Consider the following 72089-nt stretch of genomic DNA (forward strand, 5'->3'; position numbering starts at 1 on the left):
TATTTTGCATTCTCTTGTCTTAAAGATCGTTACATATAATCTAAGTTAACTAAATTAAATATTGTCTGTGCTCGAGTGCAAATGGTTCCTTAAAAACTCTTGTTTGTATCTAATAAATGTATAAAACTTATTTTGGAGTTGAAACATGTAAATCTCAGTGCAGAGCAACAGAACTATGTGAAAATTTAATTTTGAATGGAAATATATGGAGCTCCCGCTACATGACGTGAAATCCAGACCAGCCGGTAGTTACATATTCCATCTGACTGAAAAACAAAAGCGACTAAGACTGAAATAGCTGATTTCTATCTTTAGCCTCACTAACAATCACTCTATCAGAACTGTTGATATAATTATTCTCATCAGACTTTGTGATAAAACTGCTTGAAAATTCACCAAATAGCAATTTACTGAGATTTTCTGCTGGTATTAATCCTCCGAACTGATATAATATTCTCGCAAATACATTCTGACACTCACTGTACCTCACAGTGGATATGAACTTTGATGATAATTAAATTTGTTGGCTACCTGTGCGCACGGAACGATTGCCTGTTCTGCAACCTTCCTCCATAAAGAATAATGATGTGACTGTCAAAAATCAAACTTCGTTTGCCGTACTTGCGATGTGAAATACAAGCATCTCAGTACACTACTTGCAGTGTGCAATGCGAGTATGCAAACAATCGTGAAAGTAAACGAAATTGGGTAACTAATCTTAAAGACTGGTAAATGAGAATAAAGACTCCAAGTTAAACTATACTTCTTTAAGCCATGACAGCAATACACCTTTCCATAGACTTTCCACACATAGAAAAGTTTTTAAAATGTTTCCTAATCACTCTAATGTGTACAGATACCTTCCTTAACACTTGTTTCAACTATAAGACAAAACCATACGTCGAATTATAAAATATCTACAGCAAATTTCAGCCGTACGCAATGTTCTAACAATAATAAACTATACAGTTATAAATATGAAAAAACTGGATTACCTTAACATTTGAGTTTGTAATTCTTCTATTAATATTTACTCAATCTCTTCAGTATTTCTCAAAAAATATTATTGTAATATCCTTTTCTTAAATAATGCTGCCTCCACCGCACGTTAGGCCAGTTTCCATCCTTTTGAAACTAAGTACGTTGGCAGACTGTGCAACACACACTGACTGCTGCTCTGACAAAGTAAAACTGACCTCTCTGACCAGCATCTCTGATTACGAATATAGTTCCAAAGTGTATAATTATATTGGCAACGTTAAAGCGATATTACAAGGCTCGAGAACATTTATCAGATTTGCAAATTAACTAATGTTTGTGACACATTATATACTCAGAATTTTCATAGCAAACAGGACAGTCATCTTTCATTATGCCACCAGGCTCAACCTTTTAAATTACTTATTTTATTTGAACTACGCCATTTCGCCACCAAGGAAGGTTCTGTTGCTAAACCAGTTAGCAACATCATTTCCAAAATGGACTGGAATATGTAACTCATCACATAGCACGCTGTCCAATCACTGGTATTTGCTCTTAAAGTATAGAATTGTCAGAGCTGTGCATTCCTTAAATGTTTCACTGCTTATAAAATACTGTGGTGATAATAGTCTCTATTTCTGACTGATTTAATTCTCTAATGTGTAACAGAAGTACGCTCCCCACATTCATACAGTGTTCCACATGTCCAGGTGGAACGTCAATCCTGAGGATACGTCGAGCATGATGCGGTTGGCTTATTAATGCCTCACCAATATTTGGCTGCCCATCATCTTGTATGAATATGATACCAGATATTTATGGATGATGAGATTCACCAAGAAAAATGGTTTTTATTGTTATCATCTGCAAAACGTAGTACCAGAGACAGCCTGAGCCATACAGGAGAACTCTGCTTGTAAGTACAGTGATCAGGAAACTGAGACAACCCTGTCGGCTAATGTCTGCAGCTATATGAACATATTACTTGGACTGGGAATCGACAAATTATTTATTCAAACTAATACAGCTTCAACCTAGATTTCAAAGATACTGCAAAGGGCGTACGAGATATGTTTGATTGTACGACTCCAAGTACAATGGCCATTAAAGTCTTGGTCGATGGAAGGTACCATAGATGAACTTTAATGGTAAGATGTTTTTGGTTCTTTCAACAACAATCCTTACACGGGCTGACATCATGCCCTTTCCTGCGGACATGACTGGTATCGTATTAGAGTAAAGGAATGTACACTTTGTGCGCCAAAGTCTTCGTACATTTCACCTTGTGATATCATCGGAGACAGGATGTCAGTATCTTAAAAGGTGTATTTTCTCTCAATATCAGTCAACAAACAGAAATGGGTGTGTAAAGAAGGAATGAAGGAAGTTTCTGGCTTAATGTTTTGTTGCAGACAAAATAATTAGAGAAGAGATACGATTTCAATCAAGAAATACTGAAAGTGGAAGCTATCAAGTCTTCGTTCAAAGAAAGGATCTCAGTATTCGGATAAAGTGACTTAGGAAAACTACGGAAAACCAGCATCGTTGGACAGAGGCTTGAACACGGATGTTTCCTAAAGTGACGTCAGCATCTCAGTCTCTGTCCCATTTCGCTAGGTAACTGAATTCAAATTCGACTTGGTCTTCGTGGCTCGAGAGGTATTTTATATATGTACAGGGTCACTGTCAACGATGTTAGTGCTAGCTGTCAACGTTAAAGCAACACAGGCTACACCCACCACTCTGGAAGGCCTAAAAATTAACTGGCTGCGGCATTGTGCGCTGATACATACTGTACAAAGACACATTCTTGTCATATGAGATCGAAAAATTCTGGTCTAACTAACGCTGTCGTCAAACACCTCTAGACTTTCCAGGGTGTACAGCTTACCAAATATCCAGAAACGAAGCGTTCTTCCGCTTACAGGCTAGCCAAATAACTAACAAGACTGATGACACCAGGAGTTAGTAGTTGCAAACATCTTACTAACAACTGTTAAAGCATTTTGAGGAATGTGCATTAAATTTGTCTGTATTTCAGCCATCCTCATTAGGCCCATATGCTGAAGACAAATTTATGATTGGCCACATGGTGCTGAAGTTCTTGAGCAGTTCATTGGTCAAATAAATAACAGGAATCCTAGTATTCAGTTCACTGTCGAGTTAGAGAGAGAAGGAAGTCTGCCACTTTTAGATGTTCCAGTTGAACCAGAATCGGATGGGCAGCTTAGCCAAAATCAAATGGACTATTCGTCAGTCTGTAAACCGTAAATCGACACACATTGATCTGTATCTCAGGGCACAGATTTAACACCACCCTGTCCAGAAGAGAGCTGCGTTAAATAACCCGGAGGCTTCTCTGGGACGTATGAGGCATGTGGAGAACCAGCACGTGGAAGCAGCGGTTCACTGCAGTCCCCTCACAAAGCAAGAGATTTTAATTAAATTGAAATCACGTTTCCAATTGTGGTTTCACAGAACGTGGGTAATAACGAGTTCAGTGACAATAATCAAAGGCATATAAATCAAGTCGATGAAATTAATCAGTCAATTAATGCACTAAAAGTAATTTCACCCCCTCCCCATTTTCCGATTATCGTTCTCTCTACGGACTCGACGCGCTATCGTTGTTAATGTTGATTCTCTTTGTTTTACATGTATATTTATTTTGTTCTATTTGATTTGATTTCACTGTCTATTGGTATTCTGCAGTTTTGTCTCTGTCTTCTTCATTGATTAAGTCATTTATCCAGGCAGCAGAATCCCATGATTTAGGTGATAAAAGCTGACGTATGCACCGCACAAGGAACAGAAGATTAGCCGGTGAGATTGTTTTCAACTGCTGATATGCAATCGTTTGTGACAAGGACCACTTTGATTTCGGGGTAATAATCTGAAATTATTTTTATTGTTTTTCTTCATTGGAGTCAACAGTGTTCCGACTGGTTTGATACGGCCCGCCACAAATTCCTCTTTCATGCCAATCTCTTCACCCTCTCTCCTCATTTATATATTGGATGTATTCCAATGTCTGTCATCCCATACAGTTTTTGTCCTCTACGGCTGCCTCCAGTATCGTAAATGTTATTTTCAGATGTCTGACCACATTTCCTATATCATGTCCCTTCTTCTTGTCAGTATCTTCATATGTTTCTTCTTCGCCGATTCTGCGGAGAACCTCCTCTTCCTTGCCCGTCCACCCGTTTCAGAACATTCTTCTGTAGCATCACATCTCAAACGTTTCTGTTCTCTTCTTATCCGTTTTTCCTCAGCTTAATTAAGCGGCCCAGAGATGTGGCTACGTTTTTAGTCATAGGGTGCCAACTCACACCTGTCGTAAACTCAGTTTTAAAGCTGAAATAAAAATATATTTAAGAAATACAGGCAGGTATTGCGGTGAAATTAAAAAAAAAAATATTGAGTCACTCACGTGGATTTATAATTTGAACAAGTAGTTTATTCCTATTTTTCCACGAATAGTCTTCAATATATTGAGTAAACACTTAAAATGCAGTGTGAGGTGCTTTTACGTAAGAGCGGCCGTTAATAACTGATGCTACAACAGTTCACTATAAAATTTATATGTCGCGATCACGGCACTCGACAGTCTGTTCACAATTCACAAAATGCATTGCTGTCTGCTGTCCTAAACCATTATATTGCGCTCAACCTGATCGTTCTCGAACGTCACTACATACATACTTGTGCCCGAACGTGGCTAACTGGCCCACTACTAACCCCAGATCCGGCTCTTAGCGTCGCTCAAAACAAACTCCCCTCTCATCAAAGATGGCCACCCTATGCACCCTCGAAACGACTGCCTAACTCAAAACAGTGTTTGATAAAAAGAATTACAAATATTCTAAAACTAAATACAAAAACACATATGATACATTGAAAAATATGGAAAATTTCCGGGCAACAACAATTTAAGGTCCAATTTTCTGTATCTGCCACCGTTTATTCACAAATAATGTTCTTGTGGCGTGATATTGCTTTTCCTGGACTTTCAATACTAAAAATAAATAAACAAAGAAAAATACGTACTGAATTACTCATCTACCTCTTTAAACTTTAGAGTGCTGCCGTCAGTTTCGTGTCTTTGAATTTATTTGTTACCAAAAGCACACTTTCTCTCAGTTGAATCCCATATTCCGATTCCTCATTAAAAATTGGTACACATGCAGTTAAATCGGCTATGATTGCTTGACGCAGCTCTACTAGCCGCATCCGTAAACAATTTGTTCATATTAATCGGCTAAAGTATTGCCGAGATATTAGCTTTTGAATTCTTAAGACTACAATAACTTTTAAACCATTATATATTTTTGTGGCGCGTCTAGATAATTTAGTTTTACATATTTTTCTGTCCATGAGTGCCAACTCGCACTTCCGTGTCACTCTTGGTTCTGTTTTTATCAAATTTTCTCTGGCATACAAATTTCTCCAAGCATGCAAACAAGACCATACGCGCCCCTGCCAAGCTTGCACTCGGGTTTTTCCAAGGCCGCGTTAATCGCTAGCCGCTCGCCACGGCCCCGTAGCAATCGCCAGCCGCGTGCTCTGCGGCGGGAACTGCCGCTCCAATCTCCCGCCAGAGCTTGTACGCTCACATGCTGCTCTCCGAAGGTACATTCGCAAAAATTTCTTCCTCATATTTGATACTAGTACCCTTCTTTGGACCAGAAATATTCTCTTTGCCTGTGATAATCTGCTTTTAATGTCCTCCTCGCTTTAACTGCCACATGCTACTTTGCTGTCAAGGCAGCAGAACTCCTTAACTTTGTCTACTCCATAGTCCCCAATTTTGATGTTATGCTAATTGCAAGTCACATTTCTGATACTCCTCACTGCTTCCACTCTTCTTCTGTTTACTCCCAGCCCACATTCAGTATTCATTCTTCAGTTCATTCCATTCAACAAATCTTACATTTCTTCTTCACTTTCACTGAAGATAGCAAAGTCACCAACGAACAAAATCATTCATGTCCTTCAACCCGGATTTTTAAATGCACTCTAGAACTTTTCTTTCATTTCCGTGACTGCTTCTTTGATGCACAGATTGAACAGTATTGGCGAAAAGTTACATCGCTGTCCTACATCCTTTTTAATCCGAGCGCTTCGTTCTTAGTATTCGATTCCTATTGTTCCCTATTGGTTCTTTCTCAAACTGTATAGCATCCGCCTTCCCTGTAGCTTTCTCCTATTTTCTTCGGCATTTTGAACTTACGAAGCACACCTTACGTTTTCAGAAAGAATGGCTATGGGGTTCGAGATATGAAGTCAGCTGTCTCTCAGAAACGAAGGGGAGAAGACGTTGGAAAGGTGACGATCTACCTATTATCGTTTCTTTCTGTAATGCTGCAGCAGTGGTAACACCGAAGTTAAGCGCTGTTGGGCTCGACTAGCACTTGGATGAGTAACCATCCGGTCTGCCAAACGCTGTTGGCAAGCGGGATGCATTCAGCCCTTGTGAGGCAAACTGAAGTGCTATTTGATCGAGAAGTAGCGGCTCCGGTCTCGTAAGCTGACTTACGGCCGGGAGAGCGCGGTGTGCTGATCGCATGCCCCTCCATATTCCCATCCAGTGTCGCCTGTGGGCTGAGGATGACGCTGCGGCCGGTCGGTACCATTGGGCTTTCATGGCCTGTTCGAACGTAGTTCAGTTTAGTTCTGTAGTGCTACATCTAGGGAAATAGACCTGAAAAGATGAGACATAACTCCTATTTTCCAACCACACAAAAAGATAAAACAGGTGCTGCACATTGTTAAGGTTAGTGTCGGTCGCAAGTTTCCTGAAATTTATTAGATTCCTTGTGAGTGCGAAAGGAATTAAATCAGCCAGTCTTTCCTTACAGTTACCCACCACTTTGTAGAACACCAGAGACACATTAAAAACCGAGTACTAGAGAAATAAGCAGTTGCTGAACGCAGTTTCACAAATAAACACAGAATATTGGTTTATGAAACTTAAGCCTTGTCCTATGCTTGTTGTTGAACATGTAGGGGTACCCTTGCATATTTCGGCCGCCACATAATGCTTCACATGACTCCGAGCACTATGGGACTCAACTTCTGAGGTCATCAGTCCCCTAGAACTTAGATCTACTTAAACCTGACTAACCTAAGGACATCACACACATCCATGCCCGAGGCAGGATTCGGACCTGCGACCGTAGAAGCAGCGCAGTTCCGGACTGAAGCGGCTAGAACCGCTCGGCCACAACGACCGCCAGCCGTATCTCAGCTGGGAGGTTATAAACAGAAGAGCAAGGTCCTTCGTACAGTAAAGCTGCCCTCAGTCGCCACAGCGTCCAAGGGCGCCAGTCTCGCCACTGCGATGCTTGAAAGTCGTAGCAAAAAGCACTGCAGTCGCGGGGGCTAAGTTGCGTCCGCACGGTCACATCCGCAGGTGATACTACGCATGTATGCTTCCGAAGGCGTGTACAGAAGTCGACGCTCAGTTCGCGGAGAGCCAGTTACGTTTCGAGCTCCAAACAACGAACAGCCGCCTCAAGTCCCCGCTTCTGACAACGCCTGCTGCCCTCGCTTCGCTGCCCGCCGAGGTGCCGTACCGTTCTGATTCTGAGCCACGGCTGACACAGCGCCCGCACCAGCCGCTCCAAGGGCACCACTTCGCCGTATTTGTTGTTAACGCCCACGTGCTCATCTCCTTGTGGGTCCATGTCGTTACCAGCAGACAGCCTACGAGTTCTCAGAATCATATAACTGTGTCGTCACAGCACCTGCTGCTCACCAGTAGGCTGCCTACGAGTTACCCATCTCAGGGGACTGTGTCGTTATTAGTCTTCGCAGCTCCTCAATACATTTCTGTTCTCTGTTTTCGTAAACATTATTCTCAGAGGTTGTATTTAGCTCAGTTATTGTAATAATCAGGTGTTATTTGAAAAGTATCTCACATTAGCGAGTATCGTTGGGATTTCATTATTAAATAAGGAACGGAAATCATAATGTAGGCGCACAGTTTCAATCGGGACAACGGCTATAATCTTAGTGACGCGTGGAAGTGAGTTATTGACGCTGATAAGACACAAACAAATACGCTGTTTACATTCCTTCGAAAGCTCTGGAAGCACCAATCAGACATGGACACAATCCCTGGTAGCATGATTTAATGATGATGTACACTGACCAGTCACAAACCGTCTACCGGCTATAAATGCGTACCACAACAACAGCGACTATAGTCGGTTGCTCCTGATGAAGACGATGGACTCCGTGGAAAGCTCGAGATCAGAGCTGTAAAACTACTGTAGGCTACCGTATATTAGCGTAAGTAAGTGTAGAGTACGGCAGTGTTTCTAGTAGCTTTGGTCGGTTAAGACAGTACCAATACTACTCGGACTTGAACGTTAGGTGTGCTGCATACCTACCAGGCTTTACCTCATATCGATCGCTTTGTTTACATACGTGATCAGTGTCTTACTGTATTTCTCTGGATGTGCGGCTGGTCCCGGCGGAGGTTCGAGTCCTCCATCGGACATGGCTGTGTGTGTTTGTCCTTAGGATAATTAGGTTAAGTAGTGTGTAAGCTTAGGGACTGATGACCTTAGCAGTTAAGTCCCATAAGATTTCACACCCACATTTCTCTCGAATCCAGAAGTGGTGAACCGTCTAGAAAATGAATGAATGTATACAAAAGTTAGCGTAACCTACTGAGCACTGTTGCTGTACGTAGTTATCCTCCTGCTCGTTACACAAAAATTAACGGCATTTATAACAAAACTGAATCTGTCGATTTTTAATGCAGCTTTTATTCGAAAATTGTTAATGTGTAACGTGAGACAGGAGGATGCTGTAGTAAACATAAAAAGTAACAGTAGATGTATATCATGCAGGCTGTATGATATACACTCCTGGAAATTGAAATAAGAACACCGTGAATTCATTGTCCCAGGAAGGGGAAACTTTATTGACACATTCCTGGGGTCAGATACATCACATGATCACACTGACAGAACCACAGGCACATAGACACAGGCAACAGAGCATGCACAATTTCGGCATTAGTACAGTGTATATCCACCTTTCGCAGCAATGCAGGCTGCTATTCTCCCATGGAGACGATCGTAGAGATGCTGGATGTAGTCCTGTGGAACGGCTTGCCATGCCATTTCCACCTGGTGCCTCAGTTGGACCAGCGTTCGTGCTGGACGTGCAGACCGCGTGAGACGACGCTTCATCCAGTCCCAAACATGCTCAATGGGGGACAGATCCGGAGATCTGGCCAGGGTAGTTGACTTACACCTTCTAGAGCACGTTGGGTGGCACGGGATACATGCGGACGTGCATTGTCCTGTTGGAACAGCAAGTTCCCTTGCCGGTCTAGGAATGGTAGAACGATGGGTTCGATGACGGTTTGGATGTACCGTGCACTATTCAGTGTCCCCTCGACGATCACCAGTGGTGTACGGCCAGTGTAGGAGATCGCTCCCCACACCATGATGCCGGGTGTTGGCCCTGTGTGCCTCGGTCGTATGCAGTCCTGATTGTGGCGCTCACCTGCACGGCGCCAAACACGCATACGACCATCATTGGCACCAAGGCAGAAGCGACTCTCATCGCTGAAGACGACACGTCTCCATTCGTCCCTCCATTCACGCCTGTCGCGACACCATTGGAGGCGGGCTGCACGATGTTGGGGCGTGAGCGGAAGACGGCCTAACGGTGTGCGGGACCGTAGCCCAGCTTCATGGAGACGGTTGCGAATGGTCCTCGCCGATACCCCAGGAGCAACAGTGTCCCTAGTTTGCTGGGAAGTGGCGGTGCGGTCCCCTACGGCACTGCGTAGGATCCTACGGTCTTGGCGTGCATCCGTGCGTCGCTGCGGTCCGGTCCCAGGTCGACGGGCACGTGCACCTTCCGCCGACCACTGGCGACAACATCGATGTACTGTGGAGACCTCACGCCCCACGTGTTGAGCAATTCGGCGGTACGTCCACCCGGCCTCCCGCATGCCCACTATACGCCCTCGCTCAAAGTCCGTCACCTGCACATACGGTTCACGTCCACGCTGTCGCGGCATGCTACCAGTGTTAAAGACTGCGATGGAGCTCCGTATGCCACGGCAAACTGGCTGACACTGACGGCGGCGGTGCACAAATGCTGCGCAGCTAGCGCCATTCGACGGCCAACACCGCGGTTCCTGGTGTGTCCGCTGTGCCGTGCGTGTGATCATTGCTTGTACAGCCCTCTCGCAGTGTCCGGAGCAAGTATGGTGGGTCTGACACACCGGTGTCAATGTGTTCTTTTTTCCATTTCCAGGAGTGTACATCAAACTGTATAAACTGTACCAAAAGTAATTGCCTTGGTTACATAAAAGCGTGTAAATTACCCAATCATCTAATTTTTTATTACCTTTAAAACACAATTCATATTCTATGAGTATATAAAATACACAATGGACTAACACTGATTGTTGTGCAGTTCTACTTAAAATCCAAAATAAAAAATCAAACACACAAGAAACAAATAGTATCTTCAGCTCCCAGATCCACTCTTACACATTCGTTTATGCTTCCTTCCCTGCCAATGCTACGAATACTGCCGGGAATCACACTGTTTACTACTTCATTTATGCACTGTACCAAAACTACCGAACCGTAGTTTTGGTAGAGCGCTACATTTCTCGAGGTTTTACCCGGATTTGACACACCAAGAAGCAAAAAAAGTTTTATATGTTCCAGTCAGATGTAGCAGCTCAGAAGTAGAGTGAGTGGAAACATTATCAGTTAAAAAGGGATATGGCTCGGTGTTCACAGTTGTATCCATCAACGTATGATCAGAAGAATGTTTGTACTTCAGGCAGTTTCAGCAAGCAATTCATGTGAGGGTAAAGGTGAAGATATTGCGAAACAAAGAGATAAGACAATGTGACGGATACCCAGTTTTACTGAATATATTAGGAAAGAACGTTACAAAAATATCTGTTTTATGGAGAGACGAATGAATCTTTCGGCGTATCACATGGCTGAGACGTACTCAAAAGTTCTATTCGACCTCCGTGTGCCATTCGAACACAGGATGAACAAGATGGGCGATATCAGAACTTCGATGGTGGCTAAATTTTTACCGTATGTGAACATAATTCTCGAAACCATGCTTTAACTATTCACTGGTTACTGTTGTAAGCGTGGACCTCGATTCGGAGAAAAGTGGTGCCACCAGTATCATCTTAAGCAGGCAGGCATGTTGACGGCAGTGGTCACTGTGTACCGTCGTAGCCGGTCGCGGTGGCCGTGCGGTTCTAGGCGCTTCAGTCCGGAACCGCGGGACTGCTACGGTCGCAGGTTCGAATCCTGCCTCGGGCATGGATGTGTGTAATGTCCTTAGGTTAGTTAGGTTTAAGTAGTTCTAAGTTCTCGGGGACTGATGACATAAGATGTTAAGTCCCATAGTGCTCAGAGCCATTTTTGTACCGTCGTAAATTAGTTGTGGTCAACAACGACAGATGGACAACTGTGCCGACCAGATACTGCAAGGTGCCGGGGCTAGCAGTGTATTTAACACTAAATTCTTCTAGAATCCACAAATGTAAATGATGCTCTAAGACCCCCCCCCCCCTATTCTAACTCCGACTTTTGCTGCTGCACATGGATTAAAAAGATACGCGAACTGACTGTAACAAACCCTGCAAGTGGAGTAGAAAAAGAGTTGGCACCTGCAGTAATTTAATTTGATAAATAAGTTAAATAAAAGAAGGTATTACTAATGTAGTGAGAAATGATAGGGTTGCTCTACCGATTAACAGAATGAACGTTCTGTCCAAGATAACAATATGATTTATTAAGACTAAACAGAAAATAATAAACAAAAACACATGAAACATTTACAATACATCAAATTGGCTCAAATTGGATACTCAAACGAACGCTGTGAAGGTGAAGTTGTCCCTAAACTAGATTGTGACGTTTATGACGAAGTGGTATGTGGAGCCAATTCCTTGCCGCTCAAATCTTAAGAGAGACACACCGCTAACCCAACATTAATTGCTGCTACATTAGTGAGAACTCAGACAATGAGCACTCAAGATAGAACAAAGTTAGAAAAGACGAACAGGCGCGCTCTGCTAAACTCTGATTATCGCCTAGCAAAAATCCCCGCTTTGCCCGGTGCTGCGGACGTACATTACCAAGCTGTCTTCTTAGCTGCAAGGACACGATCTGGCGTACTGGAAGCGATGGCTGGTTGCTTCGACGTCCCGTCGTGGTGATAATAATGTCGCGAGTATAGCCCGAAACAAATTATCCTGGCCTCGTTGTTCCAGACTAAATACTTCCTAGCAATACAAATGCGCCTCTGAGGGAGACGAAGAAGGCTCGCCACACAATCACTGACGATACAGTGATTGATTTTAACAAGTGAAGTCACCCAGTAACTCCGATACAGTCAACATTAGCCAAAACTGCTCAAGACAGACAACATAGGCCTCTTGTACACAGAACGCTCAATTGCCAACTGTACTCGGAAAGTTATGTTGAAGTCGAAACTACAGCAACTTCATCAAACAGTTACAATTAAATAAAAGTATATTAGACAGCCAACGGAAAGCAGGCTGACCCGCACAGCGAGAGCTCAGTCTTGTAACCTACTTCGACCGAAAGGTGAGAGCCGACTACCCCTGAGCACCCGTACAGGCCGAACACAGAACATTCCCGCCCCCACGACAGTGGCCATGGTTAAACGTTCCAGTCAGCAACTCGAAAACCAGCGGAAAATTCCACTCCATTGCCGGAGCACTACCATTCCACCAATGGAGATTCTTGGCGCCAATCTCTGTGCTGATTTTGCTACGTCACGGTGCTATGCCCTGAGCAAGCCAATCACTGTTACTATTTTGCAGAAAGCGCGGGAATTTTCCCGCCACAACTGCCTGGGTACACAAGTCATTCCCACACCTCGCTGGTAGCCCGTCAGAAAGTGTTTTCGCTAAGTTTCTGCGAAGTAACGGAACCTCTAGCCCAGCTGCTACTTCAGGCCCCTCCGGGCGTGTCTTTTGACAATGTCGGCGTCTGGAAAGCATTCACTCGACTCCCTCACACCCGTCGGCTTACCCTTTCAAAATCAGCAGAGCCTGCCTGTCACCGGACCACCCGAGTGACGAGAGACGCTGCGTGGGAAGTCCGCATGTGAAGGAATAGCAACTTTCCACTGCATGCAATTAGAGAGGAGAATCGTAAGATAGAAATATGGGAGAGGGTTCATGCCACCTCTCAATACGTCTCTTTGTCATGGTGTACGGAACCCATGACACTATATGTCGCACGACACTGGGACGCTGGGATTGAAACATAAAAATTATTCACCTAGACTGCAACTGAAAAATGCAGATCATAGAGGGCGGATTATTTATGATGTAGCCAACTTCACCTTCTTAATATGGAACTCTAACACTCACATCACACATCCATACCCAGGGAGCCCCTTCGAAACACCGATTCACACAGACATTCATGCTCTAAATATGGCCTGGGCATGTGAGCCAAATATGGAGCAGTTTATTCTTTACAAACAGAGTTGGAGTGCTCCGCAATTAAATGCCCAAGATGTTACAACAATTTGTATCATTAAACTAACCTGAACTCACTCACACATGATACTATGTAAGTTAACAATCTCTTTGTGAGCTTTCTGAATCTAATTACAACCTCTGATTCATTCTGTCTCCCTGCAGCAAGAATAACTTTTACAAAATGTTCCCTGAAGTGATGGTCCATTCACAATTACAGTGGTGGTATCTGCTTCAGTTTATGGGGAATTCAGGCACACTGTGTGCATACACACAACAATAAATACAAAATACAAAAAAAAAACATGGTGTGGAGAACAATACAGTGATTTGTAATTTGTGCGCCCTACTCTACCACTTACATGAGAATTACAGTGTAAAACACAAACACATATAAGGTATAACATACATTACAAAAACAACACTGGAGAAAGAAATTTAAGAAAAAAACAAGGTTCATGGGGCATCAAGTTGTGCGTGCACATTGCACAATGTTCACGACTGTGCTGAGAATGAGGCACTAAATCACATTGTTAGAAGTATTCGAAGCACTTCACAAATTCCACAGTACTGACATCACATAGGGCTAAACGGCGGGTGTTGTTGCTACATTGTTGCAACAGCAATAGGGTGTGCTGGAGCATCTGCAGTACTCTGTTGAGATTGCAGCAAGACCCACGGATATGATTACGGCAGTACGGTAGGAAGACACAGTGATAGGCTCACCTCATGTTGATTAATTGTCTCTGAGGTCTACTTGTTGGGATACATCACTAGGCTGGGTCTCTTCTCTCGCTGGACAGTACTTTACGTTTCCCAATATTGCAGTTCGACGAGGGATGATGGCACGTGGAGTGACTCCACAAGTGTGTGAGGTCATCCATACAGGATCGAACTAGTAGCGACGATTGCTACAACTGCTCTCTAATAGAGAGGAGAAGTTAGAAATGAGACAATTCATTTGTTAGAGTTTGTGGCATGATACTGCTTTGTGTATGCAGATCGGCCAATGCTAGTGAGTTGTATAAACCCAAACAGGTGAGTATATAGCGTCCCTTTCTGTCCTGAGGCACATGAGACGCCGGTTATCACACCATACGTGATCTTCTTCGTGTACTCACGACAACGTGGTCTGCCGCAGGGAATCACTCCAAACGGCTGCCGCGTCCGGAGAGCTAGCTGGCTGTCGCGTGTGGGTCGCATGTCAGAGTCAACGGCCAGCCTCACTTTCGCTTGTGGCCCGGCGAGGGCTGTCTGCCGCCTAATCCCTCAGGTATACGGCCCAGTGACTGTCAGCTTGTAGGACCGGATGCTCTCGCGCCCTTCACGTCAGGTGGCGCGCTGACGCTCTCCTTCTTGCAGGTAGCCGATGACCTCTTGTTTTTGCACCGGCTGGCCTCTGCATTGCCATGATACCCATCATCTGCACAATTCTGACAAAAATCTTATGCCTAACTTTTTCCCATGACCTTCTATGTTATAATAAATTTACATAACGACACATTGATTGTCATTTGAGACACTCTTATTTTACTTTTATAGTTATTAATCTATGGCTATCATTATAACAAAATCTTGGTGTATCTAATCTAGACATGGAAATGATTTATCTTGATATTTGTGTAGAGACCGATCTCACTATTGTATATGGTGTGTGACAACTGATGCTATGTATTGGATGAACAACTAAATGTGTGGGCCCGTACTAATATTACTATTAATTATATAGATCGACAGTAGACATGTTCAAGAATTAACTACCATTTGCCAACGATCTACATTCTATGTCTTTTAATTAAATTATGTTGTTATGCAGGTCTAAGTTTTACTGTGCTATAAAGAACATGCAACTATTCTAATTTCGCTCGCCCGTCGTCCCTCCATCTCGTGGTTTGGTGACCTGAAAAATAGCATCCCAACAAGCGCACGCCAAACGCTTGTGGTAGAAAACCGCCACAATATTAAGGATCTAGTTATTGTAAACTCCTAAAGTTTAATTTATCCTAGTATATGGTACTCTCTCTATTTTTTTTTTACCTTCTACAACACTCTTACATAATTCCTGTTATGCTGAGATGTCTCGCTGCTCGCCGCTATTGACGACAGTGTTGTGCGCGCCGTACGACATGGCCTCCGAGTTCTCACTACGCCTCACTGAAACTCTAGAGACTGGGTTAGCCATGGCTATACAAGACAATAAATTTATAGTTGCAACTTCTTTTTCTATGTTATGGAGTATTCGCGATCAAAGCACACCTTTCCAGAGGCAATGTAATATGACCAAGCCAGGACCGGTTCCTGTTGAGGATTCCGTCGCCCACCACACACCAGCTACACAGTATGTCAGGAATTTCCAAGTATAATTCCTTGGTTATTCATCTGTGACAGTCACAAGCAGCACGCTAAATCTCCAACCAGCACATTGACATGGTAGGCTTTATGCCCGCATTTCTACCGTCTAGGCCCTAGGGCACCATTGGAGTCAAACGCTCACAGGTTCACCCCGACTTGCAAGACAACGATGACTGGCTCATCACTGTAAAAACTATACTGCCCATGTTCATCCTCGAAATCGCGCAATATACCACAATCTTGCAGTGCACTGACGCGTGCCTGCAAGCATTGGTATGAACGTCTCACGAACTGGTTGTGGCCGCTATGGAGCGTATCACGACTTCTCAGAACGCTTCTAAGAGCACGTTCTTGTATGCGCCCGTTTGTGCGACATCTCCTCACTCATCATTATCCCTCAACATGGACACCAGACAGGAAAGGACTAAAACATTGCTCATGGAAAGATAGTGTCTCCTACTCCACCGACATTGGAAGTCGAGAACAGAAACAAAAAAAAGATAGCAGCAGTAAATTCTTATGCGAGACAACGCAGCGTGTTAATACTTTAGCAATCTTAATCTATTAATGCAACGATTATCGTTCCCCGAAGAAAGGTTCATATATTTGCCTATTCTACTATGTACACCACTTACACTACTACTATAGCAAGGTTCATGTATTTGCCCATTCTACTATGTACACCACTTACACTACTACTATTCCACGAACTCCTTTATGTGAGAGATGTGGTGGAGTCCTATGGACTTCTTTCCTTTCAGCGTCTCCAATTCATAAGCATTGTTGTGAGCTGCTCTCCTTATACGGTACGGGCCGTTGTAAACAGAATAGAATTTTTGGCATTTCATTGTTTGTTTGTTCGAAAGTCGGAAAGACTTCACGAGCACCTTTTGTCCAATTTGGAAGTGTCGTAGACGAGCTCCCCTGTCGGCACGTCTCTTCCTGACCTCTGCTGCAGCCCGTATCCTCTTGAGAGCCAAATCCACTATGGCTTGGTGCTGCGTTCGCGCCCTTGGTGGTAAGTTTACGACCTCGGTTATCAAGTCATTAGGAATCCGGTTTTTCAGTACTGTAATGGGTGCCAATTTTGTTATCCCATGGGGTGCCTCATTGATCACCTCCTGGAAGTCTTTAAGCAAAACGTCCCATGTCGTGTGCTGTTTGTTACAGTACAACCGGCACAAGTTTCCGAGTTCCTTAATAACCCGTTCTGCAGCATTCGAGCTCGGATGGTGTGAAGATATAAAAATGGGATCAATTTTACATCCACGCAACGTCTCCTTCCATGTTTTTGACTTAAACTGTGGCCCGTTATCAGAAATAATTTTACTCACATGACCAACCTGTGGTAGGAAACCCCGGATTAGGGCTCGTGATACAGTTCGTCCTGTCGTCCTCTTCAGTGGCGTAAAGGTAACGTATTTGGACGTTAGTTCAACAAACAATAATACGTAAGTATTTCCTCTTCTTGTTCTTGGCAAAGGTCCCATCAAATCTGTTGCTGCTAATTGTCTTAATATGGTCGGTACGATTGGGTATAATGGTGCCTGCATGCTCACAGTGGTGTGCTTAGCCTTTTGGCAGTCTTTACACACCGACAGAACCCTCCGAATTCGACGCTCGACGTTTCGAAAGTAACACATGGTCCTTAGCTTGAGATTGCACTTGCGTGGTCCGAAGTGTCCATAGCTGAGGTGAGTATGCCATATAACCTTGTTTATTAGGTGTTCAGGGATGCATACCCCCCATTCAGTGTCATTGGCATATTTTCGGTGGAAAATTATGCCTTTCCGCAAGAGGTAGAACTGCCCGATGGTGGCGTGTCTTCTGTCTATCCATTTCTGTTTCAATAACACTAGGGCAGGGTCCTTGTCTTGCTCCTTCTTGATGTCCTGCATACTACAGGTAATAAAATTTTCAAAGGCTACTTTCTGCATATAGAAAAGGCAGTAGAGATTTTCCTCCAGATCTTCTTCCATGTTGTGCTCAAATCCGATCGGTGACTGTGATAAGGCGTCTGCAATAATGTTCTGACTGCCGGGGATATATTCTATCGAAAAGTTGTACTGCTGCAGATATGATGCCCACCTAATGAGCCGCCTGTGATTAAGCTTTGCAGTCATCAAGAACTCGAGTGCCTTGTGGTCTGTGTAGACCCTCGTCTTGCGACCAAACAGAAGGTATCTGAATTTTTCAAACGCCCATACAATAGCCAGCGCCTCTAACCCGGTTACTGAGTAATTCCTCTCACTCTTGGCTAGTACTCTGCTACCAAACGCAATTGTCTTCCACACCCTGTGTCCTTCATGTACATAGTCTTGGAACACCATGACACCCAGACCTGAGTATGAACTGTCCGTTACTATGCAAAGCTCTTCTGCTAAATTAGGGTGTGATAGGATGGGTGCTTGTAATAATGAGAATTTTAATGCTTTTCATTCGGATTCCCAAGGAATCTTCTTTCCTGTAAGTTGATGCAACCTAGGACTGCTCTGAGTTTTGACGTGTATAAAGCGGTTGTAAAAATTTATGATCTCCAAGAATCCCCTTAACTGCTTCTTTGTCGTAGGAATGGGAAACTTTTCAATCGCTTCGATCTTTTCGGGATTTGGCGCAATGCCCTCACCCGTGATGATATGTCCCAGAAATTTGACAGAGGACGTCCCAAAATTCGATTTTTCGATATTGATAGTCACTCCGTATTCCTTGAATGTCGCAAGGAGTTCACCGAGGACCGCATTGTGCTCTCCCCAAGATATCTCCGCGATCAGCAAATCGTCCACATAGCTGGTGACATGACGTTTCAAATTATCGCTTAGTATGCCGTCCAGCCCCCGAATGAATGCGGCAGATGAAACGTTCAAACCAAATGGTAGACGACGAAACCGGTAACATCTTCCAAATGCTAAAAAGGCTGTGTACTGTCTGCAATTTGGATGGAGCTCGATCTGCCAGAAACTCGATTTTAGATCAACTGATGAGAAGATTGATATTCCATGGAAGTTTTGTAAGAGTTCCTCTAATCGTTCCGGTCTGTCTATTTCGGGTTCTATTATGGTATTAATTTGTCGCGAGTCCAAGACTAAACAAATACTACCATCTGCCTTCTCGACTACTCTTAACGGGTTATTATAGGCTGAAGCCGTAGGTTCTATTATTCCTTCACTCAGCATTCGCGTAATTTAAGCTGCTACTTTCTGTCGATATGCCAAGGGGATTGCATAGGGTGGCACACGAAACTGGTTGTGCGGACGTACACGAAATTCATATTGGAAGTTCTTTATTGATCCTGTCTTGGGAAGGAAGACCTCCGCATGTTCTACTAGTAATTTATGAAGTTCTTTGCGGTTGTCGCACCTTATATTCTTTATTGCTTCCACTTTTTCTCCTATTTTCTCCTTTATTTCTCCCATTATTCCGACTTCATTCTCATCCGTGTCCTCTCCCCTACCAGCAACGTCGACCTGTTCTTCCTTTCTGTCCATCAGACACGCATAGTTTATCCGTACACAGTTAGACGGTAGTTGAGCTGGAATCAGCTGGTCGTCGAACTTAATGTGGACGGGATTCCCTTTCCTCAAAACCACTTCACCTCGTCCTAGATCAACTATCGCTTCATGTTCATTTAGGAAGTCCGTTCCTATTATCATGTCGATCGCCAGATTTGGCACGATCCAGAAGTTAGACTCTATTTTGTGTCCTTGGCAGGAGAATTCCAGTCTTGTTTGTTGGGTGACCTCCGTACATTTACCCGCTAATGCCCCTTTTATTTTGGTTTTCTTAACCGATAGGACAGGCCAGTCCATCTCCTGAGAGCACCTCTTGTATGCTGCCTCAGATATTGCTGTTATGTAGCTTCCACTATCTATTATCGCATTCATACTCTTTTCAGCTATTGCTACTGTGATAAGAGGCTGCCGATCTAGTCGAGGAGTTGCTTTATGTTCCTCGAGCAGGATTTCTGATAAATCTTCGTAATATATCATCCGTAGTTGGCTAGGTCCGAGATTACGTGCGGAATTCCGGCGGCCTGTGTTCGCACTAGTCGGGGATCAATCCCTTGTTAAGCTCCCCCTCCTCTGACGTGCATTAGGATTTGCGGGTCTAGTTTCAATCTCCTGGTTCCACTGTTGTCCTTGGTTTCCCTCTCTCCAATTACGGTCGCTTTGCCGTTCGTTATTCCTCCTATCCCAGATTCCTTGTCTAGATTGACCCTGCTCCCTGACGTTCTGGTTTCCGTGTCTTTGGTTTCCATAACCTTGAATAGCATAAACTTGACTTCCGTAACCCTGGTTTCCTAACTGACCAGTGAGATTATGCGATCTGTTGTCGTTTTCCCTTCCTGGCCCGTGGTATTTGTTACTTTGCCCCTTCTTCCTGTCCTTTGCGTCTTGTTTATCAAAGACTACTTCGAGTTCGCGCAATAGACTCTTGAATGCTCCTATGTCAGATCCACACTTCCCGGCAAGTGTCTGTTGGTACCTAACTGGCAATTTGGGAAAGCAAAATTTAATGATTGCTATATGGACTATCTAAAATTTGATTCTTCTTGAGTAAATCATCAAGAAATTTGGTTGCGCTCCTATGCCCGGACACTTCCAGTTCAGGACAAAATATTATTTCCTCTTTAATCCTGTCTTGCGTTTCCTTTGACCAGTAGGTCCGCAGGAATGCACCAACAAATTCCTGATAAGTCCGACATGTCACTGCCACACCCCACATCTTTTCCGCGGCTTGGCCTTCGATGTGTCCACACATGAATTCTAATTTTGCCTGGGTTGGCCATGATGCCGGTAATGAATTTGTAAACTGCATCACCCAGCTCTTCGGATGCATCGACCCTCCATTTTCTTTGAACTTCTGGAATTTTAGTATCGACAGGAAGTGATTGTGATCAAAATCCTGTCTGATCCTCTCACTGGTGTTGTCACTCGTTTCCGATACTTGCACGTCTGCTGAGTGTCCTGTTCTATCTTGCTGATAACTGTGATGTGCTACCTCTGTATCACAGTGGAAGTGGCACTCAGAATTCACTCTCCTAAGTGGGCTATAATTATTGGAGCTATTACTTGCTGTTTCTGCGTGTGCATTGTTAGTTCCGCACTCGGTCATTGGGCTAGAGCACGGCGGGCTTTTCCTCGGAGACACAATTCTGTGTATTCCATCATTGGTATCCGAACGCGCAGTGCTCGTGTGCCTGTTTTGCTCTAGTTTTGCTATCCGACTCTCTACTTCTTCCATTCGTTTCGTGGTGTTCGCAACCACGATATTACCTTGAGTTTTTAAGAATGCTAGGGATTTTGAGTGGGATTGTGTTGTGCGTCGCAAGCGCCCTGCGAGTTTAGAAGCTGCTTCCGCGACTTTCATTGCCCCTATTGCTGCCGTTTTGGCCAGGCCTGCTACTTTTTGTGCAGCCATTGACATTTGTTTTACTTCTCCACATTCTTTCTTTATTGTTAGTAATTCCCCACGAATTTCCCCTATATGCGAAATTATTGCCTCAGTGTCCTTCTTACACTGTTCGTCAGTTTCTTCCTTCTCCTTCTCACGTTGTTTCTCCTCTACTTCCTTCTCCCTCTTACGCTGTTCGTCAACTTCTTCCTTCTTACGTTGTTTCTCATCTTTTTCCTTCTCCTTCTTACGTTGTTTCTCATCTTCTTCCATCTCCTTCTTACGTTGTTCGTCAGTTTCTTCTTTCATTGATCGTAGGAAGCTCAGAATTGGGTTTATGTCATCTTTTTGATCCTCTTCAAACGTGGGAGATGTAACTCTGGACACCTGGGCGCTAGAGCTCTGACGTGGCCGAGCTAGCCCCTGTCTGCTCTCGTTCGTTTGATTATAAACTTCTGCTACCGTCTCGACCTGTGTGCCTGTCTCTGTTTCATCCTCTACTTCACTATCATAATCACGGCCGCAACGCTGCTCTGAGATCGCGTCCAAATCACCTTCTTCATCAATGACCCGGGCGTCCTGTCCTGCTAAAAATGTGTCCATCTCATCTCCGAACCTATACCCGTGAGTAAACTGCCCCTTATCCATTATGCTATCATCTTTTGTTTTAGCTTCGCTCGATAATAGTCGTGCCTTACTTCTCGTTATCATTCATGAAAAACAAATTTATCTAAAATGCACAATAAAATTAATCTACTCCATATATTTTTACACATAGACATAACATTTCAACAACGCCTCTCCAACGCTGTAATTATACGCACGATTTGTTGTGGTACAGAAACTGCACACAAACCCGACAAAGTGTGATGTGATACGGACACACCAACAAAGGAACACAAAAACAATGAACAAATGAATATATACACTGAAAACAAAAACTGTAATCATGCGCCGCTACTTAAAACTAAACGCGGAACTACCAGAAAAAAAGACTTGGGTATTAATCAATAAAAAATTAAGCAAAAAAAATTCTGAGTGTCCCTACTACTAATAATACTTGCTTATCAGCGATTCACAGGAAAGATCCGATGCTAAGGATCGCCATTTTCTGCGAGGTGCCGGGGCTAGCAGTGTATTTAACACCAAATTCTTCTAGAATCTACAAATGTAAATGATACTCTAAGCCCCCCTATTCTAACTCCGACTTTTGCTGCTGCACATGGATTAAAAAGATACGCGAACTGACTGTAACAAACCCAGCAAGTGGAGTAGAAAAAGAGTTTGGCACCTGCAATAATTTAATTTGATAAATAAGTTAAATAAAGGAAGGTTTTATTAACGTAGTGAGAAATGATAGTGTTGCTCTACCGATTAACAGAATGAAAGTTCTGTCTAAGATAACAATATGATTTATTAAGACTAAACAAAAAAAAAAAATAAACAAAAACAGGTGAAACATTTACAATACATCAAATTGGCTCAAATTAAATACTCCAACAAACGCTGTGAAGGTGAAGTTGTCCCTAAACTAGATTGTGACGTTTATGACGAAGTGGTATGTGGAGCCAATTCCTTGCCGCTCAAATCTTAAGAGAGACACACCGCTAACCCAACATTAATTGCTGCTACATTAGTGAGAACTCAGACAATGAGCACCCAAGATAGAACAAAGTTAGAAAAGACGAACAGGCGCGCTCTGCTGAGCTCTGAATATCGCCTAGCAAAAATCCCCGCTTTGCCGGTGCTGCGGACGTACATTACCAAGCTGTCTTCTTAGCTGCAAGGACACGATCTGGCGTACTGGAAGCGATGGCTGGTTGCTTCGACGTCCCGTCGTGGTGATAATAATGTCGCGAGTATAGCCCGAAACAAATTATCCTGGCCTCGTTGTTCCAGACTAAATACTTCCTAGCAATACAAATGCGCCTCTGAGGGAGACGAAGAAGGCTCGCCACACAATCACTGACGATACAGTGATTGATTTTAACAAGCAAAGTCACCCAGTAACTCCGAAACAGTCAACATTAGCCAAAACTGCTCAAGACAGACAACATAGGCCTCTTGTACACAGAACGCTCAATTGCAGCTGTACTCGGAAAGTTATGTTGAAGTCGAAACTTCAGCAACTTCGTCAAACAGTTACAATTAAATAAAAGTATATTAGACAGCCAACGGAAGGCAGGCTGACCCGCACAGCGAGAGCTCAGTCTTGTAACCTACTTCGACCGAAAGGCGAGAGCCGACTACCCCTGAGCACCCGTACAGGCCGAACACAGAACATTCCCGCCCCCACGACAGTGGCCGTGGTTAAACGTTCCAATCAGCAACTCGAAAACCAGCGGAAAATTCCACTCCATTGCCGGAGCACTACCATTCCACCAATGGAGATTCTTGGCGCCAATTTCTGCGCTGATTTTGCTACGTCACGGAGCTATGCCCTGAGCAAGCCAATCACTGTTACTATTTTGCAGAAAGCGCGGGAATTTTCCCGCCACAACTGCCTGGGTACACAAGTCATTCCCACGCCTCGCTGGTAGCCCGCCAGAAAGTGTTTTCGCTAAGTTTCTACGAAGTAACGGAACCTCTAGCTCAGCCGCTACTTCAGGCCCCTCCGGGCGTGTCTTTTGACAATGTCGGCGTCTGGAAAGCATTCACTCGACTCCCTCACAACCGTCGGCTTACCCTTTCAAAATCAGCAGAGCCCGTTTGTCACCAGACCACCCGGGTGATGAGAGACTCTGAGTGGGAAGTCCGCATGTGAAGGAATATCAACTTTCCACTGCATGCAATTAGAGAGGAGAATCGTAAGATAGAAATATGAGACGGGGCTCGTGCCACCTCTCAATACTTCTCTTCGTCATGGTGTATGAAACCCATGACACTATATGTCGCACGACACTGGGACGCTGGGATTGAAACATAAAAATTATTCGCCTAGACTGATAAGTCGCAATTCATGTTGTTACTTACACGCTGATAAGAGGATAACAAGCGGGAGTAATCAGGAAGTAATGGGAAAGAGATGAACATTCTAGCCAATAGGGCTCCATTCAGGCAGGTGTTGGAAGAATCCCCATGTGGAGGATGTCTATTTAGGATAAAACGGTGCCCCTGATAAATCTGCATTCGTCGTTCCACTGGTTTTCCGAATTTTTAAAGGCGTTTGGTGTACACAATGCGCAGTAATCACCATATTTGGAAGGTGGTCCATCTCGTGATACCTGCACCTTCAACATATTACGTCGTCACATCAATATCGAATTATGTAGATTTAAAGATCATTCACTGATCTGAAGAACACTCCAATGACATTGCTGACTGTGAGTTCTCTCAAATGACTCGCTGTAAAACCTACTGAGCGCATCTGGCGCCATCGAGCGAGGTATGAGCATCTTGCACATAATCGCTACCACTTTCTGAGAGTTGAGAGCTGAGGTTGTGTGGCCATGTGTCAGAATGGATCTCACATCCCTCGAACAATGCCTCCACAATATGTCGCCGCTACTACCTTCCCCACTGGTAGCTCTGGAGCTCTATAAGCAGAGCAAATCTGGCACCACGCGGTAATGTGATCGGCAGTCGTAGACAAGTCAAGGCAGTAATGTGGTATGTTGCGTCGGTTGTATGGAGTCAACAGATTAGGTTGGATAGTACTCTCCCATGGGTAGCGAACTCGCCTCTTCTCAAACGCTCCAAGACTCCGACTGCACTGACAGGCCGATGAGGTGATTAACCTGCAGTGTGTGTAGGCTTCAGTTCAGGCTTGAGGCGGTACTGGTCTTAGGAGTGCTCTGTGTGTCTTGTGTTGCGTCACTCATTTAGGTTACATGTAACAGAAAGTTTATTCCTACGCTCTCGGTAGCTAGTGCTGCTGTTTCTTTTATATGACTATGCGGTGGACGCTCTCGTCTTCCAATATTGCAACAAGACTGGGCTGTAGCCGTACATTGCAGGTTAGACAAAAGTCAAGCACACTATTGCACAACGAGTGGTCTTCTAAATAACTTCTGAATCCAATGTCTAGGGGTATTTTAGCTACTGGTAAAGCGAGAAAGGTTTGCGTATAATATTATAGGCAATTTTCTTGTTTTTGTATGTCTTCGGACGCGCATGTAACATTTTTGTCGTTTAGTTACACGCTCCCATCCTCGCCAGAGACGCTGCGGTGCCCAGAGACAAGTTAAGTCATCTTTGCTCCGCAAAGATGAGAGGGTGTTAAATGTTGATCGCGAGGAGACGAGGTAGGTGGTTGTAGTTGGGAGTCGTGGTTAGATGTGGTACTCTTCGGAATTATTGAATTGATCTGGTGGAAGATATTATTATTACAAAAGGAATATTATCATCATGCATTGAATGAGATGGCTTTACTAATATAAATACTGTTTCGAGAAGAATGGGGTTTAAGATAATGAATGAATATATTTTACTTTATTGTGGCAACATTTAGTTAGGCATTCTCGGTTCCACACAGACCCCACGTCGCAAATTTTTTTCTCTATTCGTGAAGTTTCGTCACAGTCATTGTTAATGGATTTGACAAGACGAAAAGAAGTTCATTTTTGGATGAGGACTTTTGGTTGAAATAGATTTTCATGGTGAGTTACATTTTTGTGTGTTTCTAATGCTCATCTTAGGTAAATGTAATTTATAATGAAACTAGCGGACCCGACAGACGTTGTCCTGCATGATATTTCAAGCGATTTGGGTATGAAACAAAGTATGAAATGAAAGACGAATAATATAATAATTTCATTATTCTTTATTTTGAAATACCATCAATTTTTTCTAAAAACAATTCGTTATAGTCAATAATGTTTGTTTAGTTTTATCTTAATGCGAGTTGATGAACAATATTTTTAGTCAATTCCCGAGGAGTATAAGTGAATAAACTTGACGGTTTTCCAACACGAGAACACGCCACATATAATTGGCCATGTGAAAAGACAGGTTTTTCTAGATCGAACCCACAAAGCAACATTGTTTGACCTTGTGACTTATTAATAATCACGGCAAATGCCAAGCGAATTGGAAATTGCAAACGTCTGAATGGAATGGGTGAGTCTGAAGGGATCGTTGGGATTCGTGACAGGAGAACAACTTCACCTTCAAATTTGCCGTTCGAAAGTGTAGCTTCAAGAACATTTCCTATAAATTTTTTATGACTAATCTTGTCCCGTTGCATAACTTAGGTGCATTTAAATTCCGAATCAAAATGATAGGTGAGCCAATTTTAAATCGCAAGTTATGTGGTGGCATTCTTGGTAAATCTACCGAATTCAAAAATTTAACAGGATAGTTGACTGCTTCGTCAGGATCGGTAACAGTGTCGATCGATTTGAACAATATCTCATTGCCGGGCAATGACTGTTGTATTTTGAAGTTAATAGCGTCAACATCAATATTTTTTGCAGCTAAAATAGCTCGTTCACGAAGCCACGCATGATTAATATAATTAGACTGTAAATCTGGAAATATGGTTTCAATCAAAGCCTCTTTCGTATTTACCATGTTGCAGAAATTGTCTGGCAATTTGATGCATTGTGTGTCTCCATGCAATGGTATTGTTCCATTTCCAGTGTTCGGAGAATGATAGTGCCAATGGATCGTTTTGCAGTTGAACACGTATATTTGTGTTAAGACGTAATGTACTGACGTTTCGCCATTGGTAAGATTGTTTTATACATGCGTTAATTTCATCCGCATATGTAGCGCGCGGAATAACTGGAAATATCTGTCTAAAATCACCGGACAGCAGCAGTAAGGCACCACCGAAAACCCTGGTGTTATTAGTTACATCTTTCATCATTCTATCGAGGGCTTCAAATGAATGCTTGTGGGCCGTAGTGCATTCATCCCAGATAACAATTTTGCAATTTTGCAAAACTTTAGCCATACCGGAATGCTTTTTATGTTGCACATTGCATCTGGATTTGTGTGAATGTTCAACGGCAACTTGAGTGCTGAATGTCCAGTCCGTTCGCCATCAAGAAATTTGGATGCAGTTCCTGATGAAGCAATTGCTAACGCAATATGATTTTGTGATCGAATGCGCGCAAGTATTAGTGAGATGAGAAACGTTTTTCCAGTGCCACCTGGGGCGTACAAAAAAGAAGAATCCACCTTGTTCTGCTGCAATTGACAAATTAATCCGATCGTATACATTCCTTTTTTCATCAGTGAGTAGTTGCTCATTATTTTCAACGAAAGTGGTTAAAGAGACCGTATTGAACTGTTGTTCGCGCTGAATCTAACTGTTAATGATGTCTGTTACTGGGCGGGTGGGTGAGGGCATACCAAAATGAATGAGTGACATATTCTAAGTCAGAATGCAAATATCTTCAATCTTTATTAGCGCCTCGTTATATGTTTCCGGCGAAAAATCGATATTGGGATCTTGATCAGCGATCCGAATGCGATGCAGAATGTCGTCACTCATGGAATCTTTATATTTGTCCCAGAAGACAGAAGCTTGAGATGGAAAACATGTCGTCAATAACATGGCGAATAATTGGCGAATTTGATGAGGAGAGGAGCTCAATTCTGCATCTGCAAGTGTAATATCCCAATGGTTGTCATCTTCCAGCAAATGTAATTCGCTACAGGCATCATGATATGTGTCGTACAAAACGCCATTGACTATTCGCAAGTATTGGAAGGACGTCGGTCCAGGAACATTAACCAACAATAAACGCAAGAAGAAACATTCGCGTTGCTTTGGATGGACTGTGTATAATCGGCCTAAAGTATTTTCCATAAATATGCCGTTGTATCCTTCAACTGGAAAACCTCGCTTTCGTGGTTCCCACATTTATGACTGTTTGTTCCATGTGAAATATCGTGACACATCAGTGTACATTAATGTCTTTGCAAGTTGACCAGGAATACCTGGTCGGTTGCATAGGTCGAAAAACTGAGTTAATGTGGTTTTCGGGGCAACTGATGCACGTTGTAGAGCAGTCTCTTCCGTGAAATAAACACGCTGTCCATTTTCAAAGTGCACGGCCAAATACTTAACAGCAGGGTCTCTTTCGTGAAATAAACACGCTGCCCATTTTCAAAGTGCACGGCCAAATGTTTAACAGCAGGGTCTCTTTCGTGTATCGGAAAACCCAAAATACGCCAAACTGCTTCATTGCTGCTGATGTATCGGCCCATTTGATACCGTGTTATTTCATCGTTTTTGTTAACATTGTGAACAGCAAATACAGCCATATCACTGCCCTTATGGACATATTTGCATACATATTTTATGGACTTCACCGAACTGCAGAGCTCAATGTTTATGTGTGCTTTGTAGATTTTACACAGCAATGGTGAATACTGAACCACCCAGTGATTGTCAGTGTCAGCTGTTGTACCGTTTGACATGCGTAACTGATGTGATTGACCACCACGGTCAGTGTCTCTACGACGATACAATGGATAGCCATCGATATTAGTGATTGTGTCATTTATACATTTTTTTGGAAAACGTATCGTACATTTTCCATTGTCCATGCACGGCGCCGTCATGTTTATAGCACCGCATGGACTATGGATCATGTTAGCGGTAACAATCTCATACAGTACTTGATCGATATATCGATCCGGAATTTCTGCTGAGATAATTTTATCAATTTCTTCAGACTGTATTTTGTCGACCAACCACATCAAAATATGCGCGTGTGGCAAACCTCGTTTTTGCCATTCAACAGAATACAGCCAGCATCGTGTTTTGCCAAATACAGAGGAATGTATAATGAAGTTCATCAACGATTTTAACTTTTGTCTGAAGGCACGTGCAGTGATATCGTGCTGATCTATTGCAGTTTGACCTGGCAATAACGCAATTTTAATTTCATCCCATTTTGGAATACACGTAAATGTAATGAACAAATCTGGCCGTCCGTACGCGCGCACTAAAGTCATGACGTCTTGAATATATTCATTAATATGACGTGGGCTACCAATATGTGATGATGGAAGAATATATGAAGTACCGATGTCGTTGATATTAGTTATTCCATCTGCGTTACCAACAATAGCACCACGCAAGTAATTGTATTCCTCAGCTCGAAGTTTCGCTTGATTATACATGATGTATCGTAATCGCTCGCTTTGAGTTTTCGCATACATATCAACGATATCTTGATGCAACAGCTGGCGGCATCGCAGAATATTATTGTCTTCATTAGCACGAATCATCAACCGATATGCGTAGAAGTTCATCGCGCTCATTTTCTTGTTGGTTTCTGCACCTGCAAAGTAAAAATATAATTAAGACAAAAAGAAATTAAACGTGCATAAAAATAAAATATTAGGTAATGACATGTGTAGAATGTACCTGTTGCTGGATTTCTTTGTTTGATATTTAAATGATATCCACCTTCTCCTTCCCAAAATATCAATGGATATTGCAAAGCGTCGTGAGAGTGATGACTATCTTCAATTGTATGCACTGTATTATCTCTGAGTTGGATTCGTATATCTCGACGTTCAAATGCGTCGCCAACCATAATAACTGCAACTCAATGGTCGGCGAATTATATCGGCCCGCTTGCTGCCCAGGTGGTACTTTGTCTGCTATGATGACGATCGTATAGTTGTCGTTTTGCAGTCTGTTTCAAACGGTATTGAACAACTGGACCAACTGGTTGTGATTCTGTAAAAACTTTTCTAAAATACCCTCCATATGGTTGTACTGGCAGCGTGCGTTTATTTGCTGCTCCTCATCAGCCATGAAGTAGATTTGCAGAAATTTCGAATCGGTATCAGGCATTGGCATTAAAGAAACAATTTGATGATACATCTGGCCCTGAATCTTAAACGTTGATTGAAAATTGCGACCATCAACATTCTGAACGATTTTTGTTGCTTCAAATGATGTCATTTGAAAGCACGAATTGAATTTGTGAATTTTACGCAAAAACAATTTAAAAAATGAGACGCAGATCCAGTCAACAGTGTTTTCTATGATTCTGGCGGCGAATTCAATGGTGGCAATAGAAACCGACCGATTCACCTTTGTATTTGAGTGCATGACAGTATTGGCATTGTTTGTTCATAGCACCGATTACAATTTGTGAATGTGACGAATAGTCGATGTCCAACTCATAGTCAAACGCAAGGCGAAGAAGTGCTGCACGTGTGAATGCGTGATACACTTGCAAACGCTGTTGTTCACTTGTTCTGAACGTGTCGTTGATGGGCCAGTCTTTTTGTCTCAATGCATTAGCTCGAAGGCGTTCGTTGCGTTGCTCTTGACTTTCATTAGCACGTCTGATTGCAGCCTGGTTTCTTAAATTTTCATTGTCCGTCAATTGATCTTCTGCCGATCTATTTAACCGACGGTTCTGGACTAACTGTGAATTCCGAGTCCGTCGACCAATATTTCCTGCTCGTCCATGTACGTTAACTTATATGAGAATATAATACACTTAATATTCACTGAAATGCGACACCGGAAATCCTATGCACGTAACTTATAGCTGAATAGAATACGCTCAATATTGCACACAAAAATGCAACGCCACCTACGATGCTGATTTAAGAATGTAAATTTTCCAGGCCCCCAGTTGAATGCATTCACAAAAATTCATTCAAAACTACCCAACCGTTTAGTTGCTGTATAGATAAATAACCTAGATACCAACTGCAGCGCCATCCGCCCGGCTGATTTGTGAATCTAAACCATCCAGGGCGCCACCCAAACGCATACAAAAAAATTCATTCAAATCGGTCCAGCCGTTTAGGAGGAGTTCAGTGACATAGACACGTACAGTAGAATTATATATATATATATATATATATATATATATATATATATATGAAGATATTTTCTTATTGCTTGCTGTTGCTTGCTAAGCCTTCAACAGTGAAATTTTGTATAAGAAACAGTGCCAAGAAACTTTCTGTGTTGAATTTTTTTTAATAGAGTTTCTTGAGAAGAATTTTTGTTTAGAGAATAATTCAGATTATCCCAAGTGATTATCCAGCTGCCATTGCCTGTGAACATTCATTTTTATGAGAAATGAATTTAATGAGAACCAAGGTTTACATTGCATGTATTTAGGAGATCGTATTGCACTACAGCGATTCTGTGTAGTTAGTAGCAGCTCAGAAACTGAGACTCGCCATTTCTTCTTTTTCTATGGGAGCAGCTACTAGGGGCTTCCCATTGTGACACAGGTAAGCCAAATACAGAGGATACGAATTTTCAATTCTAAAAAGACATTTAACAGTATTGAGTTTAATTATTCCCATTAAAGTTCAGCGTCAGTTTTCATAATTTATTTTTATTTTTATTTTTATTCTACAGACATTGTTGGTTCAGACATGACGTATGTTATTTACGTTCTCGAAGTCGGATTTGATCCTCATTCTCACAGACGGATTTAATTCTTAACTGTAAACGAGAGGTTAGCTTATGAACATATTTATTTTCTATGAGTGGAACTTTTTGGTATGCAGCAGCTTACATGTATAAAGAGTCTATACATTCAGAAGAAGACGCTAGAGAAGTAAAGCAAACAGGTGCACACTAATATCACTTTCTTCGCCGTTTTCAATAATTAAGATGACTTTCAAGTGTAGTTATCAACATTCCAGGAGTCTAGTAACTTACTTGAAGAAACTTTTGCCCTCTCTTTCTCGCCAAATTTAGACGGTTATCAAGACTAGAGATGTTTTTAACTTGATGTTTCCTGGGAGTGACTCAATTTTTGTCCGCTGTCGTAATGTTCTTCAGTTCGTCTATTTGAATGTACCAGATGTCCCTCCTAAGAGTAGTCAAGTGTATTTCCTCTGATGTTCCGGCAGGTATTTGCAGTTTATTTTTTTGCAGTGTGCAGCTGGTGTCTGGCCAAACAAATACCGTTCATCATGTTTTTCAAGCGATGCCCAGTATCTACGGAAAGCGTCGGTTTATCTCACGCGTTACAAACAAAAACGTTTTTAAAGAGAAATGTTATGGGCCGATTCAATAGAGGGCTTACCATTCAGTGCGACAGTTTTTTTATCGATTTGTATTATCAGACTTCAGGGAATGACTTCCATGGTACTAGAGGGAGCTGTAGAGTGCAAAAACTGTAGAATAAGACAATGATTGAAATACATTCAGCAAATAATTGAGGACGTACGTTGCAAATGCTATTCTGAGTTGAAGAGGTTGGCACAGGAGAGGAATTCATGGTGGGCAGCATCAAATCAGCCAGAAGACTAATGACTATATATATATATATATATATATATATATATATATATATATATATATATATATACACTCCTGGAAATGGAAAAAAGAACACATTGACACCGGTGTGTCAGACCCACCATACTTGCTCCGGACACTGCGAGAGGGCTGTACAAGCAATGATCACACGCACGGCACAGCGGACACACCAGGAACCGCGGTGTTGGCCGTCGAATGGCGCTAGCTGCGCAGCATTTGTGCACCGCCGCCGTCAGTGTCAGCCAGTTTGCCGTGGCATACGGAGCTCCATCGCAGTCTTTAACACTGGTAGCATGCCGCGACAGCGTGGACGTGAACCGTATGTGCAGTTGACGGGCTTTGAGCGAGGGCGTATAGTGGGCATGCGGGAGGCCGGGTGGACGTACCGCCGAATTGCTCAACACGTGGGGCGTGAGGTCTCCACAGTACATCGATGTTGTCGCCAGTGGTCGGCGGAAGGTGCACGTGCCCGTCGACCTGGGACCGGACCGCAGCGACGCACGGATGCACGCCAAGACCGTAGGATCCTACGCAGTGCCGTAGGGGACCGCACCGCCACTTCCCAGCAAATTAGGGACACTGTTGCTCCTGGGGTATCGGCGAGGACCATTCGCAACCGTCTCCATGAAGCTGGGCTACGGTCCCGCACACCGTTAGGCCGTCTTCCGCTCACGCCCCAACATCGTGCAGCCCGCCTCCAGTGGTGTCGCGACAGGCGTGAATGGAGGGACGAATGGAGACGTGTCGTCTTCAGCGATGAGAGTCGCTTCTGCCTTGGTGCCAATGATGGTCGTATGCGTGTTTGGCGCCGTGCAGGTGAGCGCCACAATCAGGACTGCATACGACCGAGGCACACAGGGCCAACACCCGGCATCATGGTGTGGGGAGCGATCTCCTACACTGGCCGTACACCACTGGTGATCGTCGAGGGGACACTGAATAGTGCACGGTACATCCAAACCGTCATCGAACCCATCGTTCTACCATTCCTAGACCGGCAAGGGAACTTGCTGTTCCAACAGGACAATGCACGTCCGCATGTATCCCGTGCCACCCAACGTGCTCTAGAAGGTTTAAGTCAACTACCCTGGCCAGCAAGATCTCCGGATCTGTCCCCCATTGAGCATGTTTGGGACTGGATGAAGCGTCGTCTCACGCGGTCTGCACGTCCAGCACGAACGCTGGTCCAACTGAGGCGCCAGGTGGAAATGGCATGGCAAGCCGTTCCACAGGACTACATCCAGCATCTCTACGATCGTCTCCATGGGAGAATAGCAGCCTGTATTGCAGCGAAAGGTGGATATACACTGTACTAGTGCCGACATTGGGCATGCTCTGTTGCCTGTGTCTATGTGCCTGTGGTTCTGTCAGTGTGATCATGTGATGTATCTGACCCCAGGAATGTGTCAATAAAGTTTCCCCTTCCTGGGACAATGAATTCACGGTGTTCTTATTTCAATTTCCAGGAGTATATATATATATATATATATATATATATATATATATATATATATATATATATATATATATATATATATTAACATGCACAGTAAAACTTGAAGAATCACCAGAACTCCAGCAGCGCCTGAGCAGCGCTTCCGCATGGTAGTAGCAGTCAGAACAGGCCAGGACGGTGCAGTCGCTGTTGGACTACTGGTAATTCTTTTTGTTTTACGTCCCTGTCAACACATTTCAGTAAAACGAATATTGCACTAGACTAATATGAGAGCATTCTATTGAATGAGTACATACAATTCTGCTTTAAAAATAATTTTTTGGAACTCGAAATAAACCAACAGTTGCCAAGATAAGGCGTAGCATGAAAGGTGTGATGAGAGATGGTTGTTTGGGCTGGCTCCAGGTACACACTGCAAAAACTAAACTGCAAGTATATGCCGAAACACCAGAGAAAATGCGCCTCACGACTCTTAGGAGGGACCCATTGTATTTTACATTACATTAAACAAGCCTGTCGTTATTGTGTGGTTATTGTATTGTACTCTCTTCGACACCTAACGGTGGAAGGAAATCGGTCTCTATTACTTTGTTCTGGGTGAACGTTTTGCTGTTGAATCACAGAAACTCTCCCGGAAGACATTAAGTGAGTGTGGCAGAAGTCTATTACAATTTCACCTTTCTAAGGTGTCTCTCCACTTCAGTAGCATTTTACAGCTATAAATTGCTTGCATGGAAATTTATACCGACGTTTAATGGATTTTCATCCCTACATAATAACATCAGTTACAGTATTTGCGTGATGTATACCAAGGAAAAAATTGTCTCTAGAATGAAATTTTCGCTCTACAGCGGAGTGTGCGCTGATATGAAACTTCCTGGTAGATAAAAACTGTGTGCCGGACCGAGAATCGAACTCGTCCCGAGTTCGAGTCTCGGTCCGGCACACAGTTTTAATCTGCCAGGAAGTTTAAAATTGTCCGTCAGACTGGGATATGAAACTGGATCCCGTCGGCTTGCAGTGCAGTCCCGACTAAGAATAGTCAGAAGACCATGAATGTTGTTATTAGACGATGCTGAAATTTCATAGGCAACTTACGAAATGAAGTGATAATTAAATGAGTAGATGTACTAATAAGTTCATGGAAGTGTCTTCCTAAAGGTGTTAGCAAAAATTATTTGAGGTCACAGAGGCTGGAATGTGTATAAGAAGTGTGAAGAACTTATTGTACTCTGTATGTAAAAATGAGATCAGGTATGAATTATAAAGAAAGAAGGGAACTAAGAAAACACTCTCAGTAACGATAAGTCTTTAAAAAGAAGTTCTTTCAGAGAAGACAGTGTTTCATGGGGCATTCTACAACACCAATCCTCTCGTCACAAAGCGGTGACAGATTAAATGCCATATCCTCCCTTAGCTTTCTAGCTCTGTTAGAGAAGGAGCGAACATGCAAAATCACGTTTGGAGTTTGTAAATCATATTAGCGGTCGATAATGGTAACCACTAGGTGCTGTATTATACGAACGAAGCCAAAAAGGAGGAAAAAAGGCGGTTGAATAATTCAGGTAGAACGACACTGAATTCAAAGAGGGGGAGATTGCCGATGGCTTGCTTTGACAGATCTGCTCTGCGGGGCGTGGCGTCCGCTGACTCGGGGAGTGAAACGTCACGGCAGGGGGTGACGGCCACGAGCGTCGGCAAAAATCGCATCGGCCACGCCGCAATTAGGCGCACGCTGACACGCGATCCGCCATCACTCTGGCGCCGCCGACGTCACTCCCACGCACAGCTGGCTGCCGCCGCAGCGTCAATAACACGGCTGTCGTCGCCGCCCTGACTCGACCCATTTCACAGTAATTTGGCACCCGCGAAAGTGCTGCGGCCAGACGTAGGTTGTCACTAGCAGTTCGTCGTGCTAACGATGCTTCGCACTTCTCTGTCTGCATGGGTGGCTTTCATGCCTGTGTACTCGCACCTCTACCTAAAATAATTCTAGTCTTTTGTTAATACTTACTAAACGTGAAGTCTTTTTTTTTTTTTTTTTTTTTTTTTTTTTTTTTTTTTTTTTTTTTTTTTTTTTTTTTGCTGTGTCTACGTTAACATCTATATGACTGTTCTACAGTTCACACTTATGTACTTAAGTGCATGGCATGACAGAGGGTTGGTCGAACCATTTTCACACATTTCTCTTCCGTTCCACTCTCGAACGGCGCACGGGAAAAATTGGCACGTAACTGTTTCCGCGCGAGCTTTGATTTCTCTTATTTTATCAAGCAATAAATTTCGATTACACAATAAATCATTAAAATCTAAGGAATGTAAATTCAACTAAATACTTACGCAATACAATTACTGATAAGTTCAATTGAAACCATCACATAGACAATTTTGTGGGAAAGCAAGCAGAACGTTTAGAAAGTGCAACATGCCTACTAAAGACGTTCCTTACATCTCGCTTGTCCTCCCTAATCTGGAGTATTGCTGTGCGGTGTGGGGTCCGCATCAGATGGGAATGATAGAAGGCACCGAAAAAGTCCAAAGAAGGGCAGATCGTTTTGTATTATCATGACGTAAGCGAAAGACTGCCACGGATGTGATACGTGAGATGGGGTGATAATCATTAACACAAGAGCTTTTTCGTTGGAGCAGTATGTTCTCACGAAGTTTTAGTCAGAAGCTCTCTCTCTTCCGATTGCGAAAATATTTTGTTGGCGCCTACCTACATAGGGACGAATGTACATCATAATAAAATAACAAAAATCAGAGCTTTCACGGAAAGACTAAACTGCTCGTTTTCTCCACGCTCCTTTCGATGGTGGAACGGCGAAGAAATATCTTGAACGCGGTAAGATGAATCTTCTGCCATACACTCAACTGTAAATTACAAAGTAATCATGTAGATGTAGATGAAGCGTGGCTGAATGCCATGCGACGGGTCTTGGTCCGGTTCCCTGCGAGGTCGGATATTTTCTCCGCTCAAGGACTGGTTCTTGTATTGGTTAAAAACAGTATTGGTTGCCGTTTTAGTTTTTTATTTTTCAACGACGCGTTTCGCCTTATTTAGGCATCTTCAGGTTATCTTAATTTGGTATTTCTTACAAGAATCCTTTAGTCAGTGTAGCCAAAGGGCATCGCCGAATATATCAGGCCATCATCGCCTTCGTTAAACTCAGTAAAAATTAAATAACCTGAAGATGCCTGAACAAGGCGAAACGCATCGTTGAAAAATAAAAAACTAAAATTGCAACCAAGACTGTTTTTAACCAATATTGTTAAGCACTGGTTGCTGCATGCCACATATGGATTGGAAGAATTTCTACTGGTTCTTGTGTTGTCCTCGTCATCGTTTCATCATTATCGACAAGCACCTTTCCGATGGGGCGTCAAATAAATAGACTTGCACCAGCAGCCGAACTCCTTGAAAGAGGACTCCCGGCCGAAAAATGCCGTACACACACTATAATGATCATGTTTCCCTATGTAAGTGGGTGCCAAAAGATACGGGTGATTCAAGATGAGTAGGACAAAAAGAAAGTATTCCTGTGACTACAGTAATGATTATATTTCAGAAATACACATATAGCCTGAAAAGTTAACTCTCACATTTCAAAAATGTGGACATTCGTGGATGTTCGATGTGGATTCCATTTGTGATACGGCAGACGTCTGTCCGGTTTTGCATTTCCTGCCAGACCCGTTCCAACGTGGAGAGATCAATGTTGTTAATCTCGCTGACTATACGGTGCTTCAGCGGCTTACGTCCTGCGGAAATGGGTGTTCGTAAACCATATCCTTCACACATCCCCAAAGAAAATATCCACGGGTGTAACGTCAGGCGACCTGAGTGGCCACAATGTGAAAATCAAATCATTCGACCAAGCATGACCGATCCAGAGCTCTGGAAGATGTTCATTGAGGTCACTATGTACAAGGTTACGTCGGTGTGACACCTCCTGCTGCAAAATAAAGTCGGGTATCTCTCCCGTCAACTGAGGCAACAACGGAAGAGCAAGAATTTCCAGAAAAGTTATGCAATTAACTGTAGATTCTGGTAGCAAGAAAGGACCTTTATGATTATGGCACAGAAAACACGAAGATTCGTAAAATCACGTTCATCATCCTTAGAGGCGTGTACCTGATATTCTCAAACTATGCTTGTTCACTTTGGCACATAAGTGAAATGTGACTTCTTCAGAGTGTCTGCGAAACCAACCACCTCCATCCGCATTTGAAAACCGCTGCATATTCGGCTGATTTTAGCGCCTGCAATGTTTGAATTCTGCAAACTTTGAAATTCAGATGCTTGCGGCTACACACACCACAGTGCTGATTGTTGGCACGATGTAGATCGTCTGCGTGTTTTCCGCCACTTCATTCACGACGGATGGCCGTCCTGCGGTTTTCTTCTTGCGTATCAATTCCGCCTCCTGGAACAGCTTTGCCCATTTAGCATAGCTGGGAGAGCATAGTGCCATTATATCCAACATGATCCGAAAATGTCTTTGAACACCGATTATTGATGATGTTTATGAGGATTCTGCCACAAAACGCCTTTTCAGTCGCGTATGCCTCGATTTTGAATTCTAACGCCAGCGATGAATAACAACAGCGATTTCCCATTGTTTCCTTGTTACCAAAAGAAACTACGAGAGTTAACCATTGATACTTTGTGTGTATCTCTGAAATAATTACTGCAGCCTTAAAAATAGTTTCTTTTTGTCTCATTCATTTTTAATCATACTGTATTTTCGCATTCGGAGGAGAAAGTCAGAGATAGAAATTTTGGAAAAGATTTCGACGCAGTGAAAATGATTGCCACCATAACTCGCGTGTCATATCCGTGACTCTCTCTCTCTCTCTCTTCTGTTTCGCCATAATATTAAGCGAGCAGCTTTTCTTTAAACCTTTTTGATGCCTTCCATCAACTCTTTTTGGTAAAGATTCCACACGGCACAGCAATACTATAGCAGTGAACGGGAAAGTGTAATGTAGACAGTTTCTTTAGCGGGTTTGTTACGTCTTCTAAGTGTTCTGTCAATCAAACGCAGTCTTCGGTTTGCCTACCTCACAACATTATCTATGAGATCACCAGTTTAAGTTGTTCAGACTAGGTATTTAATACAAGTTTGAAAGGATTTGCCCTATCATCATCTAAATGCCGCAACTGTCGCCTAGTGATGCAGCGATGCTTAGTTTCCGAAACATGTCGTAAATAAACTTGGTATATAGTGGTTAGTTATGTAGTGTTTCTATTCATATTATTGTCTTCTTCTCACTTATTCTTTGCTCTCTATACCAGATATACGAGTGTTTAGGACACACTACAAACTTTTACTTTTTTCCTGCAAACAGCTGCTAGCCTGCCATTTACGCGTAATTAAGACGGTTTAATTTCACTTTTATCGTCATTTTATGCACGTGTAAATTTACAAACGAAAATACCGTATAATCAGAAATGTCCACTTCTTGTAGGTAATGTGCTATTAAACTGGCAGTCCCGAGATTATTCTGACTCATTAGTATGTCCAACCTCTGACAATAAAGTTCGGTGAATGAAGCCAGAACGGTCGATCGTGCAGCACTGGCGGCTCAAAGCGCTGCACCTGCGTAGCGGCCGGTGTTGACAACCTGCCCTCAGCGTAGTTCAGTTGGGCATCGCGTGTGTTCCGTGTAGACCTGTTGGACGAAGTGCTTGTTTAGTGCGTTGGTTCTGAACTGGGAACAGGACAACGAACGAGCAAAGGATCAATTAAAAGTTTTGTTTCAAGCTTGGCAAGACACCGAAAGCGATGCATGCAATGCTGTTATGTGTTTATCGTATCAAGCACAGTCCATGAAGTGTGTGTACGACTGGTTCGCCCATTTTAGAAGAGGCTGGGAAAGTGTTTCTGATAATCCCCGTAGCGGACGACGAGCAACTGTGGTTGAGCCGCGCTGCGGCTCGCGTTTTTGATATTTGTAGGTTTCCGTTCTCTGTTGGAGGCCACACCATATCCTTTACTTGGCATGGTTGCAGTTGTTTGTCTTCTTCACGTCTTGACTGGCGCCACTCGTTTTTCAAGCGTTGCCTGTCCGCTAGTGGCAGCAGCGGCGGTTATCGATATGCAGTACCTGTTGCCCTATCTTTGGGGCGACGTCGTTGCTTTTCCGTGTCATGTGAATGTGCCAGTTCAGTTGGGGACTCAGGAGGAGCCAGGTCCGCACAGTGTGAGAACACGCATGGACTGCCTGATGGAAGGGCTGTGGTCACGATGGTGCACGTCGTAAACCACATCATGCAGGATTTAATGGTTCAAATGGCTCTGAGCACTATGGGACTTAACTTCTGAGGTCATGAGCCCCCTAGAACTTGGAACTACTTAAACCTAACTAACCTGCCCGAGGCAGGATTCGAACCTGCGACTGTAGCTGTCGCGCGGTTCCAGACTGAAGCGCCTAGAACCGCTCGGCCACTTCGGCCGGCGCAGGATTTAAGATGGGTGCATTTCAATTCAAGTAGAGAAACCTCCACCATTGTGATATCCCGCAATTCTCCAGTGACTTGGTTTCGTGTTGCTGCTCGTAGTCTCGCGGAAGCGAAGAGCAGCGAGTGGAGTGCTTGGGGAAGGCGGATCTGATTAGCTTTCCTCGACTTCTTATTACTATTTACTGCGTTCAACTTGTTACAATTTGTTAAGTTGAACCAGCGGTAATTTTTCTTGCCTGGTGGCCGCTAGTGCCCCACTTACATGCCCTGGAGGAGGGGGGCGTTATTGAATGTAATGGCAGTGTACATTTCGTCGTCGGGGACGTAGAGCAGACCACTGGTTCGGGCTTCGGCGTGTTGTTCCATTCTTGCATTTGATTTATTGGACGTCAGGTAGCTTCAGCAAGATTATCATTAGTCATTCGTTAGACTGCCACTAGTCTGAGTTACCAGCTTGTGAAGTGAATGCAACTCTTGGCTGCCCATCTCATCGGTCGCTTAAGTGTTTTTGCCGGATCTTCTGAGAGGTCGATTCCTGGAGCACTGTCTGTGACTGGTCCTTGTGTTTTATTATTGTATTTTTTATTACCATACCTTGTAATGCCTACATTAAAGGTTATGTATGTCTAGTTAATAGCTCTAGTCGCCTTCTGGAATAGCAGTGTGTTACAAGGTTACCATCATCTTATTTCACCTGTTTAGTGGTCAGTTGCTTGTTTCTTTTAATTAACCTCTGCTTGTATTTGCTGTTTTACGGCAGGTTTCTAATTTTTTTTATATAATTGCCGTTCACGGCGCGTAAGGCCTTCAGCCATGATTGTGGTCATATGCTTTGAAAAAAATAATTCGATATTTGTATTTTAGCAGTAAGCCTTAAAACCTTATTTACTGCCATTCCTGGCGTGTGATACCTTCTGCTGTGTTTGTGGCCACTTACTTTTTAATATTTCAATACCTGTAAGTTGTAGTTGCAGCGAGCTCTTAAACATTCTTAATTTATTGCCATTATTGGTGCATAAGGCCTTTAGCCGTGACCACAATGGCTTTTTTTAAAAACATAATCTGTATCTGTATTTTATGGTGATTTGCTAAATTGTAACGCACTGAAAACACTATTATTTACACAGTTGTTTATTCCTTCATTAATAACGTGTGGTATTTTTTATTTATTGTTGAGTCTGGAATTACTGTTTTAAAAATAAATGTGTGTAGTTGTAAAAGGCAACCAATAGTAACTGATTACGACCCTGTCCACAATCGTAACGGAATCCTGCCTTCCCTTGAAGATCAGGTTTCAGTGGTCCGTGGCGAAAACAATGAGAAAGTGAGGACTGTCGATTAACCGTGCTTTTGATAGTGGATAAACTGCAGGTGAACCGTGAATCCGCGCGAGAAATCCTTACCCAAGAGTTAGGGAAGAGGAAAACGTGTTGTCGTCTTGTGCCACATCACTTGACTGATGATCAGAAACAGGCATGTTTAGAGGCTTCACAGGATTTTGTCGAAATGGAGGATGCCACATTGAATTTCTTGAACCATATTGTCACTGAGGATGAAACCTGGTGTCTCCGGTACGATCCTGAAGCGAAAAGACAATGCATGGAATGGCGTTCTCCGACATCGTCTCGATAGAAATAGGTCAGAGCCAACAATTCACGCATCTAAACGATACTCATCACCTTTTTCGCCAGTCGAGGCATCATGCACAAAGAATTTCCACCTGAGGGAACGACGCACAACACTGCATGGTACGTTGAATATTCACCCATTTCATGCAACGTCTACGCAGGGTACGACCCCCGTATGCACAACAAGGTTCCTGGTTTCTTGTTCACGACAACGCTCGCCCACGTACACCCAATATCGTGAAACAGTTCCTGGAAAAAATGGGGGTGGTAAAACTTGAATATCCACCATACCAGCCAGATCTCAATCCTCCTCACTTCTTCCTATTCCTTCGACTCAAACTCGCTTTGAAAGGAAAGGGATTTGGCCACATTCCTGACATCCAACGAAGCGTGACACAGCTTTTGAACACCATACGAAAGGAAGTCTTCGTGCAAAGTTTCCAGGACATGCTCACTAACGGGAAACAAAGGGTGTCAGTGCAAGGGACTAGTGAATTAAGTCATCAGTCGTCATCAGAATGGGAAGAAATTACATGTGGTGTCCCACAAGCTTCCATCTTATGGCCATTGCTTTTTCTTGTGTACATTACTGATCTCTCATCAGTTACACTGCCAGAAGCAGAGTTCGTTTTGTTTGCAGATGACACAAGTATTGCAATAAATAGTATGTCAAGTGTAGTTCTAGAAAGATCTGCTAATGATATTTTCATGGATATTAATAAATGGTTTAAAGCCAACTCACTGACATTAAACTTCGAAAAGACTCACTATATGCAATTCAGAACCTGTAAGAGGTTTCCACCCAGCATATGCATAAAATACGAAGAAGAGCAGATAGAAGAGGTTGACAGTCTTAAATTTCTGGAATTACAACTTGATAATAAATTCAGTTGTGAAGAGCACACCACAGAACTGCAGAAACGCCTTAAGAAATCTGTATTTGCAATTCGAGTGTTAGCAGGCATAGGCTACATAAAAATGAAAAAGCTTGCATACTTTGCCTACTTTCATTCCATAATGTCATATGGTATAATATTTTGGGGTAACTCTTCAAGTCAAACAAAAGTTTTCAGAGTCCAAAAGCGTGTAATACGTATTATTTGTAGAGTAAATTCACGGACGTCCTGTAGAAACCTCTTCAAAGAACTGGGTATACTAACTACTGCCTCTCAGTATATTTACTCATTAATGAAATTTGTCCTAAATAATATATCTCTTTTTCCAACAAACAGCTCAGTTCATACATACAATACCAGGAACAAAAACGATCTGCACAAGGACTTAAAAGCACTTACTTTAGTTCAAAAAGGGGTCCACTACTCAGGAACACACATCTTCAATAATTTGCCAGTAAACATAAAAAATTTAGTTGCAAATAAAGATCACTTCCTGGCAGATTGAAACTGTGTTCCCGACCGAGTCTCGAACTCGGGCCCCTTGCCTTTCGCGGGCAAGTGCTCTACCATCTGAGCTACCGAAGCACGACTCAAACCCGGCACTCACAGCTTTACTTCTGCCAGTATCTCGTCTCCTACCTTCCAAACTTACTCGGTGGGGCACACAGTTTTAATCTGCCAGGAAGTTTCATATCAGCGCACACTCCGCTGCAGAGTGAAAATCTCATTCTGGAAATAAAGATCAGCTTAAAAGGAGCCTGAAAGACTTACTAGTGGCCAACTCCTTCTACTCCATTGACGAATTTTTTAATAGAAACAAATGATGTATTGTATATATTCATACTATTAGTATTGTTATTTCAGCTTAAAAAAATTGACATGTTTCACATCCACGAGGATCTCCTCAGCTCGGATTTATGGAACGAAAAACTAATCTAATCTAATCTAATCCAGCTATGGGAGGTCACTACTTCAAAGGACACTAAGGTAACTGTAGTTCATAGTTCATCAACGTTAATGTTACAGGACAATTCACCGAACTTTATTGTCAGAGGCTGTAATTGTTGACAAGTTAATAAACATTTTTGTGAGGTTTCACCACTGTTTATTTCGGTGTGGAAAATATCTAGTACGTCCCAATATGACATTGTACAGAATGTTCGCCACATATATGAGACTCTCTCTCTCCAGTCCTATAGACGCGATCGGGGAGCGATCAGGGAGATGTCGCATATACGTAAGGACTTCAGAAAGTGAGTTTCACATGTCGTCCCATAGTAAGACCATTGGTCAGCAAAAGCGGCGCATTGTCAAAGGAGGGTACAGGTTCCGCGTTCCCTGTAGACACAGTGCGGCTGCGGTACGGATGACAGGTGCATCACACAGTGAGAATGAAGTGGCGTTTCAAGTGGAAATGAAGTCCGCCTCGTCAGCTGCCGGGTCCGCGCGGTAGATTGCTATCCGAGTTCAATTCCCGGCGGGCTGGAGAGTTCCTCCGCTCGGGAACTGGGTGCTGTGTTGTCCTCTGCATGGGGTCACATGAGAAGGAGAAAGAAACCCGAAAATTTATTCCAATGCTTAGGTACGCGGTACAGTAAAATCTTTGTGGGTACAACAGCTAAACTGCATACAGATTCACGCTGAAATTCTAGCGATACGTGGATCAAATTCAATCTCGTATGCAGCATTAGTGAAATGGTGTAAAAAATTCGACCAAGGACGCACAGACGTTGATAATGCTGATTGGGAAGGAAGGAATATCTTGCAACACCCTACTTCCATTATTTAGGCAAGCTGAAAGAACATATCGTGGGAAAGACATTTCTCAACGAACAGGACGCTCAAACAAGTGTTCTCGAATGGCTCCGAGAGCACATTGCTGATTTCTAATGTCGAGGAATTGAAAAATTGGTAAACGTTCTGTCTGTTCTTTACAAATATATTGTATCTATGCTGAAAAACAGGATCGTGTATCTACGTTACTTCGACGCTTAATACAGAATTCAGCACAAATCGCTTGTCCTGCCGTAACATTATGTAACTCACTTCTTGATGCCTCCTCGTAATTCGGATATTTGCAGTACGTGACGCCAAAAGATTCTTCTGGCTGCACCATGTATAGTGCAGTGGACTGAAGTGAACATAACCTTCCTTCCGACTGAGACTTTTCCATCTGTTCTTACTGCTAGTATGACTCTTTTCTTGTCCGCCCCCGGTAGTTGAGTGGTTGCCGGCACGGTAGCTCAACGTGTTCGGTCAGAGGGTTTAGTTACCCTCTGTAATACAAAACTGACTGAACGGATCAACTAACAACTTGAACGAGAGACATCGGACACCCGCCACGAACAAAGTCAAAGAACAATAGAACAAAATGATATTAAAAAAAAAACACAAACAAAGAAAGTAGTCAGCGCGACAGAATGTCAATCCTAAGCGCTCGAGTTGGATTCCCGGCAGGGTATGAGATTTTCTCCGCTTAGCGACTGGGTGTTGTGTTGTCCTAATCATCATCATTTCATCCTCATCGACGTGCAAGTCGCCGAAGTGGCGTCAAATCGAAAGATTTGTACCCGGCGAACGGTCTATCCGACGGGAGGCCGTAGAAACACGACATTTTATTTACTCTTTTCTTGAAACCTGGAGGAAGAATGATTACGGAAGCTGTCTAATTTCCGGGTTGCTTCCTTTCGTGCTGTATTTTGTCGAATACCTGAAGACGCTTTATACCACATTACATTTACGATTCTTTTTCTTGGCTGTCTGTTTGTTTTCTTCTGATAACGGACGAAGTTCAGTGATCTTGTTTTGGTTTTGTGTGATTTCTCTCATTAATTACACTCGATTACTGTGATGACCCCTTCCCTAACTAAACTACTACGCCATGGTTAGTAGCCACGAGGAGAATTTTAATTTCAGTCGACCTTCATTCTATAACTCCTCACGAAACTGTTACATTTTAACGCGAAATAAGTGTTCCAGTTCTTTCTCTATCAACTTCGAATCAAGAATCTGAAACAGGTCTAGTGAAGCAGAATACGAAACGAGCGCCATCTGTTCTCGACTGACTTATAAAGGAACAATCTAGCACCTAAAATAGTGTAGGAAAATGATGGAAACGTACAGTGCTAAGAACCTAACACACCAAAATAATACTTTTATTGCCTTCTTTTATTGGCATTATCTAGACCACTAAGCTTATTTTGTTCCAGTTAATATGATACGATTTTCAAACCATAAGGTTCCATCATTAGGCCTAAGGATTCAGGAATCGATGGATACCTACGCTATACAGGGTCACTCAAAAGTCCGTTAACATTTGAAAAGTGAATATTTCACGGAATGATGTAGGTAGCGAGGTAAAAATTGAAACACACATACTTTAAATGACGCGAGGTTTTATTGAAACCAAAAAAGGTTCACAAAATTCCCGACAGATGGTGCTTCATATTATGCAGAAGCAATAATTAGTATAACAACTGATTTTTAGCAAAGACGGTGTTCTTCATAACAAATGGTCAACATGGCGACCATAATTCATCAACAATACCCGTAGTCGAGTTACATATCAGTAGATTCAAAATGGCTCTGAGCACTATGGGACTTAACATCTGAAGTCATCAGTCCCCTAGAACTTAGAAATACTTAAATATAACTAACCTAAGGACATCACACACATCCATGCCCGAGGCAGGATTCGAACCTGCGACCGTAGTGGTCGCGCGGTTCCAGACTGAAGCGCCTAGAACCACTCGGCCACACAGGCCGGCTGACATATCCGTAGGTGTGCTGAGAAATTGCCGTCGGATGTTGTCTTTTAGAATTCCTAATGAGGTCGGACGATCGCGGTAGATTTGCGGCTTCAGGTAATGGGACAAAGAATATACACATAGACTGAGGTCTGGTGACGTGTAAGGCCAAGCATTACGGAAGTGGGGGATTAGCACGCGATCCTCTCCAAATGATATGCGCAAAAGAACTTTCACATGTGTAGGAATAGTGGGTGGACCACCATCTTGCATAAAAGTTCTACCTTCCAGCAGGTATTTATCAGCCAGTCTAGGACGATGCGATTGCAACATATCAGCGTACCTCACATCTTTCACGCTGACAGTTTGAAAAGCAGCACCCCGCATTTTTCTCAAGGATAATGGGTTCGATCACGATTGATGTGGTAAATAGCAAATTGCCCACTCGTCTATCTATCATCAGCCATCAATACATAGCAAGTAAGCAGATTTGTTGAGTCTTCGATAGGAGAGTAATTTTTTCATATTTAACATGATACATGTTTTAGACGTACGTCGATTCTGGAATCCTTATGAATAAAATGGAACCATGTGGTTCGGCAAATGACAGAATGTTAACAGGAAAAAAAATAAATACAGCTGAGTGGAAGAAAAGAAAACGAGAACAATAAAATAATTAAGATCAAGCCATGAGAAATGAAATACATAGTATATAAACTCAGTAACAATAAATACAACTGAGATGGTAAATAAATATAAAGAAAGAAATGAAATGTATGAACAAGAGTAAGTAATTTTCTTAGCAATTTCATGACTCGTACTTTAAAACAGAGAGATGTCGGACAGTTGTTAGCAGGCTGGACTCGAATTTGGGACGACGACGGTTTAAATCGCTGTCAGGGCATTTAAGTTTAGGTTTTAAGTGGTTTTCTTAAATTGGTTATGGAAAATGCCGGACCGATTCCGTTGAAAGGGCTTGGCCTACTTCCTTCCCCTACCCTCTCTCGTCCGAGTTTGTCTTTCATCTCTAATGACCTCACTTTCGACGAGGTGTTAAGCACTAATCTTCCATCTTTCCTTCCGAATTTTGGAAGTCTCTGACTGTAAACTAAATGAGCGCTAGTTTCCCCACCACTTTCGAAATAATTTTTTCCACGGCACTTTTCGAATTCTCAGTTCGCAATTACCTTTGAATTAATTGCTTATTATCACTATATTTCATAATAGTTCATGTTTATTACGCCATATACACATGTCAATAGCTGAAATTTATCGAATGTAATCTGGAAATATTGCACATCCGTTCAACAATATGTCTTTAATTTGTTCCTAAAAGTTCTCTATGGTTTATACGACAGACAACATTCGAAAATTCGTGATGCAAATATTTGTAATGTGTCTTCCGGAAGCTCTTTTAGTGCTAAGTAATACATAACTATTTTTTAATAGTTCCTGGAGGAATACTTCCAAAATTTAATATTTTCTGATGGAATACTTCCATTGGTCATGAAAGCTCAAGTTGTACACCCTTGGCGTTGGAATGTGACTTGAAAATAACTTAATTTGTATTTCTTTAACAAACTGACTCTCGTATGTTTGAATATACATCCAGCCAGAGTCTAGGAAATTCTAATCGCTGATGTGTCTCAATTTTTACTTCTTAGGAAGTTGACTAAGACAGAATACAGACATGTTGTGTATAGGATGTCGAGACTACCAATTCGTTGCTGGAGACTCGTGGTACATCGAGTCGGGAAACTGCCGCAAATTGGCCTACAAGAAACACCTAAGCTGTAGCACATGCACCGTCTGTGATGTTTTCGATATTCTCTGTCTCTGCGTGGAAACAATTGGCCCTAGATAAAAAATGAATGACGCCTTTTCTAAGTTTTCGAAAACAGCCACAAGCCGCACTTTGTACTGTCTGTTGACCTGTTTCGCTCTTCAACTCAACAAGACCATCATCAGTTGGCTGATAGCTCTCAAGATTAAACCGACTGTACGTTTAAAGTACAGTAGGAGATGATGACACTGACAGCACCAAAGACGAAATTGAATGTCGTCATTTACCCTACTGTTCCTTAAACGTAGCTTGAAGTACCAGTAGTATAGCCAGTTTAATCTTTAGAACTATCAGCCAACTCATGACACTGTTGTTCACTTGAAGAGCGAAACCGTCCAATAAACAACACAAATTCCACCTAGTGGCTGTTTTCGAAAACTGAGTTTTAACAGTCGCTCCCGCTGCACGCAATGTAGTTAATTTTGTACTCGGATAAGTTTACGTTAGATGCCATAGTTTTCGAGCTATTCAAGAATACGTTCAAAAGTATTCTTGAAAATCACCTCCTTCCCTACACTCACCCTCCATAGTTCAGCAACTTTAGTATGTTTTTCATGACACTTCCTGCTACCACAGTACGTAAGTTGGCGACTATACGAATTATGTCATACGCGACTTTTTTTGGTCTACATTGACTAGCCTTCTACTAAACCACCAGCTAAATTGGCTATTTCCTTACCATTAACAATCTAAGCTTTTCCTTTAGGGTACGAAAACATAAATGATTTTGTAAACTTATGCGTAAAGTAATTAATGTTACAATTCGGTCTGAATTTAACCCCTACAAACACAGTAGTTACGTAATAAGAACGCCAAAGAAACATAACGATTTAATTGTTAATTTTATTCTGTTAAAATTGATAAAAGTGAAATAAAATGTACACAAACGTAAATTTCGCAATTTGTGGAAGAAAAATTGAGCATGGGAGTGGAAGTGCGTTTGAAGGCCACATTTGTGCGTTTTCCTTGAATAATTCGAAAACCGCGACCTCTAGCGAAAATGAATCCCGGTACAAAATTAATCTAAATATATTTCCTATAAAGAAGGCGGTATTTATTTTTTCCTATGTGTAATACGTTACTCGCAGAAAGTGAGAGAAATTTTAAAATCTCACTGTAGCTTAAGTGGTTTTTGTAGATCAGTTGCTGAATAACTAGTATTTTACATGAAACTGTTCGGTTGGAGTGCTTCTACACTGTGCTGGAACGTTGTAAACAATTACCGTCCAGGCTCTGTACACTTTCCTCGCCACGTCACGTGACAGCAACGTCACCAGACGGGATACTACCTCCAGGTAGGCAGTGGTTACAACGGTTCCACTCATCACTGTATAGTTTCACACTACAAATATTTTCAGGTCTTAATTTGATGGCGCCGTCGATATATTAGAAACGCATATGGGAAAGGCATTAGTATATTGCGCTTCAGCCAGTCCGTCTGTAATCGATTTTCTTACGTGAGTTACGCTGACAGACTACATATTTCACGAAATGCCAACCCTTTGTTCGCTAATGTGCACAGTTTATAAAGATCACTTGGAGCCCCATATTCCGCGAGAAACTGGTTAAGTTTTTACTGATATAGATATTCAAACAGACAGCGCTGCCGTGGAAATGTGAATTCATCTGGAGCTCTGCTGCATAGCGGGGAACTGTAATGTAACTGTTTTTATGTTATATTTTTTTTTAATTTCTTATCCATACAGAATACTGAAAATTGTAAAGGATACTCATCTAGATGGAACTTTTCCATATTAATTATTGTTCATATTGATACAGAACAATGACACAGAACCAAACACCTTTAGATTAAGTTCTTGAAGATGAAGTGCGTGTCTGAGAAACTTGTATCAGAATGAATGATTATCGACACGTTTTCGATTTTCTGCAAGGCAGCGAGCGCGTCGGTACCGGAATCGGTTAAGTCTCTCTCTTGTTAAGAGCCGCTTCACAGGCAGTCCAGTCATGTGGCACGTTATGTTACGGAACTCACATCTTTGTAGTCTGCCGACTAAAAACTAAAACTCCTCCCGAACAGGTCATGAAGGCCCAACGGTACTGACCGGCCGCCGTGTCATCCCCAGCTCATAGGCGTCGCGGGATGCAGATACGGAGGGGCATGTGGTCAGCACACCTCTCTCCCGGCGGTATGTCAGTTTCCGAGACCGAAGCCGCTACTTCTCATCCAGTTTGCCTCATAAGGGCTGAGTGCACCCCGCTTGTAAACAGCGCTCGGCAGACGGGATAGTCACCCATCCAAGTGCTAGCCCAGCCGAACAGCGCTCCTTTAGTGACCAGTGGGAACAATAATTCCCACTTATTTGTTTTCGCTGTTAAGTTCAGTGGTAATCCGTGTTCCCACTTCTAACTTGTGCTACCATCTCTGTTAGAGTGTGCTAACTACGTGTAGATAGTCAACGGTTAGGCGAAAGCTGTTGTATTTCTAGCTTGTTAGTCAATCAATGCAGAAGCGCGGTTCCCGCGTGAAAACGAGTCACTGTTTCGACCGCTAGAGCGTTTTTTGGATAGTGTGCTTTCCTTTTGCGTGTGGACTGACTTGTGTTGTATTTATCTACTTTTATATTTATGAGGGAGATAGTGTTCGTGTATATTTGCTGGATCTGACTGAAAATTACATAAATATTACAAGGTAAGTTAGTGGGAACTATTTTTCCCACTGAACTTGTGTGAAGTGCAATGCATATGGCTGCGCAATGGGCACCATATTGTTTGTTTCTTATTATTTAGAATGCCTGGACTGACACCAGAAGAAGTTTTCAGATTTTTGTATGTTTTACCAGAAGATGCAGTAGATACAGATATCAATGCTGACTCTGATGCTGATTCTGAATCACCAAATACTTCACAGATTTTGAACGAAAATAGTGATAACGTTGTTGTTTCAAATGAAGACAACTGTTTCAATCTGACAATAGACACTAGTGAAATTGGGAACATGTCTCTTTGTCAGGCAAGTGTATCCGATTCAACCCCAGAAACAGCTGCTGCAACATTTTCTTCTAGTGAAAAAATGTGGAATGAGAATATTTCCTATTTTGACAATCGTCCACTGAAATTAGAAGAAAGCGCAGAAAATATTGCAAATTTCTCAAAGTCTGATAAATAAATAAAATATTTCGAGTCTATATTTACAGAAGAGCTGTTGCTTCATATTTGCAATTAGACGAACTTATATACAAGGCAGGACATTACTGTTCCTGAGCTAAAAGCTTTTTTGGGAATGCTTATTTTGATGGGTGTTCATCAGCTTCCACAACTCGGGAATTATTGGAGCAGTGATCCTATTCTTGGAGTAAATGCTATCTCATCGGTCATGAAAAAGCGTCGATACAAAAAAATTGTCGAGAACCTGCAATCCAATGACAACAGCACGTGTGTCAAAAAAGGAAAACCAAGTTATGACAAGTTACACAAAATTCGACCTGTCGTCAGAGCAATATCAAATAAGCTTTGTCATGTCTACAAACCATCTTCTGTTTTAGCAGTTGACGAATGTATGGTGGCTTTCAAAGGATGGTCAATACTCAAACAATATATGCCAATGAAACCAGTGAAGCGTGGATATAAAGTGTGGTGCTTAGCTGATGCTAGTACTGGGTTCATCATAAAACTGGAAAAATAGATACAAATGATACAGCCGAATTTACTTTGGGTGAAGAAGTTGTGCTTACTCTAACAAAGGTAATCGATGGCAGCAAAAGGCTGGTAGTTTTTGACAATTATTTTACAACAGTACGAATAATGGAAGAGTTACAGTCTCATGGACTTTATGGCATCGGAACTGTTCGTTAAAACAGGAAGGGTTTGCCTGATATGTTGAAAAAAAATTCTAAGCTTAGCAGGGGAGAATTCGAATTTGCTGTCAGGTCATGTGTTGCAGCAGTGAAGTGGCAGGATAGTAAACCTGTTTGTATATTACCAAATTACCACAATCTCAAACACATTACAACTGTTTTGAGAAGAAACAAAGATGGAAGCTGAAGTGAAGTATTCTACCCATTGGCTGTGGCAGAGTATAATAAAATAATGGGAGGATTAGATAGATTTGATCAGCTGCGTGAACGGTATGCTGTAGGCCGTCGTTCATGGATGTGGTGGCACAGACTATTTTTCTTTCTTGTAGATTTGGCAGTTGTCAATTCCTACGTTATGTGGAAGCTGCAGAAGATAGAAGCAGACCAGCTAACATTTAGATTGCACTTGGCAAGGCAGCTTATCTCTGGCTTCTCAAGTCGTAAGAGAAGAGGAAGGCCCGTTCATTTTCAAACACCAAAAAGAGGTGTTTCTGGAGTACCAGATGAAGTTCGTCTGGAGAAAGTTGGAACTCACTTCCCTACAAAAGGCACAACAAACAGAAGATGCCGCCAATGTAGCACCAAGAACAAAGAAAAGAGAACAAAAATAATGTGTAGCAATTGTCGTGTACCTTTGTGTGTAGCACCATGCTTCTCTAAGATACATAGTACATCACCTTAGTGAACTCAAAGGACAGTATGAACTAATACAAGTATAAATGTAATGTTTAACATGTTTTCGTGCTAAAAAATAAAGGAAACAATGTAATGTTGTTGCATTAATTTGTTGTGAAAGCGGTGCTGATATTCAAGACCATAAAAGTGGGTTGGTTGGTTGGTTGGTTTGGGGAAGGAGACCAGACAGCGTGGTCATCGGTCTCATCGGATTAGGGAAGGATGGGGAAGGAAGTCGGCCGTGCCCTTTCAGAGGAACCATCCCGGCATTTGCCTGGAGTGATTTAGGGAAATCACGGAAAACCTAAATCAGGATGGCCGGACGCGGGATTGAACCGTCGTCCTCCGGAATGCGAGTCCAGTGTCTAACCACTGCGCCACCTCGCTCGGTATAAAAGTGGGTTAAAAGCTGTGAGCTATCTGAGGAAGTTAACCTTGCATTACTGCGCAACTGTTTCACCAGGTATTCAGTCTAGCTTACCAAATTCCCAACCAGACTAAAATTAATTATAATCTTTTAGTACTCATCTTACGATAACCGGTGACATATATATATATATATATATATATATATATATATATATATATATAAAGACAATTTAAGCAAAAAGAAATGAATCAGTTTATATTTTGACATTTATTTTAACATTGATCATTGAAATTTCAGCATATCAAACTTGATTCATAACTAAACTGGTGCCTTATTTAGGATTGTGAAAATGTGAGTTTGTAATCTTACGGAACACATCAAATAGGGAGCCAAGATTGGGAGACTACATACAACACTGCATTCATAAAATAACACACGAAGAACGTTGAAACATATCCAAGAGGAAATTAACCACAACCAACCGATTCAATTTTCACCCAAAGAAGTTACGTCCGTAGCGCAATCCTGTCTGTAATGAAATAACCACACACTGGTATACTAAATTCAAACTGTGAAATCTTCCCAAAAAGAATAGCTGAGGGCTACTTTGATGTATACACCACATGCTTCACATGGTCAACTTGGTTTACACAAAGAGTGTAACTCCACATTAATTTTGATAATTAAAATAAACTACATCGAAACGCAATTTACAAAAGAAAAACCTCGAACTGGTTACTATCGTCTTACTATTTACCTGATGGGTCAAACAATTGTATAAGCACATGGTACTGGTCTCACAAAGTACACCCCACGTGGGTTGAACATAAAGAAAAGTTGCTGTATTGAAAAATATTGTCAAGACGAGACGCTATAATCTCATGCACATTCGCATTTAAGATTGATGATCTTGGTTAGAGTTACTGATCAACACGTGGTTCCACTTTACTCACAAAGTAGTGACAAAGCAACTACCGGAAGATATTCTGAACTTCACACTCGAATTACACTGCGTTGCATTTTAAGATACCATTAAATATTTCAGAGCTAAACCTGAAATAAAAGTGATTAGATTTTCAGTTAGGCTGAACTTAAGAAATCCATTGTCCTACGGACTTAGCAGACACGCGCTTAGCCGGACATCTTACCACTTCAGAAGCTCGCCACGGACAGATTTACCTGGACCCCTACCGAGCGTGCTTAATAGATACAAACGGAAGTGACCAGAGAGGCAGCTTCCTATACCAACATGACAAGGGACGGACAGGACCATACAAAGAATAGAAACCTCTCTGCTTTTAGAAAGCGTAGCTACCTGTTCCGACGTTGGTCCTACTGTTCTCTAGCAGACAGGCTTGTCTGCTACCATCAAGCATGCAACTAGAAATACATTTGTTCATTCATCCTCTCACACAGAAGGGAAGGGGGATGACAGTATCTTATCATATACAGTATATAAAAGAAAGCGGATGTAGGTTCCTTATGAGACTGTGTGACATGAATTACATATAAACTGTGTTTTAAAGTGTAGTAGTGTGACAGATCGTTGTTGTTTATGTGTAAAAGTAACACGTTTGACTGCTCAGTCTCCTCCCAGATAGTCAGAAACACCAGAGTAAATTTAGAAGATTAATTTATGCTGTAAATGAAAACAGATTTAAGAAATTAACATGAAAGGAATCCAACAGAGACCTTTCAACACTTTTTTAAAAAAAATAGTGAGTGAAGGTACTCCAGAGTTCAGTGGGAACAATAGTTCCCACAAATTTTTTTATACTCGTAGCCTAAACTCTCACTTTAAAGATTGAAACTATGATTTTATGAACGGTTTCTTAGCCCAATAAAGTATTCATAAGAAGTCTACTACTTCCGCAAATAACTTGGTCAAAGGGTTAACTTCGGTGATCTGACGGAAACCGGTGTTGCCACTGCTACAAGGCCGTTGGCACACTGCCTACTGGTTGTAGCTAATTATCGCACGACAAAAAGAACAAATTTAAAATTTTTACTGTGTGTTCAGATGCAACATGCTGTAAATATAGAGATCTAACGCTTCGTAAGGATCAGATCAATGTTTTATATCATAAATTTAGTTTTTACGGTTTCGTGCCTCAGTCTGTATAAACGGAACTCTTGTAGGCTGGCTTTGTTGTCCGTCTGTCTTTCCGACTGTTAACAACACCTTTTCTCAGGAACGGCTAAGTGTCCCAAATTGAAATTTATGTCACATTGTCCCTTGACAATGTCAAGTCATTTCAGCTAAAAGTACTCCCAATTATATTACATATTCTGATTTTCGGAAACTCATTCATCAAAGCCTATATGGTGCTTCATGTTGACTTAGAATCTCGAAATCTGGCAAGAAGTAAGTTTTCACAGTACAAGTAAAACAAAAAATATTAAACTTGTTAAAATGTAAATATATCACATAAAAATATCTTATGGCATTTCAACATAATGCTTTCATCATCTGTCAAAAGCGTAGTAGATGAACATTACAACATGCAAAGATAAATTGTAACCAGAGATTGAAAGTACCACTATAGTTGCAAGGTTCTTTTATTTAACAGAAGGCCGGTTTCGGGCTCTCATACGCCCATCTTCAGTTGTCGTAACCAAGGTACGACACCTGAAGATGAGCGTATAAGAGCCTGAAACCTGTCATGTGTTAAATAAAAGAACATTACAATTGTAGCGGTATTTTCAATCTCTGGTATAATGCTGAGTTGCGGATGTACCTTCGACAGGATTGTTTGTAATAAAATGTAAGTATATTAACAAGTAAATAAGAAATGTTTTGTTAAATGGTCTCTTTATTTCATATATAGACTCCTGCTCGCTTCTTTTGCATGTCCGGGCTAGTCTCAGGTATTACCGTAGAGATCTTGATACGATCTTGGAATTTCCGGGAGTAATACACTATGTGATCAAAAGTATCCGGACACCCCCAAAAACATACGTTTTCATATAAGGTGCATTGTGCTGCCACCTACTGCCAGATATTCCGTATCAGCGACCTCATTAGTCATTAGACATCGTGAGAGAGCAGAATGGGTCGCTCCGCGGAACTCATGGACATCGAACGTGGTCAGGTGGTTGAGTGTCACCTGTGTCGTACAATTGTACGAGAGATTTCCACATTCCTAAACATCTCTAGGTCCACTGTTTCCAATGTGATAGTGAAGTGGAAACGTGAAGGGACACGTACAGCACAAAAGCGTACAGGCCGACCTCGTTTGTTGACTGACAGAGACCGCCGAAAGTTGAAAAGGGGTCGTAATGTGTAATAGGAAGACATCCATCCAGACCATCACACTGGAATTCCAGATTGCATCAGAATCCACTGTAAGTGCTATGACAGTTAAGAAGGAGGTGAGAAAACTTGGATTTTATGGTCGAACAGCTGCTCGTAAGCCACGCATCACGCCGCTAAATGCCAAACGACGCCTGGCTTGGTATAAGGAGCGTAAACGCTGGACGACTGAACAGTGTAAACGTTATGTGCAGTGACGAATGACGATACACAACGTCGTGTTCCCATGGCAGGATGTGGGTATGGTGAATGCTCGGTGAACATCATCTTCCAGCCTGTTTAGTGCCAACAGTAAAATTCGGAGGCGGTGGTGTTACGGTGTGATCGTGTTTTTCATGAAGGGAGCTTGCACCCCTTGTTTGTTTGCGCGGCCCTATCACAGCACAGGCCTAGATTGATGTTTTAAGCATCTTCTTGCTTCCCACTGTTGAAGAACCATTCGGGGATGGCGATTGCATCTTTCAACACGATCGTGCACCTGTTGATAATGCACGGCCTGTGGCGGAGTGGTTACACGACAATAACATCCCTGTAATGAACTGGCCTGCACAGAGTCGTGACCTGAATCCTATAGAACACAACTGGGATGTTTTTGAACGCTGACTTCGTGCCAGGCCTCTCCGACCGACATCAGTACCTCTCATCAGTGCAGCACTTCGTGAAGAATGGGCTGCCCTTCCCCAAGAAACCTTCCAGCACCTGATTGAATATATGCCTGAAAGAGTGGAAGCTGTCATCATGGCTAAGGGTGGGCCAACACTATATTGAATTCCAGCATTACTCATGAGGGGTCCCACGAACTTGTAAGTCATTTTCGCCAGGTGTCTGGATTCTTTCGATCACGTAATGTATCTTGCCAGTATCGACATCGATAACACGCGACAGTCATTGAGATTCTCGTGTGGCAGGATGGATGAACTATCTATATTCATAATTAAGCTTGTACGGAACCCTCAGTACTCGAGTCCTACTCGCACTTGGCCTTTCTTTAATATTTAGAAGGACTTAACAACGAAGCTACTAGCAGCAAGTATAGGGACGAGATGCATTTTTCAGAGAAAATAATTCCTCCCAGATCGTCATTGTTTCACATCTGATAAAGTGACAAAGCTCATACTATTTTCCACAAAATATTACAGATGAACCGTATGTACTGTACTGTATCGCCCAGATGGGACACACAGCTGGCATTAGACAAAGAGACTGGGGCTCTAACCATCTTGGAGTTGGAGACAGAGAAAGCCCTGCTGAAGATCTCCAAACGCCATTGTCTGATTGCATAGGACGGTTGTGCACCCAGCCTACGTCTTTCATCAGCTACAGAGTCAGAAACATTTGCAAAACAGGAGGTATATCAGTTGAACACATAATGTGTGAATACTACAAAAGCCAAACACAAATGAAGATAATGCTGGAATGATATCACAGACCAACTTTCTTTGTAAGTTGTGCTTATTTTAGTATATAAAATGCTACTGTCCAGATGTTGTTAAATAATATCATTGGTGAGACAAAATGTCTGAGATCATCAGTCAGATAGTATATCAAAATGCCAAGAGGATAATTTACATAACGCTAAGAGCGAGGTCCTCGAAATTTGTGACGCTGCTGTGACAGACTTTAGTGGCAGGCATAATTTAGACACTTGAACTATAGCTAAGCGGTAACTTAACGGTTTTCCTGAGCGGAATGGCAGTAAGTGGTAGTAATTAACACTAACGTCAGAAGTCCACCCCGAAATCAGTCACAAATTGCAGCAACAGTCTCTGCCTTCATGACCACCGGCTGAGCATGCTGACAGAGTGATCATTGCCTGGTAATGACATGCAGTTCAGCATTCCAAACGTAGACTGTCTGCCAATATTTCATTTTTCTCGGAGTAGAAGTGAAGATTGGTAAAGAATTTTCTGAAATCAGTCCACAAGGCATCCAGCTACAGGATGTGAACATTACAACACTTGCCTATGCAGATGATGTAGCACTAATAAGTAATTCCAAAAGAGAATTAATCAGAATCATACAAAATTACTATAAAATTGCCGAGAAAACAGGATTACATGTTAATGAAGAAAAGACAGAATACCTACCCATAAGTAAGAAAACCAGAAAAGATGCACCTCTGACTGTAGATGGATTCAATTTCAAGACTGTTGACCACTTCAAGAACCTAGGAAGTATTTTTAGTAATAACAACATAACATATACAGAAATAGATGCCCGTTTATCAACAGAAAACAAGAAACTTTTTAGTTTTATCAAAATTCTAAGAAAAAGATCACTTAGCAGTAACTTCAAAATCAGGCTATATCAATCGACCATTATATCTGTGATGTTATATGGATGTGAAACATTAATATTTAGAAAGAAAGATGAAGGAAAACTATCAATATTCAAAAGAAAAGTACTAAGAAAAATTTTTGAACCTGTATACGACGAAAATAACATGGAATGGAGAATAAGAAGAAATGAAGAATTAAGAGGACTGTACAAATACCGTAACATCGTCGAACTGCTCAAGAGAAGAAGGTTGAATTGAGCAGGGCATATAGCACGAATGACAGAGAACAGACTACCTAGAATGGCATTCAGCAGAAGAATAGATCGAACGAGAGGAAGAGGGAGACCCAGAATCAGATGGCGGAATAACATTCGGGAGGACACAATGAGGGTGAACAGCAGCAGCAACTGGAGAAACAGTGCATTGGACAGGCAGAAGTGGAAGAGGCTCATAGAGCAGGCGTATGGTTGATAAGGCCCTTGCCACATGTAAAGTAAAGTAAAGTAAAGTAAGTAAGAAGTAACTAAATGCAAATAAAAGCAATCCTCAGAGTTTTCGCTAATACAATGGGCTCATTTTAATCATAGAGAAACCAGAATGAAAAATGCTCCTATCTTACCACAAAAATATGTCCTGTGCACAATTACAGATGTAAAAGAAGGGAATTAGCTTTTTCAAATACATTGAAATATTGAAATCAAAATATCTTGACATATTCGCATGTTTTTACTTTTTTATGAAGCCACGCCGTATAAAGCATCGTGTCAAGTAAAGTAGCATGATAAATGTCATGTCGTGCAACATGACACATGCCATATTGTCAGCCAACATTTGTCATATCGTGCAGTATGACACGCCTTGTCATGAAAGATTAGGATACGTACATCCCCACTCTGGGCTGCTTCCTATTATAGAACCATTCCCACACTCGGAAGCTTCTTATTGTAGATGCATCCCACTCTCTAGAAGCACATAAATATGTGTCTATTTGTTTTTAAACCACTTGCCATACGTTAAGAGGGAGTGTATATGGTGGAGAAGTGGTCCCCGTGGGGAAAAAGTTAATTACCCCCCCCCCCACACACACACACACCACAACCATTCAGAAGATAAAAAAAAAATAGTTTTAACGTCCCTTCACGAACAAATTCACACCCAGATATGTTATGCTCTCAGATAAGTTTTTAGGTTTTACATGTATGCTCTTGAACATTATGATGTTATACAGGGTGTATCGAAAAGAATCATCAGATTTGGCACGTCTATATTCCTGAAACTAATAAACACATGCAATTAATTTTGTTTTTTGATGAACGAGAAATTCAAAAAGTTTTTTCATACATTTTTATAGATCTTCATTATGGCCCCCTTGAGATGGACAGCATATGTCAGTGCGGTGTTCAAGTTTTTCCCACACTCCAGCGAGCATGAGTTGAGTTACAGCTCCCACAGCTGATGTTCCACGATGTCTCAAATCATTCACTGAGGTTCGATCGTTGCTCACGTCCGTAGGTATAACGTAAATTACCCTACACGTGACCCCTGGGTGGTGCTAAACGAGCAACAGTGTCATGATATACAATATGTCCAGAAACATAACTAATAACCGTCCTTTTCAGGATCATCCAACTAGAGACGAGAACGCCTAGTTCGTATTATGCAGCTTAATATTGAGAGAATAAGCTCTGCGAAATGTATCTACAGAAACAACTGCATTGGCTTTTAACATTGTTGTTGTCAACTTTCAAGAAACACATACCAAAGACGAGCAAGCTCTTCAGCGTAGAGGACGAATACCTGGTTATACACTGGTCGAAGCTATCCACCATCCACAATATGGAATAGCCACTTACGTGAAGTCAGGCCTAAACGTAGTGCATGTAATTGATTCTACGGAAGTTAACCACATCTGCACAATAGTAATCCAGATAAACGACTTAAAAATTGTCAACATGTAGAATTGGACCTCCACAGTTCTGCCGGCTTTCGATCACCCTTGTATATACACTGGAAAGTTTAACAGCCACCACACGGATTGGCGATACGACACCATGGATGTCAGTGAGCAGAAACTACCAGCGTGCACGTGGTCCTTGATGTGAAAGACAAGGGAACCTTCCACTCAGCACGTTGGAATATGGATTACAACCCAGACCTGGTACTCGTGTCCGAAGATCAGCTAGACCAACCACTTAACACCACTCGTAGTGTTCTATCTAGTTTCCCAAACTGCCAACACCGTCCTGTTATGACAGAAATTAGTTTAAAAATTCCTCTTTTAAACTCAATGCCCCTACCCAGATGGAATTTTCGACGAGTTAAGTGGGATGGATTCTCAAAAGACCTTGACTCCAACTTAGCTGCGAAGAACTTACAGACAACAGCAAGGAACTACGATGAATTCGTTAGACTAGTTATCAAAGGTGCTAAGTCAAACGTTCCTAGGGGTTACCGAAAGGAATATGTGCTGGCTGCAATCAAGAAAGTGGGACTTTATATGAAGAACACCAAAGTTCTAGAAATCAAACAGTGGGGTCACAGTTACTCCACTCTTTAAACAAGAACAGACGAGAAAAATGGGAAGCAACACTCAAAGAAATGAACTTTGCCAAGTCAAGTAGGAAAGCATGGAGAGTCTTGAATGGGCTAACTGGCAAGCAACACTTCAAAAATCCTTGTCCTAAATTGAGCCCCGACCTCATTGTCAACCAGATCGCAGACCTCACAAGGGCAAAGAGAGACAAGAATCATACCAGAGCAGTACAATGTAACCTCTCTAACCTCAAGCGCAGTGTCCCAAGAAACGAACCGCTTTCCAGGCCCTTTTCCATAGTAGAAGTAGAAAGTGCTGTCAAGCAACTGAAAGTCGGTAAGGCTGCTGGCCCCGACAACATCTATAATGAATTTATTAAGAACACAAGCCCACACTGCATACGCTGGCTCACTTCGCTCTTCCCAGACGATTCAAACCGTCGAAAGTTATAACCACTCTCCAACCTGGCAAGAATGAAGACAGCCCTGAAAGCTACCGCCCAACAGCACTGCTCAGTTGTACATTCAAACTGTTGGAACGAGTCCTCCTCACCAGAATAGCACGGTTCGTCGAGGCTGCTACCCTTCCTGAACAAGCTGGCCTCAGACAAGGACGCAGCTGCAGCGGTCGAGTTCTTGCCCTAACTACCCATATTGAAGCAGGTTTTCAAGGCCATCTGAAATCAACAGCTGTCTTCGTCGACCTGACAGCCGCATATGACACTGTTTAGTGACGAGTACTGATCTACAAGCTACTGCAAGTTGTACCAAGTCGAGAAATTGTGGATCTAATATCCAGCATGCTTAGTGAAAGGCAATTCGAAGTGTTTCTAGGCAGCTCTAAAAGCCACAAACGGAAGCTAACTAATGGACTACCACAGGGATTTGTTTTAGCCCCATCACTATTCAATTTATACAGGGTGTTTCAAAAATGACCGGTATATTTGAAACGGCAATAAAAACTAAACGAGCAGCGATAGAAATACACCGTTTGTTGCAATATGCTTGGGACAACAGTACATTTTCAGGCAGACAAACTTTCGAAATTACAGTAGTTACAACAGATGGCGCTGCGGTCTGGGAAACTCTATAGTACGATATTTTCCACATATCCACCATGCGTAGCAATAATATGGCGTAATCTCTGAATGAAATTACCCGAAACCTTTGACAACGTGTCTGGTGGAATGGCTTCACATGCAGATGAGATGTACTGCTGCTGCTGTTCAATTGTTTCTGGATTCTGGCGGTACACCTGGTCTTTCAAGTGTCCCCACAGAAAGAAGTCACTGGGGTTCATGTCTGGCGAATAGGGAGGCCAATTCACGCCGCCTCCAGTATGTTTCGGATAGCCCAAAGCAATCACACGATCATCGAAATATTCATTCAGGAAATTAAAGACGTCGGCCGTGCGATGTGGCCGGGCACCATCTTGCATAAACCACGAGGTGTTCGCAGTGTCGTCTAAGGCAGTTTGTACCGCCACAAATTCACGAAGAGTGTCCAGATAGCGTGATGCAGTAATCGTTTCGGATCTGAAAAATGGGCCAATGATTCCTTTGGAAGAAATGGCGGCCCAGACCAGTACTTTTTGAGGATGCAGGGACGATGGGACTGCAACATGGGGCTTTTCGGTTCCCCATGCGCCAGTTCTGTTTATTGACGAAGCCGTCCAGGTAAAAATAAGCTTCGTCAGTAAACCAAATGCTGCCCACATGCATATCGCCGTCATCAATCCTGTGCACTATATCGTTAGCGAATGTCTCTCGTGCAGCAATGGTAGCGGCGCTGAGGGGTTGCCGCGTTTGAATTTTGTATGGATAGAGGTGTAAACTCTGGCGCATGAGACGATACATGGACGTTGGCGTCATTTGGACGACAGCTGCAACATGGCGAACGGAAACCCGAGGCCGCTGTTGGATCACCTGCTGCACTAGCTGCGCGTTGCCCTCTGTGGTTGCCGTACGCGGTCGCCCTACCTTTCCAGCACGTTCATCCGTCACGTTCCCAGTCCGTTGAAATTTTTCAAACAGATCCTTTATTGTATCGCTTTTCGGTCCTTTGGTTACATTAAACCTCCCTTGATAACTTCGTCTTGTTGCAACAACACTGTGTTCTAGGTGGTGGAATTCCAACACCAGAAAAATCCTCTGTTCTAAGGAATAAACCATGTTGTCTACAGCTCACTTGCACGTTGTGAACAGCACACGCTTACAGCAGAAAGACGACGTACAGAATGGCGCACCCACAGACTGCGTTGTCTTCTATATGTTTCACATCACTTGCAGCGCCATCTGTTGTTGAAAATTGTAACTACTGTAATTTCGAAAGTTTGTCCGCCTGAAAATGTACTGTTGTCCCAAGCATATTGCAAAAACGGTGTATTTCTATCGCTGCTCGTTTAGTTTTTATTGCCGTTTCAAATATACCGGTCATTTTGGAAACACCCTGTACATTAATGATTTACCAACCACAACATCAACTAAATTCATCTATACTGATGACATCGAACTGGTAGCACAGAGCAGTAATTTCGAAGATGGTGAACAAATTCTTACAGAGTATATGGAGAAGATGTCAACTTTATGACCTGGAGATTGATCCCAAGCATATAAAACACTGAAGTCTCTAGTTTCCATCTAGCGAATCGTGCTGCGAACCACAAACCAAGAGCTCTGCTCAATGGACAAACGTTGAGGTATAATCCTTTCCCACAATATCTCGGAATCACTCTAGATAGAACCCTGAGCTACAAAGCCCGCATCACCAAGCCTTCTCACAAAGTTGCTGCATGGAACAACATACTACAAAAGCTCAGTGGTACCACCTGGGGAACCTCTGCTGACTGCGTGTAACTGGTATCTGTCTTTTGTACTCTGCTGCCGATACTGTGCACCTGTCTGGTTGGGAAGTGTACGTGTGAAACAGAAGCGATTGCGAAAAAGAACGCCAGAAAGTTTTACTGCAGGACAACTTATCGCAGATGGTTTTGATCTAAATGGAAGCTGGAAGCATGAATGGTCAACAAAAATATTGGTAACAAGAACCCATCACCTTGATCCCACAAAGAGGCCAAAAGGTTTTGACCTACCGAAGAACCTCTGCTACCGCCTCAACAGGTTAAGGGCTGGACATGGTTGTTGTAGCTACTTCAGGTACAAATGGGGCTGGATCAGCTCACCAATGTGTGAATATAATCAAGAGGAGCAGACAATTGAACATCTATTCCAACGCTGTCCACTTCATTCATATCCTGCAATTCCCAACGACTTGTTCACTCTCACACCCAGCTTAACTAAACGGTTGAAAAACACGGACTCGGGGTGTACTCTTGTCTTATATCATATGTATATTGTATCAAATCACTTGTCTTTTATCAACTGTATATTGCATAAAATCACCATACGATTAAATAAATTCATCGTTGTTGGTAACGGAGGCACATAAACAGAGTCTTTTCTAAATTTCCCAAGAAATAATCACAGACAATCAGGTCCGGTGACCTTGGAGGCCGGCATTTTAAGGTTGAATGATTTTGTCCAGTGCGACCGATCCATCGTTCAGTAATACTTTGATTTAAAAATTCCCGCACTTCCAGATGCCAGCGTGGCGGTGCATTATCCTTTTCCTAGGGGAAAAGAAAGTTTTCAAGCATATCGACATACGTGCTTCCTGTAACAACGTTCTTGCCATAGAAAAATGGACCATACACATTTTCCCGAAACTGCACAAAACACATTAAATTTTGGACAGTCCCTCTCAAGTTGTACAACTTAATGTGGTTATTCTGCAGCCCATATTTTCACATTACGAGGGTTCACCTTTCAATTTGAATTGAATGTTACTTCGTTACTAAACACTAAGTGTGGAAGAAAACTATCATCCTCCATCTTAGGGAACACCACACGTTGTTGTTTGTCACTTTCACGAAGAGCTTGCAGTAGCTGAATTTTGTAGGATTTCATGTGTAAACGTCGACACAACACACGCCAGATGGATATCGGGGGCATGGTGAGCTGTCGAGCTGCACGGCGAACGGATTTCTGCGGACTCCTTGTGAAACTATGGCGGATGCAATCGACGTCTTTGTCAGACGCTCGGGGATGGCTCGGCGATTTTCCCTGACACAGATAACCTGTTTCTCGGAATGGTTCATGCCATCGTCTAATGCTCTGTGCTGTAGAAGCTCTCCGTCTTCAGGCGACGAGTGGCCTACCGGGACAATTCGACCGCCGTGTCATCCACAGAGGAGGATGCGGCTAGGAGGATCGTGGGGTCAACACACCGCTCTCCCGGTCGTTATGATGGCATTCTTGACCGAAGCCGCTACTATTTGGTCGAGTAGCTCCTCAATTGGCATCACGAGGCTGAGTGCACCCCGAAAAATGGCCACAGCGCATGGCGGCTGGATGGTCACCCATCCAAGAGCTGGCCACACCCAACAGCGCTTAACTTCGGTGATCTCACGGGAACCGGTATCTCCACTGAAGCAAAGCCGTTGTCCTGTGCTGTAGAAGGATCCACACCATACCTACTACGAAAATCACATTGAACAGTTATTACCGATCCGCATTGCGCAAAACGCAGATCAATTTTACTAGAACTGAAGTGATTGCACAATGCCGTAATCTAGCGGAAAAAAGTAAAACTCGAGGGTTTCCTCTTTCCAAAAGTACGTTGTTCACGCACTTATCCGAAGTAACATGATAGTTAGGATCTGTTTTTTTTTTTTAACCGGATTATTCTTTTTGACACACCCTGTTTCTGGATTTTGGGCACAGGATCACGGTGTGCCAACACCTTGTAGCTAAGATAGCTAACAGCGCCAGGGAAGTAGTGTTAACCTGTAAAAATATCTTTGAACGTACCAGATAAATCGAAAAGCTAGTTTCCTTCATTTAGATCCCTATGTCTGTACAGGACATAGGCTATTCGTTTTCTCGTGCTATGATAGGAGCAGTTTCAATTCTGATTCCAAACTCTTACCCTACAGTAATTTCGACATTAGACCGCTATAACTCCGCAATGTTGGGGTTCTTCAGTCTGGCTCCTCTATGGTTACCTGGCTACTACAGTTCAACCTGTCCAGTGTAGCCTACCGTGTCCTCAGAGAACACAAGCCTTGCCACCCCTGTCTAGCTAGGTCCAATGCATGCGGAAAATATCTGCTTTTTTTTTTTGTTTTGCATGTTTTGTTTTCATTACTCCTATTATTTTGTTATTTTTCATACATTTTAATTTTCTTTAATTTTTTTCATTTGGTTTTGTAGCTGCACACATTTTATCTATATATGCATGAGACTATACATTCAACCATATGAAAAAGCACCCTAAATACTTAATATAATGCACAAAAGAACACCAACGATAAATAGGATATCGAACGAAATTTATGACAATAATTTATGCAAATAGTTTATATTAACGCAGATAAGCTTACGATATGACCATATTACCTAGATACACTTACATAAAAGCTTACTATATCTCAAGCTGAATAATTCGCGGAACAAACAATAAACTACTGAAAAGCATACATCTTGTTACTATCTCATATCTTAAAATTATCGTCATTTTTTGTTTATAATACGCAATAATAGAAAATGAAAATTAAGAAACCGTCGCTAGAAAACCTTACGCGAATAATTTTGGCGCGAAATTTTGCAACAAACAGTCCGAATTACGTATGAGTATGATTGGCTAAAATAAGCAGAAGTATTGCGTAACAGTGTACAGACCACAAAATACTATCAACAAATTTTCTACGGGATAGCATAGTAGTCTTCGCGAAAAAACGCACTAAAACATTTTGTACTGGTAGGAAATAAGGTGACCTTTTTCCTGACAATGACTTTTATAGTAGTTTTCAGATTAGTTTCATTTTCTGCGAGTTCATAGGTAAAGCTTTAAGTGCTTCACCAAACAGTATATCATTTTCACTGGACTGAACATAATTCTGGTTTGGTACATCTACGTCCAAAGATTTTCTTATTATTTTAAACCACTTTTGAATAAACTGTTTAACGTATAAACAACAAAACGATAATCAACTGTAATAATGATTTATCTAAATTACATCCAGATGTGGCGCTTAAAATGCAACGCATTTCTACGAAACACAATTCCATGTACAAACGTGTGATTTTTCGTACGTAAAATGTGAATGATGAAAGATTTTAGCTACGCTTCTTATAACTACGTAATAACATTTTTTTATTATCATCCATCCACTTTAATACTTCTCAATGCGTGTAATTCGCGTAAAACTGGGTTTTACGTGCATTTTATGTGCAACTTTAGATCGCTATAACGTGGCAACGAATAAAACTCCAAGAGGACGACCATTAATTACACGCATCTGTCCACCTTATTACAAAACTTGAACCGATTCGCACAAATTTGAAACAAAAAAACTCACAAAAACTGGATTTTTGCACGTAAAATCAGAATGATGCTTGATTTTTGAAAGCGAGTTTTCAGTTTTATCGTAAGAATGCGTTTTTAATTTATTTGGTTGAATTTAAACTGTTTCCACGAATTTAATTCAAGAAAGAACGAATTCCACATGCTACATTTGGTTGGACTTTAAACCATCGTATCTACACAACCAATAAAGTTTGTTGGATGAAAAAAATGCGTTTTGACTTTATTCATTTATCTACCTCCATTAAAAGCTAGGACTGATTCTTAAGTATAGAAGTTGCGCGCATCAGAAACCTCCCAAAAAGACGAGTTATTTGCACGCAAAATCCAGACGTAGATACATTTTTTCCACGATTAAAATTTATCGTCTTTCACCACGGTCCGATTATTCGGTGGAGTAAGTTTCAACCATCGCTTTTGCTCCAGTCCGGGTTTGTATAAGGGTGACTGTTTTTGCACATAAAATCGGAATGAGGTTACTTGTTTTGGGCACGCAAAAACCGAATGGTGCGTCTACAAATGGTGTCATTAGCTGAGACTTAATTTCAGCTTAATTAAAATATTATACAATGTTACATATAATCGGTCTTGATTGCAAAAGTTTAATCATATGACCGGTTTCGCTTCATCTAGAACCATCTTCAGATATGATATTTCGGTTACAGGAGTAACCCGTCCAAATACAGCAACTTTCACACACAGCATGTGAAAATTGCTGTATTTGGACGGGTTACTCCTGTAACCGAAATATCACTTATGAAGATGGTTCTACATGAACCGAAACCGGTCACATGACTAAACATTTTGCAATCAAGACGGATTATAAGAAACACTGTAAAATCACTGATTGCGGCTATCCTAACAGACATTATGTCTGCTTTTGCTAATTAAAATATTTTGCTAAAGGACTTGATCGACTCTCACAATTTATCTGGGCGCTAGCTCCTACTCGTCTTTCAAACATTGCTTAACATACTATAACGTAGCTACTTCCGGGCGGGAAGGAGCGGCGCTCCCCGGCACGAATTCCGCCCGACGGATTTGTGTCGAGGTCCGGTAAGCCGGCCAGTCTGTGGATGGTTCTTAGGCGGTTTTCCATCTGCCTCGGCAAATACGGGATGGTTCCCCTTATTCCGCCTCGGCTACACTATGTCGACGATTGCTGCGCAAACAAGTTTTCCACGTACGCGTACACCACCATTACTCTACCACGCAAACACTGGGGTTACACTCGTCTGGTGTGAGGCGTTCCCTGGGGGTTCCACCCGGGGGCCGAACTGCACAATAGCCGTGGGTTCGGTATGGGGTGGCGGAGGGGTGAAGTGGGCTGCGGTAGTCGTCGTGGGGTTGTGGACCACTGCGGCTGCGGCGGGGACGGAGTCTCTCCATTGTTTCTAGGTCCCCTGTTAACATAACATAACGTAGCTACTGTAAGACAGATGTTTGGATGGCTACACAAATGGTCACTGTTCCGGGTTACATCAAAAACTTTTTACTATGTTTCTAGCTTGAGTAGGAACCCATCACCAGGACATCCTTCCCCCCTCCCCCCCGTCCCACCAAACCACGGTTCGGCGTGCGGTCTTTTCATACGCAGCTTTCACGTTGTAACAAGAAAGATACGAAATGTTTCATCAAGGGTAACTGAAATTAAGTACAACATCTTGTGAAAATAAAAACCTGTAATGAACTCAAACACAGGGTGGTTATAATTAAACTTTTCCTATTTAATAAGTTATAACATGGAAACTAATTACCGTACGAGTATCAAACGTGGTAGCATTAATATCCAGTGAATTGGGTGCATGATTCCCGTGCGTCACAGCTTCACCGTCCAGTTCCAACTATGGCTACCAGGTGGTGTGATCAGTTATAGTGATTCAGTCTCAACACATCTGACCACTCGCAGTGCACTTGTTGACGTGTCAACATAAACTTGGACAAATGGAGTAGCACATTACTGGCGAAGCTCTATTATCAACACAACACTAATGCTGCAGCTGTACTTTGAGAATGTCGCCGGCTCGAAGCATTACGGAAAGGTCCTCTTTCTCCACCCGTTGCGCGGAGTGAGCTGAAGAAGTTAGAATCATCTGGAGAACTGGGTGTCGCTCGGGGAAGAGGCCAATGACCGGTTGCACCACAGGTGGCTGCTGAAATCGATGTCGTTTTGGAACACAACACTGCTCGCTAAATTCCCGATCGTGACTGGCACGATCATCTGATCTCACTCCCTGTGATTACTGGTTGTGGGGCTACCTGAACGACAGGGTTCACCAGGGGAACTTTCACAGCATATCAAGAGTGGTAGCCAGCATACCTACGGACATTCTTTGTTCTGCTGTGCAGAATGCAATCCTGCGCTTTCAGACTCTTCTGGATAGTGATGGGCGCCATATTGAGCCCATTTTGTGACAGAAATAGTACCGGTGTATAAAGGTATGATAAACCGTAGCACTGACATTAATATTACCAGTTTGTGTCCTCGTACGGTAATTAGTTTCCGTATTATAACCAAAGAAATTCAGTGCCAAAACTGAAACCCTTTTACAACAGAGGAGAGAAATGAAAATCCAAACCGATCGTGACATGGTGGCGTATTCCGAACTACGTAAGGCAGTGCGAAGAGAAATGAAAACTGACATACAGAAATTCACTGAAGACACCTTACGAGCAAGCTTGGAGAACAAAATAAGTTTAAAGTCAGCCAAACGCAAACTCACAATAGGTAAAAAGCAGATTATCGCACTCGATGGAAATGACAGTCGAATACCTGAAAAGGAGGCGGTTCTGAAGTTCATCAGAGACTTTTATAGCAATTTGTATAGCAATCCAGGGGAAAATTTGAGTGTATCTAATTTAAATGATATATCTAGTGTTCCAGATATACTCCCATCGGAAGTCAAGTGTGCTCTAGATAGCATGAAGAAGGGAACAGTGCCGGGTGATGATGAGCTCAGCGTTGACATCCTCAAACTGGCAGGAGAGGTAACAATAAATCACTTGGCAAAAGTATTTACTTCCTGCCTGCACTATGCTTCAATCCCGCTATCGTGGAACAAGGCTAAGATTATTTTGATACACAAGAAAGGAAGTATTCACAATATTAAAAACTACCGTCGTATCAGCTTGCTCTCAATTTTGTACAAAATTTTTACAAAGATCTTGTTAAACCGAATTAGTTCCACCCTAGACTCAGCCCAGCCTATCGAACAAGCTGGATTCCGAAGCAATTTTAGCACTATTGACCACATTCTGACCGTTAGTGAAGTGATAAGCAGAGCGAATGAATACCAACTGCCTCTCTGCATTGCCTTTGTTGACTCTGAAAAGGCATTTGACTCCGTTAGCCATGTAGCTGTCCTCCAAGCTTTGAGTGAGCAAGGAGTGAGAGCAGCATACATTGAAGTGCTCAGGAAAATCTACGAGAATTCTTCAGCTTATGTTAACATCGGCGAATCAACTCAAGAATTCCGCATCATGAGGGGTGTCAAGCAAGGCGATCCCATCTCCCCAAAACTGTTCTCTGCTGTATTGGAAATGGCTATGTCAAAGCTGAGCTGGGAAGGTAAGGGAATTAGAATTAATGGAAGAAGGCTTACCAACTTGAGATTTGCTGATGATATTGCCTTACTGGCCAAAGACTTCGCAGAGCTCCAAAACTTAGTTACAGATCTTGCACCGGAATGTCAGCTGGTTGGCTTAAACATGAACCTTTCCAAAACAAAAGTAATATCCAACAAATGGGTCCCAGCTGAAGATGTGAAAGTGAAGGACAGTCTACTAGAAGAGGTCAGTGAATATGTCTATCTTGGCCAGATTATAAATATGAAGGGAGACATAAGACCAGAAATCTATCGACGCATCAAGCTTGGCTGGCAAGCATTTGGGAAGAATTCAAACGTATTCAGATCAAAAATGCCAGTAAATCTGAAGAAAGCAGTATTTGATCAATGCATTCTTCCTGTGATGACGTACGGATGCGAGACATGGACACTGAACTCATTCACAAAAGGGAAACTTAGGACAGCACAGAGAGCCATGGAGAGATCAACGCTGGGCTATACAAGAAAGGACAGGAAAAGGGCAGATGACATCCGGTCTGTGACGAAGGTTAATGACATCTTAGAGAGAGTAAGTTCCTTGAAATGGCAGTGGGCTGGCCACGTCGCAAGACGAAAAG

This window comes from Schistocerca piceifrons, chromosome 4 (assembly GCF_021461385.2).
Source record: "Schistocerca piceifrons isolate TAMUIC-IGC-003096 chromosome 4, iqSchPice1.1, whole genome shotgun sequence".
Lineage (NCBI taxonomy): Eukaryota > Metazoa > Arthropoda > Insecta > Orthoptera > Acrididae > Schistocerca > Schistocerca piceifrons.